The sequence below is a fragment of the Rana temporaria genome, chromosome 3 (genome assembly GCF_905171775.1).
Source record: "Rana temporaria chromosome 3, aRanTem1.1, whole genome shotgun sequence".
Lineage (NCBI taxonomy): Eukaryota > Metazoa > Chordata > Amphibia > Anura > Ranidae > Rana > Rana temporaria.
The window spans coordinates 487405991-487478079 of NC_053491.1; the positions used below are offsets into that span (position 1 = coordinate 487405991).

The following is a 72089-nucleotide window of genomic DNA, read 5'->3' on the forward strand; positions in this document are numbered from 1 at the left end:
TTGGAACACCAGCCTCTCTTGGTACTCCTCAGGCAGACTCTCCACCGTACGGCCTCCTCCAACAGGACGGACAGCCCAGGACCTCCTTAAGTGGGACCCAGTCGATTACTGAGTCCCCAAGTGGCAGATCAATTGCTCTGGGCCAACGTGGTCCCGAAGCCAGGATCTCTGCGCTGCACGTGCACCCTGGCCCGCAAGGCCATTGCCGGGGCGGCGTGAAGTGGCTACCCTAAAGGTGGACACCACACGAGGAGAAGACCCAGGAAATCGGTGTCTGCCCCATACATACCCTCTCCCAGCATGCACAGCGAGGGAAACCCCTCCTGATAGGCTACTGGGGAAAAGTATCCAGACCTTGACTCCACTGCTGCCACCTGCAGACCTGGGGTGGAACTGCACCCTAGGAACAACAGCATGAGCCCACAGCACAGCCAAGTTGGGACAGAAGCTCCAAATTTGAACTAATTAACAATGGTCAGAGTTACTCAACTCTCTGACCCCCTCTAAATTTCAATAGCACCGGTTCTGAAATATAACCAGGCGCTACATTTATTATTCCTTTTGGGAGAGTTTGCATCAAGTCAAAGCAGATGAGATTGAATCTCCCACACATATAATAAATGGGTAATCACAATAGTAATGTACTATGAATCTAATATTATCAAACAGCCATTGATGACATCACATGGACACCCCCAGCCTATCCGGGGACATCTTTTAGTGCAAGCCACTTCTCTTCCTCTGGTCTGCGGTTAACCATCCTCGGTGGTTGTCCCAGAGTTCTGGCCATTTGCCATGATATTTCATCATCTGCAATTGTGGAAGTTCAGAGCTTACTAAGAAATAAAAGTGACACTGATATAGAATATGATCTGTGACCCCCGGGCATGTACAGACACTTTATGCTGCACCGCAGAGTGTTGGGCAATGTATTATTATCAGTACAGATAGTAGTAGTCGGTAACATTCAACTGGACTTCTTCTGTAATGTTGAAGATGTTTTGCTGCTGAGTGTCAGGAAGATCTCCCAACATTTCTATCCACACAGGGAACGCCAACACCTCCATCCAATCACCATGGAAAGTAGGGATGAGCTTGATGTAGGAGATGAACGTAAATTCGACTCCAACATTGGGTGTTTGCCGATCAGCGAACATTATTGTGCCTTTGCTGCAAATTTGAAAGTTGCAGAACCTACATAAAGCACTTGAGATGGCAGTGCATTAGCGTCTGATGATTGGCCAAAGCATGCACCTGGCCTGTATGCTTTGGCCAATCGTTGGACAGGGCGGTAAGCAGCAAGGTGTATATTACCGCTGACTCATGGTCCAGCAGGCATGGTGGGCAGGGACGTTACCTTTCCTTCACAACACACTGGGTAACTCTGTTGGCAGCTGGGAAGGATGCAGGACAGGGTTCAGTATTGTTGGACCTTGTTCCGCCACCATGCCTCCAAAAATATGGTGGTGATTTTGCCACAGTTCTCTCCTCCACCCCTCCTCTTCTTCCTCTATGGCCTTTCCTGCAGAATTGTCCCCTGAACCAGAAATGCTCCATAGGTGTTCCAGAGGCTACACAAGCAGACAGGCTAAAAGACACCATGCGGTGCTTCAGTTGGTCTGTTTAGGGGACAGAAGCCACACTGGGGCAGATATTCTGTCAGCCTGCAGGGGCAGACTCAGAGGTGGTTGCATCTTTTCTTGACCAGGTACCCAGGCTTACAAGATCTCCCGAGGCAGGCCAGAAAAGTCTGTGGTCATTTCCGCTGGTCATACAATGCCAGTGCTCAGCTGGCTGACATTCAATGCAACCTGCCCACCAACTGCCTCATTTGTGACATACTCCATCAGGTGGAACTCAACATTGGCATGCTGCAGCAGCTGCACACACAACAGAGGGCCATCAATGAGTACCTGTGTGAGTATGGCACCAGGACAGGGTCAGGGGAGCTGGGCTTCTTTTCACCAAGCCAGTGGCTATGGATAAAGATTGCATGCACTGTCCTGTCACCATTTGAGGAGACCACGAGGATGGTGAGCAGCAACAATGCATGCATCAGTGACACTGTCCCTTTAGTCTTCCTGTTGGAGCACACGCTTCATTGAATTATGGACAGGACACTTGAGGCAGAACAGCGGGAGGAAGAGGAGGACTTCCTTTCCTCTCATGGCCCCCTTTATGCAGATAGCATTTCTGCAGGGCCAGAAGGAGAAGGAGGGGAATTGTGTCGGCATGGATATAGAGGATAACACTCAGCAGCAGTCTTCAAGGGATGGTTTTCAGTCCCCAGAAACCCAAGGAGTTGTAAGTGGCTGGGAGGAAGTAGTTACGGATCACGTCATCCTCAGTGACCCAGAGGACTCAGAATCCAATGCCTCTGAATATGTACGCTGCATGGCCTCCCTGTTTTTGCAAAGCCTGTGAAAGGAACCTAGGATGTGTGGTATCAAGGAGAGGGATCATTACTGGCTGGCAACCCTTCTTTATCCATGTTAAAAGGGTAAAGTTGCAGAACTCAATTTGCCTTCACAGAGGGAGTAGAGGTTATAACATCTTCAGGAGGCCTTGAAGAAAAGTTTGACCCTTGCAAATTACCATTTAAAAAAAATTGCATTGATACATATCCCCCAGGGCAGTACACGGGGGGGGGGGGGGGGGCATATCCTTTTACGGTAAATAACTTGCATACAAGCCTTCAAAATGAGGACTATTGAATTCTCAAGTTCGGGTTCCATAGTCTATTATATGGGTTCGCCGTACCGGACAGAACTTTTCCTTTGTTCCGGAGTTCTGGTGTGAAAGGAACAGGGGGGTATTTGGCCCATAATCATGAGTAATGGTGAATGTACATCCTGGGACTTTTTTGGGTCTTTTTTTCTTTAACTACTTTCCATCCGGCCTACAGTAAAATGACAATAAAATAAAGCAGAGGTAGGGTGCTACTACCCAATGAGATAAGGGGCCAGATTCACGTAGATCAGCGGATCTATAGATCCGCTCGATCTACGTGATTTAAGATCCGCTCCCGCAAGTTTGAGAGGCAAGTGGCTAATTCACAAACCACTTACCTCCAAACTTGCGGCGGCGGATCCTAAACCCCCCGGCGGAATTCAAATTCCGTGGCTAGGGGGAGTGTACTATTTAAATCAGGCGCGTTCCCGCGCCGATTTAAATGCGCATGCGCCGTCCAGGGAATTTCCCGGCGTGCATTGCTCCCACTGATGTCACTAGGACGTCAGTGGTTTTGACGTGAGCGTGACTTGCGACGCGCGTGTTTGTGAATCGGCGTACGCAAACGACGTTAGAAAATTCAAATTCGACGCGGGAACGCCGGCTATACTTAACATTGGCTGCGCCTGATAAAAGCAGGGGTAAGTATACGACGGGAAAGCCGCTACGGAAACGTCGTAAGAAGACTGCGTCGGGTCCGCGTACGTTCGTGAATTTGCGTATCTCGCTGATTTACATATTATTCAAGGTAAATCAGCGGGAATGCCCCCGGCGCCATTTTTAAATTGAAAAAAAGATCCGACAGTGTAACACAGTTACACCTGTCAGATCTTAGCCCTATCTATGCGTATCTAATTCTATGAATCAGGCGCATAGATAGGACCAGTGTAAGTCAGAGATACGATGGTGTGTCTGTAGATACACCGTCGTAACTCTGTGTGAATCTGGCCCAAGATTTTTTTTTCAGAGCTACCTGGGTGCGGAAAGGTAGTCGCACAGCTGCAATGGCAATCGTGAGAAAAGATGGTCCGCAACTCTTTGCTTGCTGTTTAAAATCTTCAAAATGTATTGACTCTCTATAAAAGACGCAGTAACAGACAGCAGATGTAAATGCATTTCAGCCTTCTGGGCCTTGTTCACTATACAAGTGAGAAAAAAAATCTGATCACCTCCCCAGAGTAGTACAGTGTTACTATGACCCATAATTAATGCTTAAGGGTCCCCGTACAGACTGTCAGGATCTGATGAGTTTGATGCCGCTGGCTAGTGAGGGTGCAGGCTGAGGAAAGGTCTGTCCAAACCCACCGCATACTGCAAAATTTGGAAGAGATAACCCGGCCACCACACACCTCAACCAGCCCGAGTTAGCAGGTAAAAACAGACTACAACTCCAACATGTTTCGCCCAACCCTTGAGGCTTAATCATGAATACCTATTATATAACGCTCTGTTGCTCTGGTCACAGTATGTAAATAATAATTGGTAAAAACAGAAGAAGAAAAAATAACAAAAAAGAAAAAAAAATCTATTCATTTTTAGATATGGTATACTGTATATCCCATAGTTTTGTGGTCTCTATAACTTTCCTACAGACTAAATAATATACACTGATTTGTGTTATTTTCGCCAAAGAAATGTAGCAAAATACAGTTTTGCCTAAATGTATAAATGAGGATTATTTATTTGCAAAACTTTATACCAGAAACAAAGTAAAACAGGCTTTTTTTTTCATAATTTATTGGTCTTTTCTCATTTATTTAGCAACAAATAAAAAAATCCAGAAGTGATTAAATACCACCAAAAAGAAAGCTCTATGTGCGTGAAAAAAAGTATACAAATTTAATTTGGGTACAGTGTTGCATGACCGCGCAATTGTCATGCAAAGTGTGACAGCGCTAAAAGCTGAAAATCGTCCTGGGCAGGAAGGGGATGAAACTGCCCTCTGGAAGGTAACCCACCCCCTCATGTTGATATTACGTGGAATGGTACGTCTCAAGAAGGAGGGAGACATACTTGTTTGCATGCAGATCACCCTAGATAACACCCACATGTGTTTCTAAGCCTCCATGGTTGAGAGAACCGAAATCCAATGAATGAATTGTGGTGGGTCAGGGACAGTCAGGCTGGGGAAGAAAGGTCTAGATGACACCCGACCTTTGACTTACTGTAGCTTCTAAAGCCCTGTACACACGATCAGTCCATCCGATGAGAACGGACTGAAGGACCGTTTCATCGGTTAACCGATTAAGCTGACTGATGGTCTGATGTGCCTACACACCATCAGTTAAAAAAACGATCGAGTCCAACGCGGTGACGTAAAACACAATGACGTGCTGAGAAAAATGAAGTTCAATGCTTCCAAGCATGTGTCGACTTGATTCTGAGCATGTGCGGGCTTTTAACCGATGCTTTTGCATACTAACCGTCGGTTTTGATCGTCCATCGGTTGAATTTTAAAGCAAGTTCTAAATTTTTCGACCGAAGGATAACGGACCGATGGGGCCCACATGACACACCATCGGTTTGGACCGATGAAACGGACCTTCAGTCCGTTTCCATCGGTTTTAACTGACCGTGTGTACAAGGCCTAATACACATTGTGAGCTTCTAATGCACATTGCGAGCTTCTAATGCACATTGCGAGCTTCTAATGCACATTGTGAGCTTCTAATGCACATTGTGAGCTTCTAATACACATTGTGAGCTCCATTTGCACATTGTGAGCTTCTAATGCACATTGTGGTGAAATACAGGAGCCTATACAACTGTGCAAGACTAAAGACAGGACTGGAGTTCAACGTGAAAACTGCAGATTGGACGTTCTAAAGGTCCTCCCATTCTAGAAGAGAAACAAGTCCCAGCATATCCTGAAGCATTATTTAATACAGTAGTAGATTCTATATGGCCGTAGTATGATATAGAAGGAGAAAAGGCAGACAGAGATATCAGGTGTCCTCTGATGTTCACCCGTCCATATCATAAGACCATCTTCTTCTCACAGACGTATTTCATTATTTCATTACAGTGACCATCATTCCAGTAATTACTTGGGATTAACGCAGCACAGTCTTCCGTTCCTCCTAAATGAGGATTCATCCAATTATCGGGCTGATTCTTCCCCCAGAACCTGAAGGACAGAAGAGACAACCGTGATATTAGACCAAGACCGGAACTGAGCAGAACTGGAACCTCCGAAATGCTATAAAATTTGATCTTCAAGGTGTGAGCCTGACAGCTGTGATGGGCTGCAAGAGGGCTAATCACACGCTACAATGTGATTGTACAATCTACTGAGGTTAAATCAGTGGTGACCAACTTCATAGACATGTAGCACTCTCTATTGTGCTACTAGTGTGAGTCTGTAATGGGGGTCAGGGATATTAGAGTTCAAGAGCAACATGACTCATACCCTTAGCTCTCTAGTGCTCCCCCCGGCTCTAAAAGTTTTAAGAACATTCTGGAAGCTAGAGGGCAGTGGCTAGGAGGGTTGTTCTGCATATTTAGGGGTGCTTAGCCAATCTCCAGGAGATGGGACTGGCAGGGGACCAAGGGAGACCTTAAATGGGAATGAATCACGCTGGGAGGGGAGTTGGGTGTAAGATGGATATGCATTGCTGAGGAGGCTGTTAGTGGCCCTTGAGGCTAAGTCTGAGGAGGGGGGGGGGGTGCTGTAACAAAGCTCAAGGACTGTTTATTGTATTTGGATGAAAGCTGAAGCTCTTGGGTGCCTGGCTGTGCAGCAGTGTGGGAACCTGTCATTTGCAACCCCTACGGGGGTAGTGCTACACATACATAGCACTATTGGTGAGTTCTTCCTCTTACGTCTTTCCTGTTGTCCTTTGGCGAGCACTACCGTCGGGAATGGCCATGTGCACCGGGTCAACCAAGCTTTTAATTCCGACAAGCCGGCAGGCATTGGGCACCATGATTGATGATGGATTTACAATGAGGGACTCTTTGGGGGATACACAGTTACTATGTACCTCTTACTTATTCACATGCAGGGAGGGCGGTATGTGTAAGCCAACATTTTTTAAACTGGAGATTCCAGAGGTGGGGGATGTACTCCCATTTTGGAGTCTAGTCACCCCATGTCACATTACATTGGGGTTTTATGGGTGAAAAACGCTGGGTGGAGTGAATAATGTGCCAAATCCTCAGCCAGGCGGCGTAACTTAACTTTTACCATTTAAGTTACACTGGCGGAAAATTTCTACCTAAGTGCCCGATCCACAAAGCACTTACCTAGAAATTTTCGGCCGTGTAACTTAAATGTCTCCGGCGCAAGGCGGTCCTCTTCTGCAGGGGGCGATAACAATTTAAATGAGGCGCGCTCCCGCGCCGGCCGTACTGCGCATGCTCGTGACGTCATTTTCCCGACGGGCAGCGCGCAAAATTACGTTACGCCGGCCTTTGTGGATTGCGAAGGGACAATAAAGTTGCGTCGGGTAAAAAAAAAGTTACGCGCCGAAAAAAAAAATTAAAAATTTTAAAAAAATCGCAGCGATCGAAAAAAAGGTCTGTTTTTTTGTTTTTTTTTTCACAAAAGGTCTGTTTTTACAAGGTGTTACTAGTTTACACTTTGTAAAAGCAGCCCTAATTTTACGTATGCAAACGTAAACTTACGCAGAAAAAACAAAGCTGAAAAGCTTTGTGGATCTCCGTAAGTCCTCATTTGCATACGCAAAGCGGCATTTCAATGCGAAATGCCCCCAGCGGCGGATGCGGTACTGCATCCTAAGATCTGACAGTTTAAGTGTCTTAGGCCCCATACACACGGGAGGATTTATCCGCAGATACGGTCCAGCGGACCGTTTCCACGGATAAATCCTCTCGAGGATTTCCGCGGATTTCTATGCGATGGAGTGTACACACCATCGCATTGAAATCCGCGCCGAAATCCTCTGGCGATGACGTGTCGCGCCGTCGCCGCGATTATGACGCGGCGACGTGCGCAACGCTGTCATAGAAGGAATTCCGCGCATGCGTCGAATCATTACGACGCATGCAGGGGATCCCTTCGGACGGATGGATCCGGTGAGTCTGTACAGACCAGCGGATCCATCCGTTGGGATGGATTCCAGCAGATAGATTTGTTGTGCATGTCAGCAAATATTCGATCTGCTGGAATCCATCCCAGGGGAGAAATATCCGCGGAAACAGATCCGCTGGAGTGTACACACCATAGGATCTATCCGCTGAAACCCATTTGCTGGGATTTATCTGCGGATAGATTCTATGGTGTGTACGGGGCCTTAGTGTTGGAGATATGTGAGAAGGGTTTTGATATTTGAGGTTTTGGTGTCTTACTTTGGAGTGATGTCATAAGGCGTTCCATCCACCCATCTCCAGGTTCCATCCGCATCTGTTAGACCGATCCACAAGTATTGTTTGTTTGCAATCCTACGCAGAAAATCCTTAAGAAAGACAAAAGATAGAAATTGTTAGAAGATCAATTTTTGTACACGTTTGTCTCATTAGGTTACAGGGCTACCAGTATATTTTTGGGTTGGATAGGAAACTCATCTCCCGGATCACGACACCCTTGAGGTCAGCCTCAGAAAATGAACAATAAGGTCAAGGTTGAAAAAAGGAGGAGAAGGGAAATGTATCTAGAAAAACAATCTTTTGACAGTGTGTGGCGATCCAACATACAATGCCTTGAAAAAATATTCATACCCTTTGAAATTTTCCACATTTTGTCCTTTTAACCACTTCCTTACTGGGCACTTAAACCCCTTCCTGACCAGAGGACTTTTTGCGATTCGGCACTGCGTCGCTTTAACTGATAATTGCGCGGTCGCGCGACGTGGCTCCCAAACAAAATTAACGTCCTTTTTTCCCACAAATAGAGCTTTCTTTTGGTGGTATTTGATCACCTCTGCGGTTTTTATTTTTTGCGCTATAAACAAAAATAGAGCGACAATTTTGAAAAAAAAATATATATTTTTACTTGTTGCTATAATAAATAGCTCAATTTTTTTTTTTAAGTTTTTTTTTTATCCTCAGTCTAGGCCGATACGTATTCTACATATTTTTTGTAAAAAAAAAAAAATCGCAATAAGCGACTGGTTTGCGCAAAAGTTATAGCGCCTACAAAATAAGGGACAGAATTATTATTTTTTTTAATTTTTTTTTTACTAGAAATGGCGGCGATCTGCGATTTTTATTGGGACTGCGACGTTATGGCGGACACATCGGACACTTTTGACACATTTTTGGCGCCATTCACATTTATACTGCAATCAGTGCTATAAATATGCACTAATTACTGTATAAATGTGACTGGCAGGGAAGGGGTTAACACTAGGGGGTGAGGAAGGGGTTAAATGTGTACCCTAATTAGTGTTCTAACTGTGGGGGAAGGGGGGTGACTGGGGGGGGGGGTGACCGATCTGTGTCTCTATGTACAAGAGACACAGATCGGTCTCCTCTCTCCCCTGACAGCACCGCTGTCTGCGAGAGCCGGGAATGAGAGATGTATGTGTTGACGTTTTGGGGTAGGTGGCGCTGCTGATCTGATGAAGGGCTATCTATCTTTGAATGATATGCAAGTATATAGGCAAATACTGAATGTTGGGTTCCTTCCTTTGGTTTAGCTTAAATATATAGCCACCATTAGGATGTGAGGTCCCCCTTTTTATTGATTGGCAGTGTGTTTCCACTCTCAATTGATGAATGGTTCCTGTGTATCCGCCAAGGACATTTAAAAATGTTTGAGAAAGAGGCTCAAATTAAATATAAAGAAACGATACGTTAGAGAAAGGGATATTAGTTGATGTCCCCTGGACCCAGTGTGATATTGGTAGGTAATATCAATTGTATTTGGACTGGGAAATTTTCAATAATCCAATGTGCAAGCTTCTGTTGGTAATTAGTTCAATAAAAAACATATATAATGAATTATGTAAGTTGGCAGAAAAAATCTATATATATAAAGATGCCCCTAAGTGAAAAACTCTTATTCCGTGATAAACGCTAGTTATCTGTATCATATATGAAGTGTGTATCCAATATCAATGTTCAATCCAACAGGAAAAACAGAAAAAAAGGGGGAAAAAAGAAAAAATTGCAAAAAATGTAAAAAATCCTTTGCAATGCAAGCTATTATAGCTTCAAACTGTGCCCACTTAAAGTGCTATGTGCTGCTCAAAATTGAGTAATAGTAAATGTGTCCTCAAATAAAAATAATACAAGTTGAAAAAGGCAAAAAATGATATGAAGAAAAAATATATATATATAGTTCGCTAGATTTCACAGGAACAGAAGCAAAAAATATAAAAAAATAAAAAAATATAAAAAATCCTTTGCAATGCAGGCTATTATAGCTTCAAACTGTGCCCATTTAAAGTGCTATGTGCTACTCAAAATTGAGTAATAGTAAATGTGTCCTCAAATAAAAATAATGCAAGTTGAAAAAAGCAAAAAATGATGTGAAGAAAAAATATATATATATCATTCGCTAGATTTCACATTGGGCTTTAAGTCCCGCAATTTATGATTAGTTGCACTTTGGATTATTAATATGTTAGTATCCAAAAGTTTCTACTGCGATAAGTTGTATAGATGTTTAGAAAGTATTATTCGCAATTTCATTCAAAAGATTCCAATGCCAAAGTAAGGAAAATAAAAACCAAAAACATCAGGTGTTCCTTAATGGGGTTAATTAAGCAATATGATCCCCAACATGATTAAACAGATAATTCTTATTCCGCTCTCATCAATTTTCCTCTATTCACACTTTGATTTGACTGGCGATCCCCCCTGTTGTCTCCCCACTCACCGGACAGATGTCCCCTCAAGGGGGTGTAGGGCTTGCCTGAAATAAGCTTCAGGGAGCTATCAGATGATTACCTCTCCTCCTTATTTCAGTCTGGTGAGGGGCAGCTTTCTCCCAGGGTGCCGTGTCTTTTCTCATAAGTTTTCAATAGTATGAAAGATAAAGGAAATCCACATAGAGTAGTAGATTCTAGACTTGATGGTCAGTTTTACTAAAAAGTGATCACATCAAGTACATAAATGGTTTTAAAATTGCTACAACCCAGGCAAGAAAACGAGTAACATAAATAAAATATAAAATAAAATAAAATAAACCCGTTCTTGTGCTGGCTGCAGCTGTAAGACTAGGTCCCAGTCCTCCAACTAATTTGTACACTCGCCCGGTGCGTTTAGTTTGGCCCAGCGGTATCTCTCAGCTTGTGTCGCAGCTGATGCTCCACGGCTCTGAAGTCCGTACCCGGAAATAACTAGTAGCGGTGCGTGCGTGTGAGATAACAGACGCTGTAGGTCACCTGACTAGTTTCGTCTATGGACGTTTTCAAAGGTGATGGACGTCTGTCATTACACACTCATTTTTGTATGATATTCGGCAGCCAATTCCCTCCTATCAGGGAGGGGCCAAACCCCTTTGATCAAATCGAGGGTTTCAGATGCAATAGGGGAGGCGTGTTCGCCAAATACATGCAAAGGACATGATCTTCTCAATCACCCAAGGGAATTAGATAATTTAACCCTTATGGGGATAAACCAAAAAAATGGGAGTATATGGAATTGAGGATATTAAATATTTATACATATAAGCCTAAACTTAGGTTGTAGCAGACATGCTTTTTATAGAGCAGGAAATTGGATACCGTTTTTCATACCAATTAATTGATCAACTTTAACTTCAAAATATATGTTACATCATATTAGTCCCTCTATAAATCTGATAGTGGATGTTTAGTAGATTTCACCGTTATATTATAACTTAGTGTGGTGCCTATAATGTATCGGGGGCTATATTTTATTAATGAAACCAATAGAGGGTTGATATTAATAGTCTTTGTGTGTGAGAACATATCACTTAGATGGAAATAAATTTAGTTTTTATGTAAGTCCCTTAACCATTTGTGCCCTGGATGTAAATTGACCTAAATTGGGTATTGTATCAATTACCATTGTATAAAATATTCCTACATAAGTTCAAGAATTTGGGGGAACCATGGTCTCTAAAGGGAACAGTGGACGGGTTGTGTACCATGCTTTCAGGATTGTCCCAGGTAGTGTGGAAAAATAAAAAATTGCTATGGCTGGGCTATTCGGTTATATAATATTTCTTTGTTTTCCCTTATTCTCTGTTATATTTTATATATTTGTATATATTACTTCCCTTCACTACGGGAATGAGTTTAAGAGGGTTGGTGTGGTAATTCCAGATGGAAATAGTTGCAACTGGTAAGGGCTGCATCCAAAGACTTATTTCACCTTATTGTATCCCAAAAGTTGTATGTTGTACAACTTATGTTATATCTTCCAGTGATACCATCAAATTAGCTGTTATAGGATCATTTTCTGGGTTTAGGAGTTAGTAGTTGGATATGTAACAGTTAAGATCAATGTCTATGTTCATTCCTTTTGGTGCCAAAGTCCCCATCCTATAAATCCACTCAGTTTCGTTTTGTGAAATTTGTATTTTTCTGTTTCCTCCTCTCCAGTGATCTTGTACTGTGTCTATACCATAGAATATCATTTGGGAAGGGTCATTGTTATGTACTTCACTAAAATGTTTCGACAAACTGTGGTATGGGAACCCTTTGCGGATGTTTTTTATATGTTCCCTTATTCTGACTTTTAGAGGCCTTGTGGTTCTGCCTATGTATTGTAATTTACAGGGACATTCAACCACATATGTCACATGCGTGGTATTACAGGTTATGAGTTTTCTAATACGGTATTCTTTATGGTAAGTATTCGATGAGAAGGTGAGGCGTCTTCGCGTTTGTTTTTTGCTTTTTTTACATGGGAGGCATCTCTGACACCTGTAGAACCCTTTTAAATCCGGGCACAATTCAACTGGTTTTGGTGGATTCACCACATTGTGTACTAGTTGTTTCCTCAAGGTCGGTGCCTTCCGGTAAATGAAGTGTGGTTTGTTAGGTAGAATTTTTGCTAATGAAATATCCTCTTTGAGAATAGGCCAATATTTTTTCATAATTTTCTCTAATTGCCGATATTGATTGCTATATTCTGTTATGAAGGCTGTGTCATATGTATTTCCCTTTGGTCTTGGATTTGTATTTAGTAACAGTGCTCTATCCATATTTCGTATGTTTTCTTTTAATTTTAGTAATGGTAGATGTTGGTAGCCTTTCTCTTCAAATCTATTAAGTAACAGATCCGCTTGTGTGTCAAAGTCCTCAATTCTGTGGCAATTCCTCCTTATTCTAAGGAGTTGGCCTTTTGGGATATTTGATATCCATTTACTGTGATGGCAACTAATTGTGGGTATATACCCATTTCTGTCTGTTTGCTTGAAGTATGTCTTAGTACACAATGATCCTTCATGCTTGAAGATCTCCAGATCTAGGTATTCAATAATTTCTTTATGCCATTTACCCGTAAATCTGATGTTAAAACGGTTCTGATTAAGTTTTTGCATAAAGAGTTCAAGTGTATCAGATGATCCTTCCCATAAGATGATAATATCATCTATATATCGCCTGTATAGTTTCATTTGTGGTATGTGTTGATTATAGATGTACTGTTGTTCCCACATATCCATGAATAGATTTGCGACGCTTGGGGCGTAGCGAGCCCCCATCGCTACTCCCCTTGTTTGCACGTAATATTCTTTATTGTACCAGAAATGGTTGTGTTGCATTGCTAGTTGGAGTCCCTCTAAAATGTAATGGATTTGTTCCTGTCTCATATCCGATTTTTCATGTAGCGCTTCTTCTACTCCTTTAAGGCCATCAGTTTGATTTATGCTGGTGTACAATGATTCTACATCTATGGTGGCAAGCAAAAGATTTTCTGTGTTGTCAAAGTTTTGAAGCTCTTTAATCAATTGTGTGCCATCTTTCAGATGTGATCTCCCCTGGGATACTATTGGCTTCAAGTACTGGTCAAGGTATTCACCTAGTCTGGAAAAGACTGAATTTATACCGCTAATGATGGGTCTACCAGGCGGATTGACTTGTCGTTTATGAATTTTTGGTACTTGGTATATTACAGGAGTCTTACTTGCTTCAGTTACCAAATAGTCCGATTCCTTTTTGGTCAGGATCTGCATATCTCGGCCTTTCTTAACATACGTTCTGAGTAATTTTTCATACTGGAATTTAGGGTTTCCTTTTAATTTCTTATATGTTCCTTCCACCTTCAGTAAATTTTCCATTTCTTGTTCATAGTCTTTAATATTTAAAATCACGAGACCCCCCCCTTTGTCTGCTGGTCTAAAGACCACTCCCTTCTTCTTAGAGATTTCTTTAATGGTTTTCCAGATATTTCTTGTATGTTTCTTTCCTTTATTTTCAATCTGTTTTATTTCTTGTTCCACCATTTTCTTGAAGGCCGAAATACATTGGTTGCCTTTTGTTTGTGGATTGTAAACAGAGCGGTTTTTGAGTTTAGTTTGTTTGTAAATAGATTGTTGTTGTGTTGTTTCATTAGGGTTCAGGGAAAAATGTTTCTTCAAATTAAGTTTCCTTATAAATTTTTGAAGATCAATGTACGTATTAAAGTGATCCAAATTTTTTTCTGGGGCGTATTTGAGTCCCAAATCAAGTACTTTCAGTTCATCTTCGGAAAAAATGGCTTCACTCAAATTATAAATTCCTTGGCCTAATGTTCTCGCTGTCTTTTTCTTCTTGCCCCCTCTCTTCCCTCTTGGTCGTCGGTTCTTTCTGAGGACCAATCTTCCGTTGTGATGTTCCTGTCCCATTGTTGTATTCTTCCTTGTCTCCCATGAGGGTCCTGAGTATGTTGATATGTCTGATATCCTACTCCTTCCTGTCCTCTCTGTATGTCTCGTGGGGTCCCTTGTTCGCCAATTTGTCCTCGTTGTCTCCACGTATGTCCTCTCCAATTTGGGTTTTTGTAAGAGGGTCTTGTTTGCCATCTTCCTGGAGGTCTGTTTTGAGGGTTGGCCCTTTGAAAACCCCTCTGGTCCCTTTGCAAAGGATTTTTTATATTTTTTTATTTTTTTATATTTTTTGCTTCTGTTCCTGTGAAATCTAGCGAACTATATATATATTTTTTTTCTTCATATCATTTTTTGCCTTTTTCAACTTGTATTATTTTTATTTGAGGACACATTTACTATTACTCAATTTTGAGCAGCACATAGCACTTTAAGTGGGCACAGTTTGAAGCTATAATAGCTTGCATTGCAAAGGATTTTTTACATTTTTTGCAATTTTTTCTTTTTTCCCCCTTTTTTTCTGTTTTTCCTGTTGGATTGAACATTGATATTGGATACACACTTCATATATGATACAGATAACTAGCGTTTATCACGGAATAAGAGTTTTTCACTTAGGGGCATCTTTATATATATAGATTTTTTCTGCCAACTTACATAATTCATTATATATGTTTTTTATTGAACTAATTACCAACAGAAGCTTGCACATTGGATTATTGAAAATTTCCCAGTCCAAATACAATTGATATTACCTACCAATATCACACTGGGTCCAGGGGACATCAACTAATATCCCTTTCTCTAACGTATCGTTTCTTTATATTTAATTTGAGCCTCTTTCTCAAACATTTTTAAATGTCCTTGGCGGATACACAGGAACCATTCATCAATTGAGAGTGGAAACACACTGCCAATCAATAAAAAGGGGGACCTCACATCCTAATGGTGGCTATATATTTAAGCTAAACCAAAGGAAGGAACCCAACATTCAGTATTTGCCTATATACTTGCATATCATTCAAAGATAGATAGCCCTTCATCAGATCAGCAGCGCCACCTACCCCAAAACGTCAACACATATATTTATTAACTCTCTTTTGAGAGTACTTAAGGGGAGGCAGCAGCATTCATAACCTAGTCCTAGCGCGGAAAAACCAAACTACTGACTTTTATAAATACACCTTAGGGTGTAACTATTCTGCAGACATGGACATTTTTGGATATATGGGCAATAGGAATATAGACGTAGGAGGTATCTTTAACCAAGAACAAGCAACCACTAGGCAAGATATGGATGGATTACTAAGGCAACTCAAACACTCACTAGAGAAACAATTACGTGTATGGTGGGATATAGCCACCCTGGAAACCTATGTCCGAGAAAAAATCACCCCAAGGAGACTAAGATGGGATGTTCATCCCAATGACCACTTGATAGAACCGGCTCTAACTGAGAAGTGGTACCAGTTTTTTAATAAAGCCGAAGGAGATCTTTTACAAGTTATCACAAAAAGAAGGCAGTTCAAGCTGAAGGGGGTAGAAGCTCATATCTTAGAATTAAAAAACTTATTATTACCTTTTGCGGAGAAACCAGACTATAAAGAGAAAGAACTACAACTACAGGAATCAATTAAAAAATATGATTTGGAAATTCAAGCAAAAAAACAGAAAAAATTCAAAAGGGACATTACTGATTACAAAACAAATAAGGTATATAAATGGCAAATAGAAGAAGAACAACTCCTAGATATAGATGAATTACACACGGAAGAAAGCTCTGAGGCTGACACTGAGGAATTTGACAGTGAGGAAGAATTCAGCCGACCGACATTAAGATTCCAAACACCCCCACCAAGGAGGCATCGCTCTCCAAACCCTTCTTACACTACGAGATATAGGGAACAGAGAAGCCCACATAGAGGAATAGGAAATAACACACCAAGACACTCCAGGAACCCTAACTATCAAAGAATTAATACCCCAAGAAGAAATAGAAGCCCCTATGAAAGAGAACTAGATGCTGGAACCAATACAGGAATGCGTGAAAGAACTAACCAAAGGGACCAGAGGGGTTTTCAAAGGGCCAACCCTCAAAACAGACCTCCAGGAAGATGGCAAACAAGACCCTCTTACAAAAACCCAAATTGGAGAGGACATACGTGGAGACAACGAGGACAAATTGGCGAACAAGGGACCCCACGAGACATACAGAGAGGACAGGAAGGAGTAGGATATCAGACATATCAACATACTCAGGACCCTCATGGGAGACAAGGAAGAATACAACAATGGGACAGGAACATCACAACGGAAGATTGGTCCTCAGAAAGAACCGACGACCAAGAGGGAAGAGAGGGGGCAAGAAGAAAAAGACAGCGAGAACATTAGGCCAAGGAATTTATAATTTGAGTGAAGCCATTTTTTCCGAAGATGAACTGAAAGTACTTGATTTGGGACTCAAATACGCCCCAGAAAAAAATTTGGATCACTTTAATACGTACATTGATCTTCAAAAATTTATAAGGAAACTTAATTTGAAGAAACATTTTTCCCTGAACCCTAATGAAACAACACAACAACAATCTATTTACAAACAAACTAAACTCAAAAACCGCTCTGTTTACAATCCACAAACAAAAGGCAACCAATGTATTTCGGCCTTCAAGAAAATGGTGGAACAAGAAATAAAACAGATTGAAAATAAAGGAAAGAAACATACAAGAAATATCTGGAAAACCATTAAAGAAATCTCTAAGAAGAAGGGAGTGGTCTTTAGACCAGCAGACAAAGGGGGGGGTCTCGTGATTTTAAATATTAAAGACTATGAACAAGAAATGGAAAATTTACTGAAGGTGGAAGGAACATATAAGAAATTAAAAGGAAACCCTAAATTCCAGTATGAAAAATTACTCAGAACGTATGTTAAGAAAGGCCGAGATATGCAGATCCTGACCAAAAAGGAATCGGACTATTTGGTAACTGAAGCAAGTAAGACTCCTGTAATATACCAAGTACCAAAAATTCATAAACGACAAGTCAATCCGCCTGGTAGACCCATCATTAGCGGTATAAATTCAGTCTTTTCCAGACTAGGTGAATACCTTGACCAGTACTTGAAACCAATAGTATCCCAGGGGAGATCACATCTGAAAGATGGCACACAATTGATTAAAGAGCTTCAAAACTTTGACAACACAGAAAATCTTTTGCTTGCCACCATAGATGTAGAATCATTGTACACCAGCATAAATCAAACTGATGGCCTTAAAGGAGTAGAAGAAGCGCTACATGAAAAATCGGATATGAGACAGGAACAAATCCATTACATTTTAGAGGGACTCCAACTAGCAATGCAACACAACCATTTCTGGTACAATAAAGAATATTACGTGCAAACAAGGGGAGTAGCGATGGGGGCTCGCTACGCCCCAAGCGTCGCAAATCTATTCATGGATATGTGGGAACAACAGTACATCTATAATCAACACATACCACAAATGAAACTATACAGGCGATATATAGATGATATTATCATCTTATGGGAAGGATCATCTGATACACTTGAACTCTTTATGCAAAAACTTAATCAGAACCGTTTTAACATCAGATTTACGGGTAAATGGCATAAAGAAATTATTGAATACCTAGATCTGGAGATCTTCAAGCATGAAGGATCATTGTGTACTAAGACATACTTCAAGCAAACAGACAGAAATGGGTATATACCCACAATTAGTTGCCATCACAGTAAATGGATATCAAATATCCCAAAAGGCCAACTCCTTAGAATAAGGAGGAATTGCCACAGAATTGAGGACTTTGACACACAAGCGGATCTGTTACTTAATAGATTTGAAGAGAAAGGCTACCAACATCTACCATTACTAAAATTAAAAGAAAACATACGAAATATGGATAGAGCACTGTTACTAAATACAAATCCAAGACCAAAGGGAAATACATATGACACAGCCTTCATAACAGAATATAGCAATCAATATCGGCAATTAGAGAAAATTATGAAAAAATATTGGCCTATTCTCAAAGAGGATATTTCATTAGCAAAAATTCTACCTAACAAACCACACTTCATTTACCGGAAGGCACCGACCTTGAGGAAACAACTAGTACACAATGTGGTGAATCCACCAAAACCAGTTGAATTGTGCCCGGATTTAAAAGGGTTCTACAGGTGTCAGAGATGCCTCCCATGTAAAAAAAGCAAAAAACAAACGCGAAGACGCCTCACCTTCTCATCGAATACTTACCATAAAGAATACCGTATTAGAAAACTCATAACCTGTAATACCACGCATGTGACATATGTGGTTGAATGTCCCTGTAAATTACAATACATAGGCAGAACCACAAGGCCTCTAAAAGTCAGAATAAGGGAACATATAAAAAACATCCGCAAAGGGTTCCCATACCACAGTTTGTCGAAACATTTTAGTGAAGTACATAACAATGACCCTTCCCAAATGATATTCTATGGTATAGACACAGTACAAGATCACTGGAGAGGAGGAAACAGAAAAATACAAATTTCACAAAACGAAACTGAGTGGATTTATAGGATGGGGACTTTGGCACCAAAAGGAATGAACATAGACATTGATCTTAACTGTTACATATCCAACTACTAACTCCTAAACCCAGAAAATGATCCTATAACAGCTAATTTGATGGTATCACTGGAAGATATAACATAAGTTGTACAACATACAACTTTTGGGATACAATAAGGTGAAATAAGTCTTTGGATGCAGCCCTTACCAGTTGCAACTATTTCCATCTGGAATTACCACACCAACCCTCTTAAACTCATTCCCGTAGTGAAGGGAAGTAATATATACAAATATATAAAATATAACAGAGAATAAGGGAAAACAAAGAAATATTATATAACCGAATAGCCCAGCCATAGCAATTTTTTATTTTTCCACACTACCTGGGACAATCCTGAAAGCATGGTACACAACCCGTCCACTGTTCCCTTTAGAGACCATGGTTCCCCCAAATTCTTGAACTTATGTAGGAATATTTTATACAATGGTAATTGATACAATACCCAATTTAGGTCAATTTACATCCAGGGCACAAATGGTTAAGGGACTTACATAAAAACTAAATTTATTTCCATCTAAGTGATATGTTCTCACACACAAAGACTATTAATATCAACCCTCTATTGGTTTCATTAATAAAATATAGCCCCCGATACATTATAGGCACCACACTAAGTTATAATATAACGGTGAAATCTACTAAACATCCACTATCAGATTTATAGAGGGACTAATATGATGTAACATATATTTTGAAGTTAAAGTTGATCAATTAATTGGTATGAAAAACGGTATCCAATTTCCTGCTCTATAAAAAGCATGTCTGCTACAACCTAAGTTTAGGCTTATATGTATAAATATTTAATATCCTCAATTCCATATACTCCCATTTTTTTGGTTTATCCCCATAAGGGTTAAATTATCTAATTCCCTTGGGTGATTGAGAAGATCATGTCCTTTGCATGTATTTGGCGAACACGCCTCCCCTATTGCATCTGAAACCCTCGATTTGATCAAAGGGGTTTGGCCCCTCCCTGATAGGAGGGAATTGGCTGCCGAATATCATACAAAAATGAGTGTGTAATGACAGACGTCCATCACCTTTGAAAACGTCCATAGACGAAACTAGTCAGGTGACCTACAGCGTCTGTTATCTCACACGCACGCACCGCTACTAGTTATTTCCGGGTACGGACTTCAGAGCCGTGGAGCATCAGCTGCGACACAAGCTGAGAGATACCGCTGGGCCAAACTAAACGCACCGGGCGAGTGTACAAATTAGTTGGAGGACTGGGACCTAGTCTTACAGCTGCAGCCAGCACAAGAACGGGTTTATTTTATTTTATTTTATATTTTATTTATGTTACTCGTTTTCTTGCCTGGGTTGTAGCAATTTTAAAACCATTTATGTACTTGATGTGATCACTTTTTAGTAAAACTGACCATCAAGTCTAGAATCTACTACTCTATGTGGATTTCCTTTATCTTTCATACTATTGAAAACTTATGAGAAAAGACACGGCACCCTGGGAGAAAGCTGCCCCTCACCAGACTGAAATAAGGAGGAGAGGTAATCATCTGATAGCTCCCTGAAGCTTATTTCAGGCAAGCCCTACACCCCCTTGAGGGGACATCTGTCCGGTGAGTGGGGAGACAACAGGGGGGATCGCCAGTCAAATCAAAGTGTGAATAGAGGAAAATTGATGAGAGCGGAATAAGAATTATCTGTTTAATCATGTTGGGGATCATATTGCTTAATTAACCCCATTAAGGAACACCTGATGTTTTTGGTTTTTATTTTCCTTACTTTGGCATTGGAATCTTTTGAATGAAATTGCGAATAATACTTTCTAAACATCTATACAACTTATCGCAGTAGAAACTTTTGGATACTAACATATTAATAATCCAAAGTGCAACTAATCATAAATTGCGGGACTTAAAGCCCAATGTGAAATCTAGCGAATGATATATATATATTTTTTCTTCACATCATTTTTTGCTTTTTTCAACTTGCATTATTTTTATTTGAGGACACATTTACTATTACTCAATTTTGAGTAGCACATAGCACTTTAAATGGGCACAGTTTGAAGCTATAATAGCCTGCATTGCAAAGGATTTTTTATATTTTTTTATTTTTTTATATTTTTTGCTTCTGTTCCTGTGAAATCTAGCGAACTATATATATATATTTTTTCTTCATATCATTTTTTGCCTTTTTCAACTTGTATTATTTTTATTTGAGGACACATTTACTATTACTCAATTTTGAGCAGCACATAGCACTTTAAGTGGGCACAGTTTGAAGCTATAATAGCTTGCATTGCAAAGGATTTTTTACATTTTTTGCAATTTTTTCTTTTTTCCCCCTTTTTTTCTGTTTTTCCTGTTGGATTGAACATTGATATTGGATACACACTTCATATATGATACAGATAACTAGCGTTTATCACGGAATAAGAGTTTTTCACTTAGGGGCATCTTTATATATATAGATTTTTTCTGCCAACTTACATAATTCATTATATATGTTTTTTATTGAACTAATTACCAACAGAAGCTTGCACATTGGATTATTGAAAATTTCCCAGTCCAAATACAATTGATATTACCTACCAATATCACACTGGGTCCAGGGGACATCAACTAATATCCCTTTCTCTAACGTATCGTTTCTTTATATTTAATTTGAGCCTCTTTCTCAAACATTTTTAAATGTCCTTGGCGGATACACAGGAACCATTCATCAATTGAGAGTGGAAACACACTGCCAATCAATAAAAAGGGGGACCTCACATCCTAATGGTGGCTATATATTTAAGCTAAACCAAAGGAAGGAACCCAACATTCAGTATTTGCCTATATACTTGCATATCATTCAAAGATAGATAGCCCTTCATCAGATCAGCAGCGCCACCTACCCCAAAACGTCAACACATATATTTATTAACTCTCTTTTGAGAGTACTTAAGGGGAGGCAGCAGCATTCATAACCTAGTCCTAGCGCGGAAAAACCAAACTACTGACGGGAATGAGAGATGATCTCATATGTAAACATATGAGATCATCTCTCATTGGCCGCACAGATCGCCTAGGAAACGGCCGCTCCGATTGGCCGTTCACGGCGATCTGTGATTGGCTGTGTCCAAGGGAACGTGCAAAGGGGCGGCCGTAAAAAGACGACCTGTTAGAGATTGGGAGCCGCGCTGAGGCCGTACAAAGTCGTACGGCCGTCAGCAAGTGGTTAATAACAAAAAAACTTAAATGTATTTCATGGAATTTTATGTGATAGACCAACACAGGGGGGCACATAATTGTGAAGTGGAAGGAAAATTATAAATGTTTTTCTTTTTTTTTTTTACAAATAAATATGTGAAACGTGTGGGGGAAGGGGGCATTTGTATGGCGCCCCCCTGAGTCCATACTTTGTAGAACCCCCTTTTCTCTGCAATTACAGCTGCAAGTCTTTTTGGGGGTGTCTCTACCAGCTTTCGAACTTAAAAGAACTTTAGTTGTGGGGGGTTTTCTCAGTGGGCTTCTGTTGACATAGGCAATCACCCTCTCTTGGCCATTCTGAACTTGGGCCAGGACAGCCCCAAGACCCTGGAGGCTCCCATCTGTGTATAACCCAAAAATGGCAGGGTGTATTTAGCATAGGCCAGCAATGTTTCAAAAGCTTGCTGCTGTGGTTCATGCCATTGAGCTTGAATAAATTGCAAGGACCTGCCCTTCTGTTGTGTGCTGTGCCTACACTACAAGTGGGTAAGCGGGGGGCTATCTTCACAGATTTCGGGATGAACCACTGTTAATATCCCACCAGACCCAAGAAGGAGCGTAGTTCTGTGATGGTTTTGGGAGTGGTTGATGCCAATCCTAGATGGCCTGTATTTTGCCCAGTTCTGGGACACACCTCCATCTTCTACCACATTACCCAAGTATTTGATTTTTTGCCTCACCAGGCAGCACTTGCTGGGCTTAGGTTTTAGGCCATATTGCAACAAACAGGAGAACACCCAGTCCAGAAATTTAACAGGGTCCTCGAAAGTCTTGGAAAATATAATAATATCATCAAGGCAGGGCCGATCCTAGGCAGGGTGCACAGGGTGCTTTGCACCCAGGCGCCTGCAGAGGTGGGGGTGCCAAAGTGGCAGAGATTTCCCCTCCCTCCTTCTCTCCTTGTTTGTGTCCATCCAGAACTAGTGTACTGAGCATAGGTGTGTGTCTGTCCAGAAATGATGTGTCTCTGACCATCTCCTGTGCTATGTCTGTAGTCTCTGACCATCTCCTTTACTATGTCTGCAGTCTCTGACCATCTCCTGTACTATGTCTGCAGTCTCTGATCATCTCCTGTACTATGTCTGCAGTCTCTGATCGTCTCCTGTACTATGTCTGCGGTCTCTGATCATCTCCTGTACTATGTCTGCAGTCTCTGATCATCTCCTGTACTGTGACTGCAGTCTCTGATCATCTCCTGTACTGTGTCTGCAGTCTTTGGCCATCTCCTGTATTATGTCTGTAGTCTCTGACCATCTCCTGTACTATGTCTGCAGTCTCTGACTGCCTCCTGTACTATGTATGTGTTCTCTGACCATCTCCTGTATCATGTCTGCAGTCTCTGACCATCTCCTGTATTATGTCTGCAGTCTCTGACCATCTCATGTACTATGTCTGCAGTCTCTGACTGCCTCCTGTACTATGTCTGCAGTCACTGACTGCCTCCTGTACTATGTCTGCAGTCTCTGACTGCCTCCTGTACTATGTCTGTGGTCTCTGACCATCTCCTGTATCATGTCTGCAGTCTCTGACCATCTCCTGTATCATGTCTGTAGTATGTCTGGGGCTCTTTCTAACAGATTCTCTAACAGAAGCCCTCTCTGTGTCCATAGCAGAGGCCCCCCTCCAGGTCCCAATAAAGTTCTCTGCTTCTCTTCCTGTATTTTGTTTATTGTTAAGAGATCATGTAAGGATCCCAGGGTAATGAAGACTTTGTGGGGGAGCATCTCTGTGGTTGATTCATTGCCATAGAAACATTTGTAAAGGGGAGGAGTTAATAAAAAGACCACGCCCATGTGGGGGGGTACCAGAAATATTTCTGCACCCAGGCGCCTGTGACTCTAGGATCGGCCCTGCATCAAGGTAAAACGAAGGTAAAATTTAAATCCCCAAGTCATCTCTCCATTAGGTGCTTGAAAGTGCTGGGGGCATTACTGAAGCTGAAGGGCACATTGAACTCAAACAGGCCCAAGGGTATAATAAAGGCGGTCCTCTCCTGATCTTGGTCCTGTACTGGGACTTACCAGTAGGCACTGGCAAGGTCCAGGGTGAACAAGAACTTGGCTTGTCCAAGGGCCATTAGGGATTCCTCCACCCGAGGAAGGGGGTAAGCACCCTGTGGGGGCAGGCAAGTTTACCATAGTTCAAACCAGTACAAAAAGAGCGGCCCATGGGCTGCGACTTTCCTGAATCACCCCACCTTATAGTATATTGTAAAGTAACTGCTAAACCTCTTGGCACAACACTGGCGGAATGTGGCCCCTGTACTGTATGGGTGGTGTGTCCCCCCTTTGAATAAAATGGTCAATGTCTTCAGTGAGTCCATAGTCTTGAGGGCTGTTGGTAAACACCAATAAGTGCTTTTCCAATATCTGATGAAGCAGTCTCTGTTGCGGTAAGGATAAGTCTTTGCTTATATTGGTCCAGCAGTGCACCAACACCTTTGCAGCCATTGTGCTATATGCTGGGTGTTTGGTGTGCTCCTGTACCTTTAAGGAGGGGTGGCTCCCCTTCAGTCCACCTGCCCCTATCTATCCATTAGAATGCACGTGCCTCCACTGTGGGGATGCTCATTGTTTAGTGTTAGGACCACAGATTACAGGGTGCCTTGGCGCGGCTCTGTGGCTTACGCATGCGTTTGCAAATGCGTGTGGACAAAACCCCTGTTTTTAACGCAATACTGTTAGACAGGTTAATTGGTTGTTCTGCAGGCTGGTCGGTAAGGAGGCTTGGTTTTTCCCTGGGCATTCCCCAGGTTTTGTTGTTATAAGTCCTTAAAGGTAACATCCAGCTGTTCTCAAGAGGACTTAGATCGGGGCTTGTCCCAAGAAGCCATGGCTGCCTGCAAGGGGGCACATACCGCTTCAGTTTCGTGTTGGGCTTCAGAGATGCAGTGGGAGGCACGGCATATATGTTGGCCAACACAACATGCCTGGGCAGGGAGATTGGTGGTGTTCCCAGGTTGATAGGCTGTACCAACATGCTTCCCCAGTGAATCTTAGGTAATGCCCACCAGCCATTCTCTTGGCATTACAGGATCATTGTGGGGTTCTACTATCACTGTAGCTCCTTGTAGTTTCCTGTGGGTCCCCACTGTCAGGGACCAGACCACCCTTGCAGTGGTGCCAAAATTAAGTTTTACTTTGGGGGGTGCAGACCACACCCACTTATTCGGATTGCTTCTCATTAGCTCTGTGTTGTGCCTCGAAAGCCAGAAGTACTCTGAGCCACACCGCCTGCAGGCTGCAGCCACTGGCCCACCGGCCCGAATGCTCAAATTTGTCTAACAGGCAGGGTAGATTCAAATCCTCCATGACATTCATGCGCAGCACCACAGGCACTACGGAATTAACTAGACCGTGGATATTCCGACCCGCCCCACCTCCAGGTCCTCTATTTGAGTCTTCACCCAAGAGATGCCTTCGACTAGGAAAGAAAGATTATTGGCCGATTATTGGCCGCTCAGAGGGACAGCCAACAGGGGTCCAGCTATTCCCTGGATTCAACTCTCTGCACATAGAAATGACATTCCATGACTGTGACTTCGGACCCAGCGCTGCAGGTGAGCAGTACCTGTAGTGTAGACAGCAGACTGCACCTGTGTACATGCATGTCCTGCCCTGGCTTTTGGTGCTCAAAGTAAAGAGTACAGCAAGTGATGAAAATTGCTGAGTGGTCTTCAGTGACTTATGACAAGACCTGAATCTTGATTATCTTATATTTTGACCTAACTTGCCTCCTGACTCTGTTTAATCCTGATATCCTGTTGCTGACCTTGACTTACATTCTGACCTTTGTCCTCTTCCTGCTATTTTTATAATTCTATCAACAGTCTGACATCAGTTGGGTCTCTACCAGGTACATGACACCAGTTGTTTCATACAATCTCCATAATTCTTACTGTAATAAACTTATCTTTTTAAAAAATGATTACAGTAATATGAACATTAAGAACATACCAATCACTTAGACACCATACACACATTACTAGGTCCAGAAGGGGAATAAGACAAATCTAACTTGGAAAATAGATATATCCATACAATCTATATCACATTTGGTGTCTAACAAATTGTAATATCATGTTGCTAAATTATATGTTGGTTGTTGGATCGTGAAACCTTGTAAGATGGTAATATAGGTGTATTTTTGATAGTTGGCAATTAGGGACCTTTTAAGTGAAGCCTTTCCGCAACACCCGGATTGGTGAATAGGGGCGAATAGAAAACACGACTGTCCCCACAGCTCTGGGTTCCCATCTTACCATAGAAACTTAGGAGTGTGAAGAGTCATTTATGATGGTCAGTGACTCTGATATATTGGGTTGGACTTACGCAAGATTCTACACACAACCAAAGACTAGGTGGACTTTACGTAATATTTTTTTACTAGTTATTATTGTTATTTTCACACGTTATTGTTGCTTATGTCAGTTTTTGTAATCTATGTTCTATAAATAATTTCTGCACTTTTTTTTCTTTTCATTAAAATAATTCTTAAAAATCATGAAGCTGAACCACTGAATGTTCTAATTAGAAATGAAAGCACTTTGACTCTGCGAAGAAGCTACAATAGTGTAAATTCTGTTACATTCCTGTGTAGATGATGCAGCAAGTAATACACACATTTGTTTTTGTTAAAACACACAGTGTTGGCTACCATGTGTGTGCAAAAGAGTTATCTTTTCAGTTAACCTGCTCAGTCATAATCACTCTCAGGCCAGGTTTACACAAATGTGGCCTGTTTCGTGCCTAGGGTCCGGTGTTCCCCTGTTCACCAGTTCAGGTGTGATTCCAGGCTGAATTTTGGCCTGAATTCGCACCTGAACCTGACCCAAAGACGCACTGAACCCCTTTTTAATCCAGACTCCGCCCCCCCCCCAACTGACATGTGTGAACCGGCTCCCTTGAGATCCGGTCGCACTTCCATGTAATGCGAATTGGATACGGAGAAATCTGCATCCAATTTTGTATATGTGTGAACCCAGCCTAAATTGGAAAGGTTTAGCACTGTGAAAAACGTTTTGAAAGATAAAACGTGCATTTTATATACAACTATATAGCTCAGACCAAAATGAGGGACACATGGGGAGGAAAGAGGGACTGAGGGACTGTATTCCAAATCAGGGACAGTCCATCGAAATCAGGGACAGTTGGGAGCTATGGTCTATCTGTTCACAATACATACCATCTCTTCCTCACTATTAACAACCATCAGGTGGGCCTGCTTGTCCTCACAGTCTTTTTTGGAGGCGTTCCATGTTTTTACATTTGAAGGCACATAGTAACAGCTGAGTCCATAATGTATCCATCCCTCACTGCATAATGGATTAGAGGAGTCTGAGGGAGCAAGAAAGAGGGATATGAGGGTCATGCTGGATTGTCAAAAATACAGCTGTACAGTTCAGCCAAGTAAAACAGTAAAATTATAATAAAAGGAAATCACAGATGAAAGGCATTAGATCAATGAGTCAGACCCTGGCTTCATATATGTCTTGGAGACTCCATCAATGAGATCTCTCTGCCATAATTCCTGGCTCTGTTCCTGCATACTTGGGAGGTTTGTGTCTCCACCCAAGTTTATGTGTTACAGCTTTTTTTATATTCTCCATGATATACATCCAAAATCCAGAGAAATGCTAGGAGACCATCAAAATGGGCACAGCAGACAGACTTAGGAACTCGGAGCAGGAATGGCGGGGGCCCCACTATAACAGGCATTGTACGTCTACAGAAAGAGAAACTCAGCAAAGGGATAACAGGAACTTCCCATAATGGACATGGCAGGTGTACAGATCTGGCAATTAAATGCAGCAGTGGTGGGAACTCCTCATAATGGGCAAAGCGGTTGTGCAGACCCAGGAACTCAGAAAAAGGGATGGTGGAAACCCAATAATGGGCAGAACTGGCAGGGATGGTGGGAACTCCTCTTTTTGGCCACAACAGGTGTGCAGATCCAGGAACTCAGTACATTGATATGGGAACCCTCATAATAAGAAGAGCTGATGTGCCGACCTGGGAAATCATAAAGAGTATAGCTGGTGCGTGTTTAGCGCTGGGAACTCAGTGCAGGTTTGGTGAGAGCATCAAGTGTTCAGACCCAGGAACTTAGGCCCGGATTCAGAGACGAGTTACGCGGATATGCCGTCGTAACTCTGAGGCCTAGTACACACAAGAGGATTTATCCGCGGAAACGGTCCGGAGGTCCGTTTCCGCGGATAAATCCTCTGGCGGATTTTGATCTCATGGTTGTACTAACCATGAGATCAAAATCCCAGCGGAATTCTGTCCGCGGTGACGCGTCGCGCCGTCGCCGCGATGATGACGCGGTGACGTGCGCGACGCTGTGATATAAGGACTTCCACGCATGCGTCGAATCATTACGACGCATGAGAGGGATGCCTTCGGACGGATTGATCCGGTGAGTCTGTACAGACCAGCGGATCAATCCGTTGGACTGGATTCCAGCGGATAGATTTCTTAGCATGTTAAGAGATTTTGATCCGCTGGAAATCCATCCCCGGGGGAAAAAATCAGCGGAAAAATATCCGCTGGATTGTACACACGAGGGGATCTATCCGCTAGATCGATCCTCTCGTGTGTACGGGGCCTGAGTGAGTGCGGTCGTATCTATTTGCCTGATTCGTAGAATCAGTTACGCATAGATTTCCCTACGATCCGACCGGTGTAAGTCTCTTACGCCGTCGTATCTTAGTTGCATATTTAAGCTGGACGCTAGGTGGTGCTTCCGTAGATTTACGCGAGGAATATGCAAATTAGGTAGATACGCCGATTCAGAAACGTCCGTCCGCTGGGCGCATTTTTTTTACGTTGTTTACACAAGGCTTTTTCCGGCGTAACGTTACCCCTCATAAAGCAGGGGTAAGTATAGACGTCGGAAACGAACGAACAGCGTCGTATTTTACGTCGTTTGCGTAAGTCGTTAGGGAATAGGGCTGTACGTAAGTTACGTTCACGTCGAAAGCATTGACAGTTTGCGGCGTAATTTGGAGCATGCGCACTTGGAAACGTCCACGGACGGCGCATGCGCCGTTCGTAAAAAACGTCAAATACGTGGGGTCACAAGTAATTTAAATAAAACACGCCCACATCATCCACATTTGAATTAGGCGGGCTTACACCGACACATTTACACTACGCCGCCGTAACTTAGGGCACAAGTTCTTTCTGAATATGGAACTTGCGCCCTAAGTTACGGCGGCGTAATGTATCTGAGATACGTTACGCCCGCCCATAGATACGAAAATGTATCTGAATCCGGGCCTTAGTGCGGTGATGGTGTGAGCCCCTCATAATGGGCACAGCAGGTATTGCAATTGGAGATCTCAGTGAAGGGATCTTAACCACTTAAGACACGGACCTTTAGATAGCTAAAGGACCCGTACAGTTTTTGCGATTCGGCACTGCGTTGCTTTAATTGCGCGGTCGTGCGACGTGGCTCCCAAACAAAATTGGCGTCCTTTTTTTCCTAAAAATAGAGCTTTCTTTTGGTGGTATTTGATCACCTCTGCGGTTTTAATTTTTTGTGCTATAAACAAAAATAGAGCGTGAATTTTGAAAAAAATGCAATATTTTTTACTTTTTGCTATAATAAATATCCCTCAAAAAATATATATATTAAAAATTTCCTCAGTTTAGGCCGATACGTATTCTTCTACCTATTTTTGGTTAAAAAAAGAAAACGCAATAAGCGTTTATCAGTTGGTTTGCGCAAAATTTATAGCGTTTACAAAACAGGGAATAGTTTTATTGTATTTTTATTATTATTTTTTTTTCTTTTACTACTAATGGCGGCGATCAGCGATTTTTTTCGTGACTGCGACATTATGGCGGACACATCGGACAATTTTGACACATTTTTGGGACCATTGTCATTTTCACAGCAAAAAATGCATTTAAAATGCATTGTTTACTGTGAAAATGATAATTGCAGTTTGGGAGTTAACCACTAGGGGGCGCTGAAGGGGTTATGTGTGACCTCATATGTGTTTCTAACTATAGGGGGGTGTGGATGTAGGTCTGACATCATCGATTGTGATTCCCTAAATAAGGGAACACACGATCGATCACGGCGCCACAGTGAAGAACGGGGAAGCTGTGTTTACACACAGCTCTCACCATTCTTCAGCTCAGGGGACCGATCGCGGGCTCCAGCGGCGATCGGGTCCGCGAGTCCCACGGCCGTGATCACGGAGCTTCGGCTCGGGTCATGTGCACGTGCCCCCACGGCTGGGCTTAAAGGGCAACGTACATATACGTTGATGTGCCATTCTGCCGACGTAAATCGTCGTGAAGGGGTCCTTAAGTGGTTAATAAGCGATTATAGAAATGTCAGGGGGTTTGATTTTCAAGCTTGTGTTTCTGAGCGGCCAGTTTGTGGTAGACATGTGCAGACTGGAATATTTTGTTTCGTTTTTTCGTTTTCGTTTGGAAAATAAATGTATTTAGTTACTCCCGAAAATCGTTTTGATTTATTTCGTTTTTCGTTGGGGAATAGCTTTCGTCCGAAAATCCAATAATACTTGGTTTCTGTCGAATGGTCAAAAGAATATTCGCCGGAACGTCGAATCTTTGTTTCTGTCTAATGGTCAAACGTAGAATCTTTACGCCGAATCGTACATTTCCGTTCGAATATTCTGCCTACAAGAATTCTAATGTTGTATGACTAGTAATAATGTCGAATCTATTCTCTATAATGTCAAATCTATTTTCTCATAAATCGAAATCTATTCTCTATAATGTCAAATCTATTTTCTCATAAATCGAAATCTATTCTCTGTAATGTCAAATCTATTATTTCTATAGTGTTGAATCTTTTCTCTATAATGTTGAATCTTTTCTCTATAATGTTGAATCTTTTCTCTATGATGTCGAATCTTTTCCCTATAATGTCGAATCTCTCTACATCGAATTTTTACCGCAACGAAAACGAAAATAAAGCATTTTTTATGTCGGGTCTTTCCGTTTTCGTTTCTTGCACTTTCGTTATCGTTTGTTAAAACGATAACGAAAAAATCAGATTTTCGGACGAAAATGCATTCTAACGAAAACGAATGCACATGTCTAGAAGATTCAATATGACGGTGACAATAGCGATCTGTGTCTATCTAATATGCGGTTTGAATGTGTCCAACCTCATTCTATTAGTCCGAGATTATTCGACAGAGAGAGAAAAGATTCGACAAGAAAACTGCTTAAAATCTCGACGAGAAAAATAGAGAACCTACTCTCTGTTTTCCTGCCGAGAAACCAGAGAGTGTGTATACTTACCTGTCACCGTGGAAACCCACGCATGCTCGAAATGACTTTCCCTCATGCGCGGTAGCTTCCTAGGCATAGGTAGGGTGAAGCAAGATGGCGGCGACGGCATCGAATGTGACGAGAGCTTGCCTTTTAAAAGAACCGCGGTTCTTTTTAATGGAGTGTCTGTACACTCGGGCGGCAAGAGATTCTTGCCAAGAATCTCGTCAGTAAAAACAAAGTTTTTTTCCTGACGAGATTCTGGCCCGTGTGTAAAAAAAACGTACTTGGGCCATATTCTTAAACAAGTTACGCCGGTGTATCTACTGATACACCGGCGTAATTCGAAATTCCCACCGGCGTATCATTGTTTTGTATTCACAAAACAAGATACGCCGGATTTAGGCTAGGATCCGACTGGTGTAAGACACTTACACTGTCGGATCCTAAATGTAATTACTCCGCCGGCCGCTAGGTGGCGTTTACGTTCAGGTCTCATTTGTTTATGCAAATGAGCCTGATACGCCGATTCACGTACGAAATCGCGTCGCGTAACCGTCGCTAACGTCGTTTGCGTAGGCGTAAGGTTACCCCTGCTATATGAGGGGTCACCTTACGCCAGTCCCACGTAGGCCATGTTAAGTATGGCGTCGGGTCCGCGTCGTGTTTTCCCGTCGGGTACGTCGTTTTACTAAGTCGTCCGCGAATACGACTTTACGTCAATGACGCACACGTCGGCGTCATTGACGTTTTACACCGAGAACTGGAGCATGCGCACTGGGCTATTTTAAGCCCGGCGCGTGCGCAGTTCGTTAGAATCGGGGGCACGCTTAATTTAAATACAAACCGCCCCCTTGGATTTACGCGGGGTTACGCCGGGCCATTTACACCACGCCGCCCCAAACTACGGAGCAAGTGTTTGGGGAATACAGCACTTGCTCCTGTAGGTTGGGGCGGCGGAGTGTAAATGGCTTACGCGACGCCCGCCCAAAAACTACTGGAATATGGCCCTTGTAATTAAAAAAAAAACCAGCATGAAAATACATGAATGTGAAGTGTAATTAAAGTCTTTTTAAACAAAAAGAAAAGTTGTGATGTGTATTCTTAACCACTTAAGGACCGCCTCCTGCACATTTACGTCGGCAGAATGGCATGGCTGGGCACATCCACAAACAGGTACGTGCTGTTCTATTGTCCAGCCGTGGGTTGCGGGCTCCGTGACTGGGACCCGATCGCCGCTGGAGTCCCGCGATAGGTCCCCGGAGCTGAAGAACGGGGACAGCTGTGTGTAAACACAGCTTCCCCGTTCTTCACTGTGGCTCCGTCATCAATCGTGTGATCCCTTTTATAGGGATACACAATCGATGATGTCACACCTACAGCCACACCCCCCTACAGTTAGAAACACATATTAGGTCATACATAACCACTTCAGCGCCCCCTTGTGGTTAACTCCCAAACTGCAATTTTCATTTTCACAGTAAACAATGCATTTTAAATGAAAATGTGAAAATGACAATGGTCCCAAAAATGTGTCAAAATTGTCCGAAGTGTCCGCCATAATGTCGCAGTCACGAAAAAAAACGCTGATCGCCGCCATTAGTAGTAAAAAAAAAAAAATGCAATACAACTATCCCCTATTTTGTAAACGCTATGGCCCAGATTCTCATACATTAGCGTTGCTCCTGGGCAGCGTAATGTATGAGCTCTACGTTTCACCGCCGCAGGTCTACAGGTTTAAATCCTGATTCTCAGAACACTTACCTGTAAACTTGCGGCGGTGTAGCGTTAAATTGCTCGGCGCAAGCCCGCCCAATTCAAATGGGGCGGGCACCATTTAAATTAGGCGCGCTCCCGCGCCGAGCGTACTGCGCATGCTCCGTCGGGTAAATTACCCGACGTGCATTGCGCTAAATGAAGTCGCCCCGACGTCATTTGCCTAGATGTATACGTAAATGGCGTCCAGCGCCATTCACGGACGTCTTACGCAAACGACGTAATTTTTATTCAATTCGACGCGGGAACGACGGCCATAGTTAACATTGGTTGCGCCTGCTAATTAGCAGGGGCAACCTTACGCGTCGGGTTCGCTACGCAAACGACGTTAATTCGCTGCGTCGACCTCGCGTATGTTCGGGAATCGCCGTACTTACCTCATTTGCATAGACGACGGGGAAAAGCGACGATGCGACACCTAGCGGCGGGAAAAAAAATTACTTTTAAGATCTGACAGCGTAACAGCCTTACGCTTGTCAGATCTAATGGGTACCTATGCGCAACTGATTCTGAGAATCAGTCGCATAGATACCCGGGGCCAGATGAGGCTAATGGTGTTGCGCCGTCGTAACGCCTTTGAGAATCTGGCCCTATAAATTTTGCGCAAACCAACCGATAAACGTTTATTGTGAGTTTTCATCAGTGGATTGGACCTAGCTTTGACCAGTTAATTGGGCCTAGCTTGGACCAAACACAGAGTAAATGCCTGGAAAGTCCCTCAACCAGCCTTCCCAGGTAAGCTTTCATCAGTGGATTGGACCTAGCTTTGACAAAACATGGAGGCAATGTTCTCGAAAGGCATTCAATTAGGCCAACCGCAAGCGAGCCTTCATCAGTGGATTGAACTTTACTTTGACCAAACATGGAGGCAATCTTTTAGAAGGTCCTTTAGCCAGCCAGCACCAGGTGAGCTTTCATCAGTGGATTGAATGTAGCTTTGACCAAACATGGACAATGTTCTGGAAGGCCCTTCAACCAGCCTACCCCAGGCAAGCTTTCATCCTTGGATTGGGTTTAGCTTTGACTAAACATGGAGGCAATGTTCTGGAAGGTCCTTCAACCAGTCAACCCCAGATGAGCTTTCATCAGTGGATTGGAACTAGCTTTGACCAAACCAGTGATGTCACTAGGGTTGGTGTCACCCGGTGCGTTAAAACATGGTGTCACCCCCCCCTCGCCAGGACAGGCAGTAGGGCACTGAGCAGGCTGGCGCATCACGCACTTCTCACGCATAGAGACAGCCACAGTGATAAATGATAGCGTCACCCAGGACATTCTTCTCAGAGAAAAGGTGCATGAGCTCAACCACACTCCACACCTTTCCCCAAGTAGGGGGGGCGGGGGGTTGAGTGTGCTACAGCAACTGGGTGTGGAGGGTGTCATTAAACACCATAAGGGTGCTACATACAGAGTGCAGAGTTGAAGTGGGTGCAGGGTGCAGAGTGCAGACTTCAGGTGGGTGCAGCCTTCAGGTGGGTGCAGAGTGCAGGTGGGTGCAGAGTGCAGGTGGGTGCAGGTAGGTAACAACAAAACCTGGGTAATGCCCAGGGAAAAACCAAGCCTACTTACCGACCAGCTCGCAGAACAGCCAATTAACCTGTCTAACAGTATGCGTTAAAAACAGGGGTTTTGTCCGCACACATTTGCAAACGCATGCGTGAGCCACAGAGCCGCGCCAAGGCACCCTGTAATCTGCGGTCCTAACACTAAACAATGAGTGTCCCCACAATGGAGGCACATGCATTCTAATGGATAGATGAGGGCAGGTGGACTGAAGGGCAGCCACCCCTCCTAAAAGGTGCACCAAACACCCAGCATGTAGCACAATGGCTGCAAAGGTGTTGGTGTGTTGCTGGACCAATACAAGCACCACAGGTGAAACATAAATATGTCCACCGCCCCACCTATAGCTGGCCATAGCAGTAAGTAGCATTGGAAGGCTAAAGCAGATAACAACATAACCTGGGGAAAGCCCAGGGAAAAACCAAGCCTACTTACTGTAGAATGAGTAGGTAGGTACAGGGTGCAGGAGGGTGCAGGTAGGTACAGGGTGCAGTTAGGTGCAGATAGGTACATGGTGCAGGTAGGTACAGGGTGCAGGAGGGCGCAGGTAGGTACATGGTGCAGGTAGGTACATGGTGCAGGTAGGTACAGGGTGCATGAGGGTGCAGGAAGGTACAGAGCGCAGGTAGGTATAGGATGCAGGAGGGTGCAAGTAGGTATAGGGTGCAGGTATGTACATGGTGCAGGTAGGTACCCCCTCGCAAGCTTAATGTCACCATTCCCTTCCGCCTGTACTGTATTCACACCTGTTCCGAATCTGGTGGCAGCTGGGGTCTGGAGAGGAGGGCAGCATCACAGCATGCAGCCGCGCCGCCTGAGCGGAGATAGTAGTGTGTAGCGTAGGCACATCATCGCGTCTGTAGTGTGAGATGTGACAGGCTGAGGCGCAAAGGCTGGCTCAGTAGGGAGGAGTAAGAAGAAGGAGGACACACCAGGCGTGGCCGCGGCGCTGGAGGTGTTGTTCCAGCGGGGTGACCGGGGTCAGCTGTAAAAAAAAAATACCAGGACTTTCCTCACCCTCGGGAGGGTGTCACCCGGGTGCATACCGCAACCCCCCGCACTCCCCTAGCAACGCCATTGGACCAAACATAGAATACATGATGTAACGGAATGGCCGTGACACCCAGAGACTTTTGAAGGATGGGGGGTACTCCTGTGCCAGCTTCACTAAAGACTCTTGGGTCTAGGGTCATCCTATGTCCCTTTTGGGCATAGGATGACTGGGAACTGATATCTCAGATTACATGAGATGAGACATTAATGATAATTCATGTTTTGCAGGATATCTTGAAATATTACAAGTTGTTCTTTATGAACAGGTCAATTGACTGTTGAGGTGTTAATTGAGTTGGGCTCCTAAGATATTCCATTGTCCATTGTGTGATGCTAATACTGTTTTGTTACTATTGTACTAATTAAGTCTGTAAAGGTCAGATGTCTAACTTTGAGGTGTTAATTGAGTTTGGCTTCTGAAAGACCTTTCATTGTGGATGCTAATGACATTGTTTTGTGTGAAAAGTCTATTGATGATAATATGTGATGTGAATAGCAGGTGAGAGTCATAACGTCTGACTTCTCAGGTGTAGTAATTAGGTCATGTTAATTATGTCAGACCGGTGCCGAAAAGTCTGTGGGATGTGTATTGGAGACTCGTTAGCCCCCCATTGTGTGATGTGTGGGTGGAGTGTGTCTTTGTCCCTGTGCTTACTGAAGCATGCGTGTAACTGTATAAAAACCTGAGAGCTAACCATTAAAGTAGTCATTCATTTTGGAACCAGTAACAGAGCTGTGTGTTGTCTCGTTATTCTGGGAAATGAAATGAGTCCTGTCGGCTGGATTGTCGGAAAAGGTGTCGTGGGGCGATGGAATGGGATATCGTAAACGGTGGTGACCGTTACACATGTTCTGGAAGGGCCCTCATCCAGCCGACCCAAGTAGGCTTTTATTAGTAGAATGAACCTAGTTTTGACCAAACAAGGAAGCGATGTTCTGGAAGGTCCTTTTTTTCTCCATTCTCCCCTTGAGGGTGAGAGATTTGGAGCCCAGACCTTGAGAATTATTTTCCCCTGTATGCAGACTGTGCGATACTCCTTTATGTAGACATCCGAAGCCATGAGACTGCTGCTGGGTCCTGTAGGCATCTTGCCCAGCAGACTCAGAGCTGTCACTCAAGTAGTACTTTTAGGAAATGTTTTCTGGTCCCTTTCTGTGATGTAACATGTACATTTATAACTCTAATATAACTATAAATATATAATATTAATTATGTGTTTTTATCCTTCTCTGGTAGTACATAGGTGCGGCCCTCAGTAGATGTACTTTGGACCCTTGAAGAATTTTTGAACGATAAGACAAACTTACCTTTAATTTTCTGGCGCTCTTCTGCCACTTTCCCCAAAAATCCCAAAATCCGCTGAATGTCGCTGTAAATATAAGCTGAAATACAAAGAATGTCAGGTGAGTGCTGGCCTCCTTTATACCAGAGGTCTCCAAACTACAGCCCACTGCAATATTTTATCTGGCCTACAGCTAGGGTTAGTGGTCCCTTCCATGTATACAGTCTTAATTTCTCTCCTGGCTGGGCTCTGAGGAAGAAGGTAATCAATCGAAACGTGTCAGGGGGCAGTGGTCCTTGTTATTTCCTTTGTGTCCACCTGGAGTCGATCTGTTTTAGACTCATTGCTGCTAATTTGGAGACTATTTACATTGTGAGCCTTTAACCGATGTTTCTAAGTAGCTTTCTTTTTATCTATTTTTAATAAAACATATCCAAAGGATAATGCACTAGGCTGGTGCGCCCTTTTCTTTTTTTTCTCGTTTTTTCTCCTACACAGACCCTTCCTGGTCTCCAGCGCAGGTTCCCTCAACTGTGCTGTCTGTGTACCATTGTTGGTTGCTAGGGCTAATGGTGTCTTAACAACCAATGAAATGGTTGCCACAGAGGTTACAGGAGGATCATAGTCCAGACCTGCTACAGTCACACTCCCAGGCTCTCCATTCTCCAAGGTACGCTGTAAGTGTGTGAGGTAAAGGTGAACTCTGTTGGAAACCCTGATGTAAATGGGGACTTTAATATAGGCAAGACTCTGATGGGACTCTTATGTAAAAAGGACTATAAAGGGGACCTGAAAGGGATCTTGATGTAAGGGAGGACTCTTCTTTAAGAAAGACTCTGATGGGGACCCTGATGTAAGGGGGTACACTGATGAAGACTCTGGTGTAACGTAAGACTCTGACTGGGACTCAGATGTAAGGGGTGACTACTTATGAGTAGAGTTGAGCGGACACCTGGATGTTCGTGTTCGGACCCGAACCCGGACTTTGAAAAAAAAGTTCGGGTTCGGGACCGAACCCGACCCAAACTTTGACCCGAACCCCATTGAAGTCAATAGGGACCCGGACTTTTGACTACAAAAATGTCTCTAAAAAACGAAGGGAAAGGGCTGGAGGGCTGCAAATGGCAGCAAAATGTTGGGAAGAGCATGGCAATAAATGTGGAAATAACTTAAAATAACATAAAAAAATTTAAATAAAAAATAAAATCATTTTGACCTAGGAGGACGAGGTCCATACAGTTTTGTTCAAAATGATCCAACCCCCCAATGCTGTAAAGGGTTTTAGGGTATTTAGGGCCAAATTCACGTAGAGCGGCGCAAATTTAGTTTGTCCTAACGTATGTCAGTTAAGTTAAGGCGGCTGAATTTTGTGACGTAAGTGCCGTATCCACAGAGCATTTGCGCCCAAATGTGCGCCAGCGTGACGTAAAAACCGAGGCGTAAAGCGGGGTTATTGCAAGTGGGAAGGAAGTGGGCGTGCTCCATTGAAATGAGCCGTACTGCGCATGCGCACACAAATCTGCACCTCACTGGGTATGCTCAGAACTCGGGCCGGCGCAATCAGTGAGATAGGAAAAAGGCCAAGCAGACTTAGTGAGTTACGCCCTGTGTATAAATAGCCCCACACAAACGCACTTCCATTGCAAAAGTACATCCCTGTGTTCCCCTTGCTAAAGTAAGGTGCTTTTGTTCTGTTGTCTGTGGCTGTTTGTTGGTTAGTGTAGTATTGTTAGAATAAAGATTTATTGTAGTAGGAGGTTGTAGTAGTTGTGTGTATTTTCTGAGTGTAATCCCAGGTCCATGTGAAAGGTGTATGAATGCACAGTGACATAATTGGAGCCGTGGCGTGGCGTTGCTGCTCCCTAATACCATTTGGTTTACTTGGGTCTAATCCAATTCGATGTACATGTGGGGTGTGTGTGCTAGGGACCACAGTGGGTGTGCATGCATGCATTCTCATTGTGCCATGTTTGATGTGTGTGTTTACTGTGCAAAGATGCCTTCTGCGAGGCGTCTCCTGGCTGCTGTTCCCTCAGCAGACCGGGTAGAGTTGGTTGGGGGGGGAATGTCTGGTTGGGGGGTCAGGTAATCACGTATGTCAATCTCCAGGCCCTTTCTCACTGCGAAGTTGTGCAGCATGCAACATGCACCGATGATCTGGCACACAAAGTCTGGGGAATACAACAGGGTACCCCCAGACTTATCCAGGCATCGGAAACGGGACTTCAGGAGGCCAAATGTGCGTTCCACCACTGCACGGGTACGTATGTGTGCAGCATTGTAGTTTTCCTCTCCTGGGGTTTGGGGGTTTCCGTAATGGAGTCATGAGATGGGGTCCCAGTGCATATGCAGAGTCACCTGGAAGGGAAAAGACAGGAGGATATTAGTCATGCATGTGCCCTTCGTGATGTCTGCATCATGGGGGGGGACAGTCATACCTGACACCCATGTCACTCACCAACCAGCCAGCTGTCCCCATACACGTTCTGTTCAAATTCTCTTGAGGATCAGGAGCAAAAATACGCGTGGCGCATTTTTCAATTACGCCGCGCATCTCTAGATACGTTGGCGTAAGTGCTTTGTGAATCTGGCCCTTAGTGTACATTTGTAATTGTATTCAGAATGAAATCCTACAAGGACTTCTTAACCACTTCCAGACTGCTGTACGTCTTTATACGGCCTAACTTTAAAGATAGATATCTCGGTAACGGCAGCAGCTGCTGCCACAACCGAGGTATCTATCTTTAGTGTCAGTGGTCCGGTACATGATAACAGCGGTCTCCGCGGCGGATTCGCCGCGAGATCGCCGTTATCGGCGGCGGGAGAGGGCCCCCCCTCCCGCGCCCTCCGCCGCTTACCGGAGCCGTCGGTAGCGGCGGAGGAGATCGCGACCGTTCGCCAGCTGTGCGGGGTTGCGAGTGAAGGAAAAATCTCCTTCGCCCGTCCCCATAGCTCTGCTGGGCGGAAGTGACGTCAAAACGTCAGTCCCGCCCAGCCTCTTAAAGAAACATTTTTTTTTTGGTCATTTGAAAAAATGACATTTTCAATTTTTTTTTTTTTGCATTTAAGCCTAAATATGAGATCTGAGGTCTTTTTGACCCCAGATCTCATATTTAAGAGGACCAGTCATGCTTTTTTCTATTACAAGGGATGTTTACATTCCTTGTAATAGGAATAAAAGTGATAATTTTATTTTTTATTTTTTTTCCAGTGTAAAAAATAATAAAATAAATAAAAATAAATAAGAATTTTTTTTTTTTTAAAGCGCCCCGTCCCGACGAGCTCGTGTGCGCAGAAGCGAACGCGAGTAGCGCCCGCATATGAAAATGGTGTTCAAACGACACAAGTGAGGTATCGCCGCGATCGTTAGAGCGAGAGCAATAATTATAGCCCTAGACCTACTCTGTAACTCAAAAAATGCAACCTATAGAATTTTTTAAACATCGCCTAGCGAGATTTTTAAGGGTAAAAGTTTGACGCCATGCCACGAGCGGGCGCAATTTGTAAGCGTGACATGTTGGGTACCATTTTACTCGGCGTAACATTATCTTTCACAATATATAAAAAAATTGGGCCAAATTTATTGTTGTCTTATTTTTTAATTCAAAAAAGTGTTGGCCAATTTTACTCCAATTACTGTGTCGGTCTCGTTACTGGGTTAAGGTGGTAATGGGGGTGTAAAATGGGGGGTGGTATAAGGGGATGATGTAATGGGAAGGTCATAAAGGAATGTTGCACATTGAAACTACACTAGTCAAGAAAAGCCCGGAGTGACAAGACAGAAGAAAAATAACGGAGGGCTGGCATGACTGGGGTGGAATCTGGGCAGCAGAGGGTTAAGGAAACAGGAGAGCTCTCAGGTGAGTGGCTGCAAGTTCATTTCAGTGGAGGGGGTGGAGTGCAATATATATAGGGGGCGGGGTGGGCGCCAAATCACACAGGCAGAGTGGAGAGAACTGGGAGGCAGGATTTTTCTTCTGCTCCCAGCAAGGTAGGCCTTAAGGATGGACATAGATTTGCTGCTAGCGAGGCTGAGAGCCGCAGCGTCTAGCCGAGAGCCAGGATGGCTCGAGGCTCAGGTGGGGGGCCTATTAGTGGACGAGGCGGGGGGGTCACAGTCCGGATCGCGGGTGTCCCCATGCGCTCGGCGGTCGCCGGAGCGGTATTCCCCTTCCCCCACCTCTCGGGCCCAGCGGCCTAGTCGGAGCCCCCAGGAGGACCCCTCGCCCCCTCCGGCCAAGCGAGCACATGCTCCGGCCGGGGGTGATGGCGGACAGAATCCGCTGCTCAGTTTGGGCCTGGTGGGCGGGGCTTCGGGTCGAAATGGCGCCTGATCCTCGCCCACACGTCGGAGCAGCATGGATGGAGCCATTCCCCCCCATGCCACTGGGACTGAAGGGAGGGGAGTGCAACGTTCCAAACGCGGGGCAACAGCCGGGGGGTCGTCCAGGATCGCGATCCCCGGTTCCCGGGCGGTGGGGAGGTCGGAGTCCCCGGATCGGAGGAGGGATGTCGAGCAGAGGTCCGTTGGGGGGTGCAGCATAGCCGAGACATCCACGGCCGGGTCGAGGGTGAGAGGACGATCCGTCGGGAGGCTGGGATCCACGGCCTCCAGGCCTTCTGCGCCTGGGAGGCAGACGTCGCCAAGGACGCTGGCCTCGGAAGATCGTTCGGAGGGAGAGGCTTCAGGATCGGAGGACGAGGTTCAGGAGGACGAATCGCATGCGGTGGAGTTGCCGGTGTCGGCTGTGAGGGACGAGCCCGGCCAGCCTGGTAAGTCCACTAACAATAATCCTGATTTTGTTACTGCATTGTGTACAATGTTAGGGGTGGGGGGCGTGGGTCCTCCTGTGTTAGCAGGGAATGTGGGGGGTATTGTGTTGCCGCAAGCTGGGGCCCCCGGGGTGGCGGGAGTGTCGCCTGCTGCCCAGGGTTCCCCTGGGGGCTTGCAGGATCTACTGGGTGGTTTGAGGGACCTGGTACAGCGTTTTGCCGGTGGGGGGGCCGCATCATCCCTATGGGGAGGGTGTTCTGCCGACGGCTGTCTGCAGCAACGGCGGGTGTGAAGGCTCCAACGCATTATATCCGCCTAACAGGGGAGCTCAAGGCGGATTTGCAGGTCTGGCACACGTTTCTAGAAAGGTACAACGGTAGGGCGATTTGGATGTCCGGGCCCGTCAGCAACTTTGACCTGGACTTGGTCACGGATGCTGCCGGGTCCACGGGCTATGGGGCCTTTTTTAAGGGACGATGGAGCGCGGAGGTGTGGCCTGAGTCCTGGGTGGCGGCGGGTTTTGTAAGGAACTTGGTGCTGCTGGAACTATTCCCGGTGGTAGTGGCGATCGAGCTATGGGGTGAGGAATGCAGAAATTTGAAGATCAGGTTAAATTGCGACAACATGGGTGTGGTGCAGGTCATTAATCGGATTTCCGGTTCTTCGTTACCGGTGGTTCGGTTACTGCGCCACCTGGTGTTGCGCTGTTTGCAGTGGAACATATTTCTGTATGCGGTACACATACCAGGGGTGGACAACAGACTCGCTGACGCATTGTCTCGGTTTCAGTGGGACAAGTTCAGGGAGCTGGCCCCAGGGGCAGATGCGGAAGGGGTCCCTTGCCCAGGGTGGATGTGGGGGCTTGCATTGGAGCCGCGGCAAACTGGATCATGAGGTCGGTGAGTGGGCAGACTTGGGCAGCATACTCGAAGGTATGGGAGGAATGGGCTGGTTTTAGATGGCTGGCGGATGCTGAGCTGGGGGAGGGTGAAATGGGCTGGTTGGTGGTCTATTTTGTAGTGAGACACATGGAAATGGGAGGGTCCGTGTCATCCTTGGAGAAAAAAATGGCGGCCTTGGCATTCTGGTTTAAGTTGGAAGGTCGGGAGGATCTCACTAAAATATTTTGGGTAAAGCAGGTCGGTTAAGGGTTACAAGAAGGGGCATCAGAGCAGGCACCGGAGGAGGCCGGTGTCATTTTCAATTTTGAGCAGGATTTTTGGGGTATTGGGTGACGTCTGTGCCGCGGCCTACGAAGTACGGTTGTTTCGGCCGTCTTTTTCGGTGGCGTTTTTTGGGGTGTTTCGGGTGGGGGAGCTAGTTAGTCCATCTAAGCGGGCGGCCGGGGGCCTTTTAGCAGAAGATGTACGGGTGTCGGAGGACAGGGTGGTTTTTCGGCTCAGGCTATCAAAGACAGATCAGAGGGGAAAAGGGGTGGATGTGTTTTTGTACTCTTTGCCGGGTTCGGAGGTGTGTCCGGTAAGGGTGGTAGGGGAATATTTGAAGGGACGCCCTAGCTTTTTTTTAAAAATGTTTGAAGACAGTGGGGCTGGACGAGCGATTGTTTGCCTCGCACTCCTTCCGCATCGGGGCGGCGACCGAGGCGGCCCGGTGTGGGTTGGATGAGGCGGCAGTGAAACGAATTGGGAGGTGGGAATCTAGGAGATTCTGTTCCTATGTACGCCCACATTTGGTGATGGATCTGTAAACAGTATGGGGGTTGCTTGCCTAAAATTGCTGGGGTGTACTGTGTGGGGTGTGTTGTGATAGTCATTGTTGCTGTTTTGTTTTTCAGGTGGAAGGCAGGCGCGCCTCGTATGGATAATGGGGCATTCGTATGTTTGTAGGGGGGCCAGGAGAGCGGACGCTAGGCCAGAGGGAAGGCAGTTGGGGATTCCCAGGCAGGAGGCTACGATTAGGTGGTTGGGTATCCCTGGGATGGGTTGGGGCAGGGTGCTGACTGAAGTACAGCGCTATGCTCGGCTCGACAGACCCCCGGACGTGTTGCTGTTACACGTTGGGGGGAACGACCTGGGGATTCGGCCTATAGGGGATCTGATGACAGCGGTCAAGGCGGATGTCTTGACGTTAAGGGCGTCTTTTCCTAAGATGTTGATCGTCTGGTCTGACATTGTTGCGCAAACTACGTGGCGCATGGCACGGTCAGTGGATAGGGTCAACAAGGGCAGGGTAAAGGTAAATAAGGTTCTGGGGAGGTTTGTGGCTAAACACAGGGGGTTAGTGGTGCGACACAGGGAATTGGAGTTGAACGTGGGGTTGTACCTGCTCAGGGATGGTGTTCACCTAACTGATGTGGGTAGTGCAGGAGGGTATCCAGAGGGCCCTGCGGGTGTGGAGGGGCACGTAAGGAAAAGGTTTTTTTTCCCTTCCGGGCTGTGGCGGTGTCCTTGGTCTTTGATGGAGACAGTTAACTGATGGAATGGAAATGGTTGGGGGGCTCATAGGTGGGATGGGCCCCTTATGGGGTTATTGCAGTGGAACGGTGTCTGCTGTAATACAGTTACGGTGCACTGCGGGTTAAAAATGGGTGTCTCTGAGCTGGGTCGGCTGGAGGCCTGGTATGGTAATGGTACCGCAGTGTGGTGGTGAAAAGGTTAATGGGGGTTACTGTCAGAGACCAATTGGGACCGGTGTTAAAATATTAATAAAAGTGTTTGGTAAAAAGTGTTAATAGTTAAAGTTGGAATTGTTGGAAATTCCTATTATTAAATTTGGTTTAATATTTATTTTGGTTATAAAATAAAATGGCTGTTGTGGCCAATTTTACTCCAATTACTGTGTCGGTCTCGTTACTGGGTTAAGATGGTAATGGGGGTGTAAAATGGGGGGTGGTATAAGGGGATGATGTAATGGGAAGGTCATAAAGGAATGTTGCACATTGAAACTACACTAGTCAAGAAAAGCCCGGAGTGACAAGACAGAAGAAAAATAACGGAGGGCTGGCATGACTGGGGTGGAATCTGGGCAGCAGAGGGTTAGGGAAACAGGAGAGCTCTCAGGGGAGTGGCTGCAAGTTCATTTCAGTGGAGGGGGTGGAGTGTCATATATATAGGGGGCGGGGTCGGCGCCAAATCACAGAGGCAGAGTGGAGAGCACTGGGAGGCAGGATTTTCCCACCCACCCTCCTTTGTTTTGTTGTTTGTTGTGCGTCTGTTTTCTTTTCTTTCAGGTCAAAGAGGATGAGTTGTCACGACAGCGGAGGCGGTGTCCTTGGTCTTTGATGGTGACAGTTAACTGATGGAATGGAAATGGTTGGGGGGCTCATCGATGGAATGGGCCCCTTATGGGGTTATTGCAGTGGAACGGTGTCTGCTGTAATACGGTTACGGTGCACTGCGGGTTTAAAATGGGTGTCTCTGAGCTGGGTCAGCTGGAGGCCTGGTATGGTAATGGTATACCGCAGTGTGGTGGTGAAAAGGTTAATGGGGGTTACTGTCAGAGACCAATTGGGACCGGTGTTAAAATATTAATAAAAGTGTTTGGTAAAAAGTGTTAATAGTTAAAGTTGTAATTGTTGGAAATTTCTGGCATGGAGGCCTTCATTACGCAGTGTGCGCCGTATTGTCTGAGCAGAAACTTCAGTACCCACATTTGTCGGCTACTCGCACCTGAGAAAGGGGTTTCACTTGTGCGTGTAGCTGGCACAGATCGACCATGTCCTCTCTCTGTAACAGGAGCTCCACCAGCAGCACCACGACCGCGGCCAAGTCCCTTATTTGACGTTTTCCTCATATTTCTCAAATGTAGGATCTTGCCCTAAATGGGTGTTTTTTAAATACAACTATAGTGTAATATGGTGAAATAGGCAGAGATTCACCTATATATTTCTCTACCTATAGCAAGAAGCAGGAACCTAGCCTAAAACAATGTACTGCACAGACAGTATATCACAGGGGACAGGTAGAGTGCTGGTGAAATAGGCAGAGATTCACCTATATATTTCTCTACCTATAGCAAGAAGCAGGAACCTAGCCCTAAACAATGTACTGCACAGACAGTATATCACAGGGGACAGGTAGAGTGCTGGTGAAATAGGCAGAGATTCACCTATATATTTCTCTACCTATAGCAAGAAGCAGGAACCTAGCCCTAAACAATGTACTGCACAGACAGTATATCACATGGAACAGGTAGAGTGCTGGTGAAATAGGCAGAGATTCACCTATATATTTCTCTACCTATAGCAAGAAGCAGGAACCTAGCCTTAAACAATGTACTGCACAGACAGTATATCACAGGGGACAGGTAGAGTGCTGGTGAAATAGGCAGAGATTCACCTATATATTTCTCTACCTATAGCAAGAAGCAGGAACCTAGCCCTAAACAATGTACTGGACACACACAGTATATCACAGGTGGTGGCAGGTGCAGTGCTGGTGAAATATACAGAGAGTCACCTATAGATTGCTGTCCCTATAGGAAATAGCTGGAACCTCTCCCTAAACTATGTACTGGACACACACGGTATACCACAGGTGGTGGCAGGTGCAGTGCTGGTGAAATATGCAGAGAGTCACCTATAGATTGCTGCCCCTATAGGAAATAGCTGGAACCTCTCCCTAAACTATGTACTGGACACACACAGTATATCACAGGGGACAGGTGCAGTGCTGGTGAAATATGCAGAGAGTCACCTATAGACTGCTGTCCCTATAGGAAATAGCTGGAACCTCTCCCTAAACTATGTACTGGACACACACAGTATATCACAGGGGACAGGTGCAGTGCTGGTGAAATATGCAGAGAGTCACCTATAGATAGCTGTCCCTATAGGAAATAGCTGGAACCTCTCCCTAAACTATGTACTGGACACACACAGTATATCACAGGTGGTGGCATGTGCAGTGCTGGTGAAATATACAGAGAGTCACCTATAGATTGCTGTTCCTATAGGAAATAGCTGGAACCTCTCCCTAAACTATGTACTGGACACACACAGTATATCACAGGTGGTGGCAGGTGCAGTGCTGGTGAAATATACAGAGAGTCACCTATAGTCACCAAAATAAAGAGTGCTTGTGTCGATTTCTGAAGCAGGATACACCTCTCTGACACTGTCCCTCAATAAACAGCAGCCTGTCCCTATAGCAAATAGCTGAAAAAAAATTCCTAAACTATAAGATGCAGATCTCACAGAAATAAAGAGTGCTTGTGTAGATTTCTGAAGCAGGATACACCTCTCTGACACGGTCCCTCAATAAACAGCAGCCTGTCCCTATAGCAAATAGCTGAAAAATCTGAGAAAAAAAGGAAAACCAATATCAATTAGTATCATCGGGTTTATCATTATACGCCCCTCTGTACTCTACATACATTCATTCAAGACACACCCACTACCCTTACCATCTATTTTGGGTTCACATGGGTTCTGCTAAAGCCCCGTACACATGGTCTGGATTTCCAATGGGAAAAGACAGTCGGAAATTCTGACGGAAAATTGAGAACCGGCTCTCAATCTATTTCTGTTGGAATTTCCGACAGAAAAAGTGCAATGGAGCATACACACGGTCGGAATTCCCGACCAAAGGCTCACATCTGACTTTTTCTGTCAGGAATTCCGATCGTGTGTACGGGGCATAAAGAGAAATATTGACCAGTCTAAACTTTGATCCTAGGCATTTAGTCATGTGACCATACAGGGATTCCGGAGAAGAGATTTCTACATGTAATACAATGTTTCAGGACTGCTAACATTTATGATCACCATGGAACATGGTGGACCGGGCAAATCTTATTTGATAAAAGGTCTGCTTTCAATCCCAACTCTAGTTTAATACCAAAAAAACAATTACCCACTTCCTGTAAACTTATGGTATCAAAGACCTGCACCGTGGATACGTCATTCATGGGTTCACAGGAACATGCTGCTTAGAGCATTATGAGGTCTGCTCTCTGCAGCATTTAAGATCCACCCACTGCTGAGGACAGAGGAAGGTCCATCATGTCATGAACCTGTGATGTCAGAACCTACCCTCTGCTGAGGACAGAAGAGGACCCATAAGGTCAGAACCCACCCACTGCTGAGGACAGACGATAATCCTTGAGATCAGGACCCACCTACTCCTGAGAACAGAAGAGGGCCCATCATGTCATGAACCTGTGATGTCAGGTTCAACCCACTGCTGAGGACAGAAGAGGAACCATGACTTCAGGACCCGCCCACTGCTGAGAACAGAAGAGGAACCATGATGTCAAGACCCACCCACATCATGTCATGAACCTGTGATGTCAGAACCTACCCTCTGCTGAGGACAGGAGAGGACCCTTAAGGTCAGAACCCATCCTCTGCTGAGGACAGAAGAGAATCCATGAAATCAGGACCCACCTACTCCTGAGAACAGAAGAGGGCCCATCATGTCATAAACCTGTGATGTCAGGTTCAACCCACTGCATGGGAAAAGAGGAACCATGACTTCAGGACCCACCCACTGTTGAGGACAGAAGAGGATCCATCAGGTCATGGACCTACCAACTGCTGAGGACAGAAGAGGACCCATAAGGGCAGGACCCACCCACTGCTAAAGCCTGAAGAGGACTCTTGATGGAGAGAGGCTTTGTAATATCTACATCCTATTTGCACACTGTGGTGAAGGTGGTTTGATGGGTAAGTGTTCCAGAGTGTAATAAGATAATCTTACTGCTTGCTGTCTGGACTTGTTCCAGGTTCCTCACAGCTCCCCGAATGCTCTGAACTTCACTGGAAAGAGAATCTGTAATGATAACAATGGTGGCTCATCTCAGATTACTGTGGATCTACACTCCAATACACACACAGAACATTAAACACAAGAATACACTAGAAATGGGACTTCGTAGGTGTCTGACAGAAGAGAATCGATTAGGTCATGGACCTGTGACATCAGGACCCACCCGCTGCTGAAGACAGAAGAGAACCCATGAGGTCAGGACCAACCCACTGCTGAGGACAGAAGAGGACCCATAAGGGCAGGACCCACCCACTGCTAAGGCCTGAAGAGGACTCTTGATGGAGAGAGGCTTTGTGATATCTACATCCTATTTGCACACTGTGGTGAAGGTGGTTTGATGGGTAAGTGTTCCAGTGAGTGTAATAAGATAATCTTACTGCTTGCTGTCTGGACTTGTTCCAGGTTCCTCACAGCTCCCCGAATGCTCTGAACTTCACTGGAAAGAGAATCTGTAATGATAACAATGGTGGCTCATCTCAGATTACTGTGGATCTACACTCCAATACACCCACAGAACATTAAACACAAGAATACACTAGAAATGGGACTTCGTAGGTGTCTGACAATATACAGATATCAATATACACCACTAATAAAATGATACAAATGTATTCACAAAATATTAAAAGTACAACCCATTTGTGCAACACAGGGCCATGGATAAGGGGGTACCATCAGCCCTCCCGTACAGGGCACAGGCCAGCAGGGGGCCCATGCAGCTGGGAAATTTGGATGTGGGCAGGGAGGTTGATCGGCACGGCGGGAGGGGGTCAATTCCTCTCCCCTGTATGACTCTCTCTGCAGCAGCTGAAGGCTGGATTCTTCCCCTCTCCCTCCCACCAGTTTGCAGCTGCTGCAGAGAGACCCATACAGATGATCAGTTCCAGTAATTCCTCACCATCACACAAATCCCCATTCCCTGTGTACCATATGTGCCCCCCTGCTGCCCAAGCCCCCCTGTGTGCCCCTTCTACCCCCAGCAGTGCTGCTGGCTTTCCTCCTCTTGATTACAACACTTCTCACCGGCAACTACAAGCACATAATAGGACCGTTCAGGATGGAGAGTGGGGGAAGGGTCTGGTAAATTTGTCACATTAACCAGCCCTTTCCTTTCCTGAATGAACACAATGAGTGATCGGTACCGGTTACTCACTGTGTACAATCATAATTGAAGCGTAGAAAACTGTTTTTATTTGGGGGGGCTATCAGATTGTTTGTATGGGGGGGGGGGCTGTCAGGTTGTTTGGTTGGGGCATATGGTTTCTAACAGTAGCCCTGGTGCCACGCATGGCCTATTTACAGATCCACATTGTATTGAAATAAAAAATCACTTGTATCACAGTATTATGTTGGCTTTCCCACCCTACTCTGAGAATATATACCTCCTTTTCTGTAGGCACATCAGATGACTTCAAGATCCTAGATGACAGTAGAGGGGGATCTCATCCCTTATGCTATGCCCTTGTCCTTGAGTTACCCGGGTAATACATATACTACAAGACAGTTTACTCTAGAGTGAAAGGTTGTGATATACAGCTACATAGCCCCTATGACAGACTCAACTGGGACAGAGGCTTTTGGAGGGGACTGCAGGCTAGCCTCTTGCCTACTGACTATGGGCCCTGGCTTTTTAAGGGAGCACTACTCTTTGGGAGGTGTGTGTGCAGAGGGTCTTAAAGTAATGTTACTTTGGATTCAAGTCCATGTCTCCCCAATAAGACAGACTCTGGGAGCTGGAGGACCCATATAGATGACTATGGGCCCTGGCATTCGAGGGAGCTACAAGTATTTAGGAAGATGTCCTGTTATAAAATGCAAAAGGACATTACTACATTTAACAGTCAAGGAAGCCATGATGGTCTCTGCCAACTTGAAACTCATTAAAGCTGAGGTCCATAAAAAAAGTGGACCTCTGATTCTCGGAACCCTCCCCCCTCCGGTGTTCCATATGGCACCTTTCAGTGGGGAGGGGTGTGCAGATACCTGTATAATACAGGTATTTGCACCCACTTCCGGGCATAGATAGCCACAGAATCTGTGGGTATCTATGCTAATTCCCCCCCCCCCCCCCGCTGTGTTCTTAGAAACACACAGTTCCCAGAACACAGCGGGGACCAGTGAAAGACGTGCAGCGCGACTCGAGCATGCGCAGTAGGGAACCGGGCAGTGAAGCCGCAACTCTTCACTTCCTGATTCCCTCACCGAGGATGGCGGCGGGGGGCAGCCGAGAGACGAGTGATTGCTCGGCCTCGTCTGCCGACATTGCGGGTGTGCTGGACAGGTAAGTGTCCATTTATTAAAAGTCAGCAGCTGAGGGGTGTGCCCGGACGTGAGCCAAGGAAGACGTGTTTGGATGGAGCTCTGCAGACCCTTTCACAATCCATTGCCATCCTCTGTCTAATTTACCCCGGTGAGCCTCCAAACTTGCTCTGATAGTCCCGGGGCATCCTCTGTCTCGGCTCTGACCTGTACTGAGGAAGCTGTCCGGCTGTGTCCTTGCCCAATCCGAGGCCGTCTCCACACATCCGCCACCATCTTAAGGCCTGTGGAGCCTCTAGCAACCTCCATTCTCGGGTGCCGTAATCCACAGGACGAGCGGCCACCTCATCCACCTGTGCCTACATCTCCGGAGGGAGCAGACCAAGTCAGCGCCATTAGGGGGCCACCAGAAGATCCCTGACGATCACCCGCCACCACCACCATCTTGGGGCCTACGGAGTCAGCCGCATCCTACTCTGTCAGGTTCAGTGCTCCACAGGAAATGTAGCCCTCCCCACGCTCCTTCCCCTGTGTCAACACCCCCTGATAGAGGCAGAATACCTCTGCAGCAGCTGTAGGCTGTTATCACCTAGAGAGAGAGCTGTGGCTCAGACGGAACGCGCCCCCCCTGTATTTTCATATACCGATCTCTGGTCAGCTCTTGGTCCCAGCCTGTGTGTTTCATCCACAGCCCCCACATCTCCCCCAGGCCTGATCTACGCCTGCCCGGACTTCCAGAGTTCCTTAAATTACCTATTTATTAATCGGCCCCCTCTTGCTGGACTGCCTGGGTCTCCATATATCATAGGCCTCTTTTTGCTGGACTACTTGGGCCTCCACTTCACACAAACTTCCGCATATAAAGTATGTGTCTGAGTTTCAATAAACAGTAATTCCTTTCGCAGAAGTCATATTTTGGCAGAAGGAAGCTCCTAATCGGAGTGCCAAGCAGTTCCGTCACAGCCTCTATCCTCCATAAAACCCCATACACATGGGCCGAATGCCGGGCAACATTGGGCAGTTCTATAAAAACCGCCTGACATTCGGCCTGTGTGTATGGCAGTCGGTCCAACAGAGGCCGGCCGTTTGGCTGGCTTCTGTTGGACGAGCATGCTAGAAAATTAGCAGCTGACCAGCTCCCAATCAGTGATCCCCTTTGCCGCTCAGCCTGGCCGCTGATTGGCTAGAGCGGATGGATTGAGAGCAGCGCAGCCATTGGCTGGCGCTGCTGTCAATCACATCCAGTGATGCGGCCTGCCGAGGGGCGGGGCCGAGTGATACAGTGAGCGGCTATGGCCGCTCGCTGTATCACGGGAGCGCGCCCGCAATTAGTGACCACCATGCGAGCTCTCGCGTGACTGTGGTTACTAATTGCGGGAAGGACCAGAGACAGCCGCCAAGGGACCCCAGAAGACGTGGATCGGGGCCACTCTGTGCAAAACGAACTGCAAAGTGGAGGTAAGTATAACATGTTTGTTATTTAAAAAAAATATATATTCCTTTAGTGACCCTTTAAGGATCACACACTATCTTATGTGGGACAATAGAAGAGGGATAATGGAGTGATATCATTTTTTATGAGATGCCGCCAAGTGTTTCACAGATCCAAGTGGAATTGACCATTGAGATCATTATACACTCACCATTCCGCATCTGTGACATTTCCTCACCAACACTTTTATCTGAGGAGGAAATAGAAATACAATGTCAGATAAGGTTCTTTGATGTTGGAGAACTCACATCACCAAATAAAGTTTAAAAACATAAACATATGGTCCCTTGATTGCACAGAAGTGGTCTGGCTGTTGTCGGTCTTCACTATGCTCATTATAAGGCCCCATTGGGCAAACCTTTGACGAATCAGGGCGTAGAATGCCCTGTGCAGCACTCAGTGCATTGCATGGTGTTCGTCAGGATGAACACCCTGCGAATTCCGGTGTTCGGCGAACGGCCGAACAGGCAAATGTTTGGCCCGGACTGATGCTTGGGCCGAACCGTTCGCCCATCCCTACTCAACACCGCCTAGTCCCTATCTAAAGTCAGAAATGGTTCTTTCCAAAATAAGAACACAGGGCCATATTCTCATAGAAGTTACGATGGAGTATCTCAGGATACTCCATCGTAACTCCCTTTTTTGGCCAGTGTATCTATGCGACTGATTCTTAGAATCATTTTCGCATAGATACACTTAAGATCCGCCATCTGTAAGGCACTTACACTGTCGGATCCTAAATGTAATGACGCTGGCCGCCGCTAGATGGCATTTACGTGAAGGACTCATTTGCGTATGCAAATGATCCTTCTACGCCGATTCCCGAACGAGTTTGCGTCGCATAACCGTCGCTAACGTCGTTTGCGTAAGCGGAAATTTAGTCCTGCTATTATGAGGAGTAAATTTCCGCAAGTCCCACGTAGGCCATGTTACGGATGGCGTCGGGTCCGCGTCGTGTTTTTTCGTCGGGTACGTCGTTTCCGTAAGTCGTTCTTGAATACGACTTTACGTCAATGACACACACGTCGGCGTCATTGACGTTTTCCGCCGAGAACTGGAGCATGCGCACTGGGCTTTTTGAAGCCCGGCGCATGCGCAGTTCATTAGAATCGGGGGCGCGCTAAATTTGAATACAAGCCGCCCCCTTGGAGATCCGCCAGGCTACGCCAGGGCATTTACACTCCGCCGTCCCAACTTATGGAGCAAGTGTTTGGGGAATACAACACTTGCTCCTGTAAGTTGGGACAGCGGAGTGTAAGTGCCTTAAGCGCAGCCCGCGGTTTTTTAGAGAGAATATGGGCCACAGTTCAGACGCTCAACTTCCAGACATGAGGGCTGCAAGGATTCTCATCTTGTAGGTGAAATAGACATACAGGCCTAGATTCTCAAAGGACTTACGATGGCGCAGCACCATGTACGCCGTCGTAAGTCCTAATCTGAGCCGTCGTATCTATGCGACTGATTCTTAGAATCAGTTACGCATAGATATCCATTAGATCTGACAGGCGTAAGTCTCTTACGCCGTCGGATCTTAACTGCAATTTTTTTTTACCGCTAGGTGGCGCTTCCGTCGGATTCCCCGTCGAGTATGCAAATTAGCTAGATACGCGAATTCCCGAACGTACGCGTGGCCGACGCAGTAAAGTTACGACGTTTACGTTAGGCTTATTCCGGTGTAAAGTTGCCCCTGCTATATGAGGCGCAGCCAATGTTAGGTATGGCCGTCGTTCCCGCGTCAAAATTTTAAAAAGTTACGTCGTTTGCGTAAGTCGTCCGTGAATGGGGCTGGACGTTATTTACGTTCACGTCGAAACCAATGACGTCCTTGCGACATCATTTGGAGAAATGCACACTGGGATATTTTACGGACGGCGCATGCGCTGTTCGTTTGGCGCGGGGAAGCGCTTCATTTAAATGATACACGCCCCCTACCCGCCGAATTTGAATTACGCTGCGTGATTTACGCTACGCCGCCGCAACTTTACAGGCAAGTGTGAATAAAGCACTTGCCTGAAAAACTTGCGGCGGCGTCACGTAAATCGGATACGTTACGCCGCCGCATAGATACGCCATTCTACGAGAATAGTTCCTAAACCAGGATTGAGAGGCCAATGGTCTCTTGAAGTTAAAAAGGGTAAAAACCAGCCAATTTCTCACTCAACATTTTATTAACACTATTTAAAGGTTTAGATTTTTTTGTATTTGCCTTTTTTATATAAAAAATATGTTTTTTTCCCTAATAGTTAGTGTTGAGCTGAACACCTCAGGTTCTGATGAAGGGGTAAGTTCATGAACTTAATACAAATTCAAATGCCGAATCCAAACCACAATATTCCAACATAATAGAGATACTCACAGGAAACGAACAGGAAACTTGTGAGGATGACCAAAGTTATGAAGACCAATATGAGGAGGACCCCCAGGATCAGTTTTACCCGGTGCTGTGTATTCTTGGCAGCCGGAATCTCTACAGACAGAGAGGATAGTGAGTAATCCTGAGTGTATCAGACGGTATAATAATCCTCCAGATTTCTTATCTCACATAAAGACATTTTATATTCCCCCCGGATCATCTGTGTGCTCCACCTCACCATACAAAATCCATATAGGTAGATTCACAAAGAGTTAGGCTGGCTTATCAGTAGATAAGCCGACCTAACTCAGAATCTACGCCGACTTATGTTTAAGTGTTTTCTCAAACAGAGATACGCTTAAACATATCTAAGATACGACGGCTTGCGCCGTCCTATCTTAGGTTGCAATATTGAGGCTGGCCGCTAGGTGGCGCTTCCAATGCGGTCGGCGTAGAATATGTAAATGAGTAGATACGCCGATTCACAAACGTACGCCCGGCCGCCGCAGTACATTTACGCCGTTTGCGTAACGCATTACAGGCCTAAAGTTATTCCATCAAATAGATGGAATAGTAATTTTAAGTATGGCCGCCGTTCCCGCGTCGAAATTCGAAATTTTTACGTCGTTTGCGTAAGTCGTCCGTGAATAGGGATTTACGTCGTTTACGTCCACGTCAAAATCAATAGGCCCGCGCGGCGTACTTAGCCGCAATGCACGCTGGGAGATGTAGGCGCCCGGCGCATGCGCAGTCTACATAAAAAGTAAAAAACTTAAGGTCAAGCCCCATTTACATAAAACACGCCCCCTCAGACACATTTGAATTAGGCGCCCTTACGCCCGCCCGCTGTAGGCTACGCCGTAACTTAGCAGGCAAGTACTTTGAGAATTATGGGCCAGATTCAGGTACAATTGCGCCCGTGTAACGTAAGCCGTTTACGTTACACCGCCGCAAGTTTTCAGTTTTAGTGCCCGATCCACAAAGCACTTACCTGGAAACTTGCGGCGGTGTATCGTAAACACGTCCGGCACAAGGCGGCCCAATTCAAATGGGGCGGGTACCATTTAAATTAGGCGCGCTCCCGCGCCGGACGTACTGCGCATGCTCCGTTTGCGTATTTCCCGACCTGCTTTGCGCGCAATTACGACGCGCCGACGTGTTGAGAATCGCGACGTGCGTAACGTACTTACGCCGGGAAAACAAAAAAATTCAAAAGCGACGCGGGAAAGACGGGCATACTTTAACATGGTGGAGTAATTTTACACCGTGTTAATAGCAGCCCTATCTTTGCAACGGGAATCTAACACTTGCACCGGCGTAACGACGGGAAAAACCTTCATGGATCGCCGTAACTGCTAATTTGCATACCCGACGCTGGTTTACGACGCAAACTCCCCCCAGCGGCGGCCGCTGTACTGCATCCTAAGATCCGACAGTGTAAAACAATTACACCTGTCGGATCTTAGGGCTATCTATGCGTAACTGGTTCTATGAATCAGTCGCATAGATACTCTGAGAGATACGACGGTGTATCTGAGATACTCCGTTGTATCTCCTTTGTGAATCTGGCCCCAAGTACTTGCCTCGATAACTTACGGCGGCGTAGCCTAAACACGCTAAGCTACGCCGCCGCAAAGTTGCGGCCATCTTGCTGAATCTACCTAATAATCTTCTACTATAACTGTATATATCTATATCATATAATAATCTTCCACTATAACTATATATGTACATGTCACATCTAATAATTCATTGTCATGATATAGGCAAACTAAAGCATAGGTTCTGGTTAATAGTGTTGAGCGGAATACGCCATATTCGATTTCGCGATATATCACGAATATATAGCCGAATATTCGTGAAATATTCGCTAAAATCGAATATTCGTGATATTTAAAAAAAAAAAAAAATTGCGAAATTTCGCTAATGCGAATTTATTGTGAACATTTTGCGAATTTTTTTTTTTTCTGATTGGCTCTGATGCAAAAGAAGGGCGGAGAAAGTATTCTCGAATATTCGGAATATTTTATCAAAAAAAAAAATGTTGTGAAATATTTTGACAACTGTGGTTGGAGAACTCTGATTGGCTCTGATGCAAAAGAAGGGTGGAGAAAGTATTTGCGAATATTCGGAAATCGAATATTCGCGAATACTTTCTCCACCCTTTTTTTGCATCAGAGCCAATCAGAGTTGTCAAAATCTCGCAATCAATTTCGCATTCGCATTAGCGAAATTTCGATAAAATATCACCAATATTCGATTTCCGAATATTCGCGAATACTTTCTCCGCCCTTCTTTTGCATCAGAGCCAATCAGAGTTCTCCTACCACAGTTGTCAAAATATTTCACAACATTTTTTTTTTTGATAAAATATTCCGAATATTCGATTTCCGAATATTCGAGAATACTTTCTCCGCCCTTCTTTTGCATCAGAGCCAATCAGAAAAAATAAATAAAAAAATGCGCACAATGTTCGCAATAAATTCGCATTAGCGAAATTTCGCAATTTTTTTTTATATTCGGAATAGCGAATATTGGCTGCGAATTTCGAGATATTCGCGAATACTCGAATATGCCATATTCGAGCCGAATAATCGCAATACGAATATTCGTGAGCAACACTACTGGTTAATAATGTTCCACGATGTCCAAAAAATAATGTCCTACTATGTCCAAAAATTATTGTCTTACAATGTCTAAAAAAATATTGAAAAATAATATTTTGCAGTGTCCAAAAATAATGTCTAAAAGATAATTTCCCATAATGTCCAAAAGTAATGTACGACAATGTCCAAAAAGTAATGTCCCACCAAGTTCTAAAACAATCTCTTGGTGTACAAAAAAATAATGTCCCTTGGCATCCAAAAAAATGATGTCCCATGATGTCCAAAAAAGTAATATCCTATGATGTCCAAAGAATAATATCTCCAATGATGTCCAAAAAAGTAATATCCTATGATGTCCAAAGAATAATATCCCACAATGCACAAAAAAAAATATGCACCAAGATGTCTAAAAAATATATGTCCAAAAGAAAGTCCCACAAACTAAATGTCCCACAATGTTGCTTTTCCACTTTTCCTCTTTCCTGGAATGACAGCATAGTGGTTCTTGGATGCTGGGGACCCCGTGTCCGGTGTAGCAACCAATGATGCGTCCCTATTCAGCTGAATGCAAACAGTGACGCCGAGGCTGCTGCGTGACATCACTGAACAAATATGGTCACCAGGCCCGGATTTACTCCCTTTGCCGCCCCAAGGCCGGGTCCTTCAATGCCGCCCCCCACCATCACATGGGGGGGCGGGGGTAAGCGATTTTTCGCAGACAATGACTGGTGTTAGTGCTTCAATCATTCCGGCACCATGGTTGTTATGGTGTCAGCATGATTGAAATGCATTATTTCTATCATTACATTGTAATATAAAATGAAATAGTTCAACTCACCATAAAGCAGAATGAGTGTGAGACCTGAGCGTGTTACTTGCCACCGTCGCTTGTCACCAGATGGGAATATCACTTGCCACACTGCCTGCCACCAGATTGGAATGTCACTTGCCACGCTGCCTGCCACCAGATGGGGATGTCACTTGCCACGCTGCCTGCCACCAGATGGGGATGTCACTTGCCATGCTGTCTGCTACCAGATGGGGATGACACTTGCCACGCTGCCTGCCACCAGACGGGGATGCCTCTTGCCACGCTGCCTGCCACCAGATGGGAATGTCACTTGCCACGCTGCCTGCCACCAGATGGGGATGTCACTTGCCACGCTGCCTGCCACCAGATGGGGATGTCACTTGCCATGCTGTCTGCTACCAGATGGGGATGACACTTGCCACGCTGCCTGCCACCAGACGGGGATGCCTCTTGCCATGCTGCCTGCCACCAGATGGGAATGTCACTTGCCACGCTGCCTGCCACCAGATGGGGATGTCACTTGCCACGCTGCCTGCCACCAGATGGGGATGTCACTTGCCATGCTGTCTGCTACCAGATGGGGATGACACTTGCCACGCTGCCTGCCACCAGACGGGGATGCCTCTTGCCACGCTGCCTGCCACCAGATGGGAATGTCACTTGCCACACTGCCTGCCACCAGATGGGAATGTCACTTGCCACACTGCCTGCTAGCAGAATGGGGATTGCCACAGTTACCTGGCTGCCACCCAAAAAGTACCAGTTTGTCACTAATTGTATGTAAAATCAAGCCCCCCCCTCCAGCATTGCAGAGAACTTGCAGCCAGGTACACCGCTGTCAGCCTCTCCTCTCCCACGCAGGGAAATTATCTGCAGGTTAACCGTGAAACAGAGGCACATGAGACTCGAGTGAGAGATGAGAGTGAGGGCGGGCAGTGAGAGATGACGTAATTCTCCCTCTTCTGTGTCACGCAGCCTGTAAATAAGGGCGGAAGTTGGAACAGCAGTGCGGACAATGAGAAAAGATGTAATCTCTCTCTGCCGCCGCACGGCCCGCACCGCTGAAAAATGACTTGTCTCGTCTGCCGCGCGGTGCCGCCCCGAGGCCTGGCCTTGTTGGCCTTGTGGGAAATCCGGCCCTGATGGTCACGTGGGGTTGTTTGGTCAATGACATCAGCTAGCATCCCCAGTCCAACTATTTACAGTCAGCTAACTAGGAGCAAGGATGTGGAATTGATTGCTCGACCCCTGATGGCCATAGCATCCTGGCAACCACAGACCTGAAAGGGAAGCTGTCTTTCATTAGTGGCAGTTGTAATAATGGGTGGGTGAATGAGTCATTTAGTTGACCTGTTGACTGAAATGCAAGAGTTTGCTACAAACTTGAACCTCATTGAACCTCATTGAACCTCATTTGCTCCAAGCTTGAGCCTCCTATCGGGCTGGTCAATTGCCAACGATGAGCAATGGACAGTGATGCTGCATGCATCGTATTGCCCTGCCTCATGTGAGTAGCCCTCAGGATCCAGGTTCTGTATATATACTGTAAATACAGTGACAGTATAACACCCTATCACAGTGTGAGATTTTGAGTCACCCAGGGTTCTCAAACAAGCAGGTTGAGGGTCTCCAGGGTGCTTATGTCATGTGGAGGAAACTGGATCTCAGGTTTCCTTTAGAGACTGGTAAAACCCACAGTGGGTTCTGGAGCCCAGAGACTTTGTAGAGACTTATGAGGGGTGAACTCTTCGAACCTGGGTCCATGTTTTAGAGCAACCAGCTTGTGCGATCTCTTTTTGTTTTGAGAGGGACTATGGCTCAGAGCTCCTCCTCCTCCAAGGAATCCATATAGCTGCAAGGGAGCAGCCAGAAATACATGTGCACAGTTTTAGAGGGTACTGTCTGGAGGGACAGATAAGAGTCTATGTTTGAACCCAGAGCAACAGATCTGCAAAAACAAACCAGGAAGCAGCTAATAAGTGTTCTTAGCTTCCACGGCCACCACTATTCATGCGTATGGCCCCTCTCAGGGCACCAGGCACATGAATTACAGCAACCAGGTTGCCGGAGGCTTCAAAATAGGATGGGCTCAGGGCGCAGAGAGTGCGTCCGGAGCCCACCCAGGTGTGTTGTAACAGCGAATGAGTGTTCGCTGGTTCAACACTGATCCTCCTCCCAGCCAATCTGGAAGTGGGTCTGATACCATCATCTGAATGGCTAAAAGGACAGGTGATCCTATTGGACACCTAGGAGGAGAGGAGGAGATGCATGACGGAAGCAAGCATAAGAAGAGCCGCTGGCCGTTGCCTGGATGCCTGGTCCACACCACCGCTCTTTGGATGCCCGACCCTGCCAATGCCCGACCCCCACAGCCTAGATGGGGTAAGTGCCGTGAACCGACCGGCAGACTGCGCGGGGGGGTTTGAGTTGCCTCGGGGGAGTTTGTTGTTTGCTACCCCCCAACCAAAAAAACACCAGCCACTACTGATGTAGATACAGTATATATCACTATATATACGGTATATATATATATATATATATATATATATATATATATATATATATATCGGGCCAGATTCAGATAGGAGATACGATGGCGTATCTCCTGATACGCCGTCGTATCTCTAAGGCCGGCCGGTCGTATCTATGCGACTGATTCATAGAATCAGTTACGCATAGATATGCCTAAGATCCGACAGGTGTAAGTGACTTACACCGTCAAATCTTAGGCTGCAATTCCAGGCTGGCCGCTGGGTGGTGCTTCCATGTCTTTTACGCTTCGAATATGCTAATGAGCATTTACGCCGATTCAGAAACGAACGACCGCCCAACGCTTTTTTTTTACGTCATTTGCATTCGGCTTTTTCCGGTGGAAAGTTACCCCTGCTATAGCAGGGGTAAGTGCGGCGTATCCTATGTTAAGTATGGCCGTCGTTCCCGCACCGAGTTTTGAATTTTTTACGTCGTTTGCGTAAGTCGTTCGCGAATACAGCCGGACGTAATTTACGTTAACGTCGAAACCAATGACGTCCTTGCGATGTCATTTGGAGCAATGCATGCTGGGAAAATTTGCAGATGGCGCATGCCCTGTTGGATCGGCGTGGGGATGCGCCTGATTTAAATAGTACACTCCCCCTAGCCGCGGAATTTGAATTCCGCCGGGGGATTTACGATACTCCGCCGCAAGTTTTGAGGTAAGTGCTTTCTGAATTAAGCACTCGCCTCAAAAACTTGCGGCGGCGGATCGTAAATCAGATAGGTTACGCGGATCTAAAGATCCGCTAACCTATCTGAATCCGGCCCATCATATTTAGGTGTAAAATGTATACTTAATCAATAAGATTCTGGCTTTTATTACCTCAGTACAGATATAGTAAAAGGTGATTTCTGATTGGTTAAATGAAGACTCGGATCCTCAGCTGTATATAATGGATAAAGAAGATACCCGTCATTATATTAACTTACCATTGTCGGTTGATGCATTGCTTGTGCTTCGTACATCAAGACCATTCATATTGGTATACGTATTTTCCTCATCCGATGTCCCTGAAGAGGAAAACAGACCTTATTATAGTAATAGCCAGATTGAGGTAGATGGGCGCATCTTTGTGCAGGCGTAACGATAAGTCAGAAAGGTAACTACACGATTCACAAAGCACTTGCTCTCCACGTTGCGCCGGCGTAACGTAAATTTGAAGGCGTAAGCCGGCGTAAGTGTAAGTGGGTGTGACTTTATGCAAATGATGGCCTGAGCATGGAGCAGTGGCTTATGCCCGGCGTATCATCAACGGAGCATGCGCAGTGATGTCGACGTATGATCGCTTCCTTGTGCGCATGCTCACAACTACGCCAGCCCAACTTCCTGTTATACGCCGGCCTACCGGCTTACGATGAACGCATAAATACGCCCAGACATGCGTCCGTCCGACGCAAAATTACATCCTGCTTTTTCCCCCCCTGAGCAAGGTAATTTTGCTGTGCTAGTTTGCTGTGCTATGGCTGCTACAGTGAACAAGAGGAAGAGGAATTTTTCTCCCCACAAGAGGGCAGTCGTCATCGCTGCTATGGAGAAATATGATACCTTCCTCCATGGTGCCCAGAGTCAGGATACTAGTCGCACCATGAAGCAGGTCATCCTGGAGACCATCGCGACTGAAGTTGGTGCCCTTGGCAATGCCACCCGCAGCGCCAAGGACATCAATAAGAAGATTAATGTCCTGAAGCTCCGTGTGCGGGAGAAGCTGGCCGCCATTCGGAAGCACCAGAGGGGCACGGGGGGCGGACCACCCTGCAATATCAGTTTGACCCCGGAGGAGGAGGAGGTGGTCGCCCGGTGTCTGCAGAGGGAGCAGTTGGAGGGCGTTGAGGGCTTTGATTCCCGTTATGATGCCTCGAGGACAGGTAAGTGTTTTATATCCCCTCTCCGGTGTGTAGCATGTGAGGGGGTGGAAGGGAACATGTGACAAGTGTGTGGGTCCCCCAACATGTGACTGCTTTATGTCATCCACAGATGTGCAGGAGGGAGCGGGCCCATCTGCTGCCGGTGGCCGTCCCACGACATCGTCCCCGGATCAGCCTTCAGCCAGACCCCGTAGATCCAGCGGTGGAGGGGAGTGGCCACACCTCTCCTCTCGAGGAGGTGGTGGAGGAATCGGTGGACCTTGGGCAGATAGACCTCATTATAGAGGAGTCCAGTGTTCTGCCTGGGCCCTCTCACAACTCCCCCCCATCAGGGGAAGCCACTCTGTGTCAGGCACCAGCAGGGGAACCCCCTCAAGGGGCTCACCCTACACACGCTCGCAAGCGTCTTCTGTCCCAAGGAAGGCGACAAGGAAGACTAGGGGTGTACCTCTAAGTGTCCAGGACCAACTAGCCCTGGACCAGGGCCAGCAGACCCGGCATATGGGGGAGATAGCCGGGCACCTGCAGCGGGTGGCAGAAAACACTGCCCAGATTTATGACGCAGTGCAGCAGTGGTCACCTGCGTTGGGGAGCTGCAGGCCACCACTGTGAACCTAGTGGCAGAGGTTCAAACCCTTACTGCGGCCGTCCATGCCAACACGGCTGCCATCCAGGAGGAGGGGAGGCAGAGGTAGCGCAACCAGCGGCATAACCTCACCCGCCAGCTGAGGATGCAGGCCCAGACTAACCACTTCCTGAGCCGAATTGCCGTGGCCTTGGAGGGCAGGCAGCCATCACCTGCCAGGAGTGGCACACTCGGGGATGAGCCACCTCCAGATGTCCCACCCCCCACCCCAGGCTCCCCCCAGGCAGCTGAGGAGCCAGAGAGCTGCCACCAGGTGCAGCCCCCATCAGCCCAAATGAGTGGCTTTATTTTTTTTGGACTCAGGAGTTTAGTTTTTTTTAATGCTCAGGTCATGAGCCTTTTTTTTTTCTTTTTTTAAGCACACTGTGAGGAGTGCTGGCTACAGTGTGACTGGTGTGTGAATGTGGGGGTGACACTCCTGCCAGTAAGGGGTGTCACCCTCGGTCGTCGGGGAGAAATTATCCCCACGACCGTGTGAATGTGGTATGAATGGACAGCGACATAATTGGGGCCTTGGCGTGGCGTTGCTGCTCCAAAGTCCTGCATGGTGGGCTTGGGCTAATCCAATGTGATGTGGATGTGGTATGTGTGAGCTAGGGACCACAGTGGTGTGCATGCGTGTATTCTCCTTGTGCCATGATGAATGTGTGTGTTTAACGTGCAAAGATGTCTTCTGTGAGGTGTCTCTTGACTGCTGCTCCCTCAGCAGACGGGGTACCCTAATTTAGGGGGGGAATGTGTGGTTCGGGGGTCAGGTCATCACGTAGGTCAATTTCCAGGCCCTTTCTCATGGCGTAGTTGTGCAGCACGCAACATGCACCGATGATCTGGCACACAAAGTTTGGGGAATACAACAGGGTCCCCCCGGACTTATCCAGGCATCGGAAACGGGACTTCAGGAGGCCAAAGGTGCGTTCCACCACTGCACGGGTACGTATGTGTGCAGCATTGTAGTTTTTCTCTCCTCTGGTTTGGGGATTCCGGTATGGAGTCAGGAGATGGGATCCAAGTGCATATGCGGTGTCACCTGGAAGGGAAAAGACAGGAGGATTTTAGTCGTGCATGTGCCCCTCGTGATATCCGCATCATGGGGTCGGACAGTCATGCCTGACACCCATGTCACTCACCAACCAGCCAGCTGTCCCCATACACTAGGGATGAGCTTCGAGTTCGAGTCGAACTCATGTTCGACTCGAACATTGCCTGTTCGCCTGTTCGGCGAACAACGAACAATTAGGGGTGTTCGTGGCAAATTTCGAAAAGCCGCGGAACACCCTGTTAAAGTCTATGGGAGAAATCTAAAGTGTTAATTTTAAAGGCTAATATGCAAGTTATTGTCCTAAAAAGTGTTTGGGGACCTGGGTCCTGTCCCAGGAAACATGTATCAATGCAAAAAAAAGTTTTAAAAACGGCCGTTTTTTCAGGAGCAGTGAATTTAATAATGCTAAAAGTGAAACAATAAAAGTGTAATATTACTTTAAATTTCGTACCTAGGGGGGGGTGTAAAGTCAGCATGTGAAAAAGCGCATGTTTCCCGTACATAGAACTGTCCCTGCACAAAGTGTCATTTCTGAAAGAAAAAAAAGCCATTTAAAACCGGCTTTGCGGCTCTAATGAATTGTCGGCTCTTTCAATTACAGAGATGATTCATTCATAAAGAAAAAAAAATGTGTGGGGGTTCCCCCAAATTAAATTACCAGGCCCTTCAGGTCTGGAATGGATATTAAGGGGAACCCCGCTGTAAAAAAAAAAAAAAAATGACGTAGGGTTCCCCGCAAATATCCATACCAGGCCCTTCAGGTCTGGTGTGGATTTTAAGGCGAACTCCACCCCAAATAAAAAAAAATGGCGTGGAGTCCCCCTAAAAATCCACACCAGACCCTTATCCGAGCACGTTAACCTGGCCGGCCACAGAAAAGAGGGGGAGACAGAGTGCGCCCCCCCTCTCCTGAACCGCACCAGGCCACATGCCCTCAACATGGGGACGCACCCTCGTACGTCACTGGGAAAGACCCTGAAAGACCGGGCTTTCCCAGTGACGTACGAGGGTGCGTCAGAGGGGGCGGGGTCACGTGACGGGTGGCCGCTTCCCCTATATAAGAAATGTCACAGCTCCAGCGTGTCATTCCACTGGGCTGTGTCCAGCGGAGAGTGGAGCTCCCCTGCTGCGCTCTGGACGGATGGATCTTCTGCATCGCTGGACCAGACCGCTGATCATCCGTCGCTGGAGAGATCATCCATCGCTGGATAGGAGACAGTGGATTCACATCGCTGGATTTTTATTTATTTTTTATTAATAAAGGATTTTTTCTACGGTGTCTGTGTGTGTTTTTTTTTAACTATTTACACTTCCTTCATGAAATGGTAGAGGTACAGTGTACCCCATTACCAATTCACATAGGGGGGGGCAGGATCTGGGGGTCCCCTTTGTTAAAGGGGTCTTCCAGATTCTGATAAGCCCCCCGCCCGCAGACCCCCACAACCACCGGGCAAGGGTTGTGGGGATGAGGCCCTTGTCCCCATCAACATGGGGACATCCTCCCCATGTTGAGGGCATGTGGCCTGGTGCGGTTCAGGAGAGGGGGGGCCGCACTCTGTCCCCCCTCTTTTCTGCGGCCGGCCAGGTTAATGTGCTCGGATAAGGGTCTGGTGTGGATTTTGGGGTGGAGTTCCCCTTAAAATCCACACCAGACCTGAAGGGCCTGTTATGGATATTTGCGGGGAACCCTACGTAATTTTTTTTTTTTTACGGCTGGGTTCCCCTTAATATCCATTCCAGACCTGAAGGGCCTGGTAATTTAATTTGGGGGAACCCTCACACATTTTTTTTTTCTTTATGAATGAATCATCTCTGTAATTGAAAGAGCCGACAATTCATTAGAGCCGCAAAGCCGGTTTTAAATGGCTTTTTTTCTTTCAGAAATGACACTTTGTGCAGGGACAGTTCTATGTACGGGAAACATGCGCTTTTTCACATGCTGACTTTACACCCCCCCCCCCCTAGGTACGAAATTTAAAGTAATATTACACTTTTATTGTTTCACTTTTAGCATTATTAAATTCACTGCTCCTGAAAAAATGGCAGTTTTTAAAAAAAACATGTTTCCTGGGACAGGACCCAGGTCCCCAAACACTTTTTAGGACAATAACTTGCATATTAGCCTTTAAAATTAACACTTTAGATTTCAAATGTTCGAGTCCCATAGACTTTAACGGGGTTCTAAAGTTCACACGAACGTTTGGTGTGTTCGCAAGTTCTGATGCGAACCGAACAGGGGGGTGTTCGGCTCATCCTTACCATACACGTTCTGTTCAAAATCTATTGGGATGTTGCTTTGACGGTATATGTAGCTGTCGTGGCTGGACCCTGGGTGTTTGGCACGGACGTGCCATATGAGGCATTGGACATCGGCTATCACCTATACGTTGATGGAATGCCACTGCTTCCGATTGCGGTATATGTGATCTGTGTCACGGGGAGGCTGTATTGCCACATGTGTGCAATCAATGGCCCCCACGGTGCGTGGGAATCCTGTAATTTTGTATAAATCCAAATTCAGCCGCAGATGCTCATGGGTGGGTCTGATGAAGTGGTGGGACATGCGTCTGAGGATTGCGGGGACAACCTGGTGCACACATCTGCTCATGGTGGATTGTGACATCCCAGCCACCACTCCACTTGTACGCTGAAAAGATCCACTGGCGAGGAAATGCAGTGTTGCCAGTACCTTGACCAGTGGCTGCACTGCATGTGCACAATGTGTCTTGCTGGTGATGTCATCATGCAGGATTGTGGCTAATTCTAGGATGGCATCAGGGCTGAATCTGAAGATGCGATACACCTCGGAATCACCCATGCCAAAGACGTCCATGCGCGTGCGGTATATCCTCTCCCGTGCCCTCCTACGACTCGGTGGACCCATTAGTAGTACTAGGACCACGGCTGCCCCTGGCATGTTGGCAAACAGATGTGTTCTCCTGCAAGTGTGGTTGCTTAGCTCGACCATAACGGTGCTGCTGTAGCTGCTCTCCAGCTGACCTGTGCAAGTCTGGTGCAAAGATAATCCAGCTTTTTGATGGAATAACTTTAGGCCTGACGTACGACTTACGTGCACCGTGCGTAGCCTGCGTCAGGTGCTCTTAAATGCGTGAATCGGCGTATCTCCCTCATTTGCATATTTGAATAGGAAATCAATGTGAGCGCAAGATGCGTCAAGCGTAAATATGCGCCCACGATACGCCGGCGTAGGAAAGTGTAGTCGGTCGGAGAAAGCCTATTTTCAGGTGTATCTTGTTCTGTGGGTACGGAACATAAATACGCCGGCATAAGTCTTTCTGAATCTGGCTAATATTGTGGATTCTGGGGAGGATATTCAGGTAATGTAATTCAGATATAATGGCGCTCTGTGAGAACCATGGATACTCTCCACTCACCTCTACTCTCCACTGTATTTTACCGATAAAAGGTGGAGCTTTTCTGAAATATGATATTGCTGAATAGGGATGAGCTTCGTGTTAGAGTTGAACCCATGTTTGACTCGAACATCGTATGTTCGATAGTTCGTCAAATAACAAACGTTATGGGCCGTTCGCGCCAAATTCGAGCGGCGTGTCACGGCCCATAATTTACTGCGGCATCGCAGTGCATTGCTGGCTGATGATTGGCCAAGCATGCACTATGACACGCATGCTTGGCCAATCACAGCGCCTAAGTTACGGCGACGTAGCGTAAATGGGCTGGCGTAAGCGCGCCTAATTCAAATTAGGAACAGGGGGGCATGTTTTATGTAAATGACTAGTGACCCGACGTGATTGACGTTTTTTTACGAACGGCGCATGCGCCGTCCGTGTACATATCCCAGTGTGCATTGCTCCAAAGTACGCCGCAAGGACGTATTGGTTTCGACGTGAACGTAAATTACGTCCAGCCCCATTCACGGATGACTTACGCAAACGACGTAAAATTTTTAAATTTCGACCCGGGAACGACGACCATACTTAACATTGGCTAGGCCACCTAGGGGGCAGCTTTATCTTTACGCCGGCTGAGGGTCAATCCTGCTTTACATATCCCTATTTACTGGGTCTTATCTCCATACAGGGTAACAATTGCCTATTTTTTACCCCCAGCTACTACCTGGGTTGGGGGCTTTTACTATATAACCCAATTACCACTTACCCTTTTGGTTTTCATTAATGTTATCAATTATCTAATTTAGATGGGAGCCCCAGTCACCTGTCAGTTGAACACACATTCATCTGTGATACATGTTTATGCTCTTGGCTTTCCCACTGGCCCTACCTCAGTTCCCGGTTGCAGACAACCCTAGCGACTCGTGCGTTCCTGGTCGCACATCCTCACATGCTGGGAATGAGTAAGTTTTTTGTTGATGACCTTTTTTCCATCTCTTATTGCTTTCCATTATTTGGGCGTTATGCTAAAACGTATATATTATACTTGTGTCCTTCTGCAGATCTTACTCCACTACACATCCGCCCCTGAAGATTGGCTATAATGCCATGAAAGGCGTCTCGGGCTTACACAGATGCTACATGTTTCAGTTTTAGGGCCTACCTTGGGTTTAATGATTCCATATTTTAAAATAATGCAATGTACAAGTTGTTATACAATGTTTATGGTTTTTGCATCATGCCTTTTTTATATGCACTATCATGTATGTTTACTATTATGTATACATTCGAAATCGCATGCTCTGCTATGTGTTTTAGAAAAATAAACGCATCCATATTACACTGTCTTATCTTTGAGTTCTCTCATGCATACCTCATTTAAAGTCCCAAACCCCTCCTCTTCTTTATCTTTACGACGGCGTACCTCTTGCGGAAATGGCGTATCTTTTCAGCGACGGGCAAGCGTACGTTCGTGAATCGGCGTATCTAGTCATTTGCATATTCTACGCCAAACTCAACGGAAGCGCCACCTAGCGGCCAGCGGAAATATTGCACCCTAAGATACGACGGCGCAATATTTTATGGCTGAAGCTACACTTTAAAGAAGTACCAGTTAAAAATTACAAACAGATTCTACTTAACAGCAAACCTACAGTCCCTGTCTTGTTTGGACCGCCTGTATACTTCTGTTCAAAGTATATAGGGCCAAAGGAGCTTGTAATGACCTGCAATGTACAAGTGCAGCCAAAAGCTTCACACAGGGGGGGAAGGGGTGGTTTTCCTCTTACAACTGAGTTCATACAGAGCAAGGAACGAGAAGGGGGTTTTGGAATAAAAGCCATCTAGGAATGCAATAGGGGGATGGGCCGGAGCACACATTCGAAAGATGAGAAGCAGAAGGAGAAAATGGAAGATGAACTTTTCCTTTATCCCTTTTGTATATCCATCCAAGTTGAAATATACTTAAAAAACCATATCTGAAAAATATTATCAAGGAAAACAAGCAGTATTGATCATTCTCATACATACATATGCATAATGCGTATGAAAACAAACAGTATAAGGAATATAGGAAAGAGAAATATTTCAGTGATTCTAATCATAACATAAAATAAAATTTTCATTTTAGCACGTCCACCACAATATCATACCATTCAAGTAGCAGCTTTAGGCATATATATGCCTTGTGTATATATACTTGTATTTATTTTTCCTGTGGTGGTTTGAGAAGGAAAAGGGGCGCGTATACTTTCTTTAACCAGAGTTTCACGATCCTATTGGATGCCTAGGAAGAGGGGAGGAGACGCATGGTGGAAGCGAGGAGGAGAAGAGCCTAGATGCCCGCCGCCGCTCCTTGTATCCCCGATCCCCACCGCTGCTCCTCAGATGCCCATCGATGCCCGCCGCCTAGATGGGGTAAGTGCCATGGACCGACTGGCAGACAGTGCGGGGGGAGGGGAGTTGCCACGCAGGGGGGGTTCGTTGTTTGCCGCCCCCCCAAACAAAAAAACACCAGCCACCACTGATGTAGATATGTATCACCATATATATATATATATCATATTTAGGTGTACAATGTATACTCACAGTAATTAATGAGATTCTGGCTTTTATTACCTCAGTACAGAGATAGTAAAAGGTGATTTCTGATTGGTTGCCATGGTATATAGATCCAGTATAGCAGTATTAGTATTACCTGTGTCCTATAAATGAAGACTCGGATCCTCAGCTGTATATAATGGATAAAGAAGGAACCCGTCATTATAATTACTTACTGGTGTCTGTTGATGTATTCCTCGTCCTTCGTAAATCAAGATCCCTCATATTGGCGTACGTATTTTCCTCATCTGATCTCCCTGAAGAGGAACACCGACCTTATTATAGATATTGTGGATTCCGGGGAGAATATTCAGGTAATTCATGTAATTCAGATATAATGGAGCTCTGTGAGAACAATGTATACTTTCCGCTCACCTCCACTCTCCACTCACCTCCACTCTCCGCTCACCTCCACTATCCACTCACCTCCACTATCCGCTCACCTCCACTATCCGCTCACCTCCACTCTCCACTCTCCGCTCACCTCCACTCTCCGCTCACCTCCACTCTCCGCTCACCTCCACTCTCCACTCTCCGCTCGCCTCCACTCTCCGCTCACCTCCACTCTCCACTCACCTCCACTCTCCGCTCACCTCCACTCTCCTCCACTCTCCACTCTCCGCTCACCTCCACTCTCCGCTCACCTCCACTCTCCACTCACCTCCACTCTCCGCTCACCTCCACTCTCCCCTCACCTCCACTCTCCCCTCACCTCCACTCTCCGCTCACCTCCACTCTCTGCTCACCTCAACTCTCCGATCACCTCCACTCTCCGCTCACCTCCACTCTCCGCTCACCTCAACTCTCCGATCACCTCCACTCTCCGCTCACCTCCACTCTCCACTCACCTCCACTCTCCGCTCACCTCCACTCTCCGCTCGCCTCCACTCTCCGCTCACCTCCACTCTCCACTCACCTCCACTCTCCGCTCACCTCCACTCTCCGCTCACCTCCACTCTCCTCCACTCTCCGCTCTCCGCTTACCTCCACTCTCCGCTCACCTCCACTCTCCACTCACCTCCACTCTGCACTCTCCGCTCACCTCCACTCTCCGCCACTCTCCACTCACCTCCACTCTCCACTCACCTCCACTCTCCGTTCACCTCCACTCTCCACTCGCCTCCACTCTTCACTCACCTCCACTCTCCGCTCACCTTCACTCTCCGCTCACCTTCACTCTCCGCTCACCTCCACTCTCCACTCACCTCCACTCTCCACTCACCTCCACTCTCCACTCACCTCCACTCTCCACTCACCTCCACTCTCCACTCACCTCCACTCTCCGCTCATCTCCACTCTCCGCTCACCTCCACTCTCCACTCACCTCCGCTCACCTCCACTCACCTCCGCTCACCTCCACTCACCTCCACTCTCCGCTCACCTCCAATCTCCGCTCACCTCCACTCTCCGCTCACCTCCACTCTCCACTCACCTCCGCTCACCTCCACTCTCCACTCACCTCCACTCTCCTCTCACCTCCACTCTCCGCTCACCTCCAATCTCCGCTCACCTCCACTCTCCGCTCACCTCCACTCTCTGCTCACCTCCACTCTCCGCTCACCTCCACTCTCCGCTCACCTCCACTCTCCACTCTCCGCTCACCTCCACTCTCCGCTCACCTCCACTCTCCTCCACTCTCCGCTCACCTCCACTCTCCTCCACTCTCCACTCTCCGCTCACCTCCACTCTCCGCTCACCTCCACTCTCCTCCACTCTCCGCTCTCCGCTTACCTCCACTCTCCGCTCACCTCCACTCTCCGCTCACCTCCACTCTGCACTCTCCGCTCACCTCCACTCTCCGCCACTCTCCACT

The 72089-nt window shown here is 45.9% G+C and overlaps 1 protein-coding gene and 1 long non-coding RNA gene across 2 annotated transcripts; both read right to left on the bottom strand.

Moving 5' to 3' along the window:
* Window positions 1-5349: 5349 nt before the first annotated feature.
* On the bottom strand, window positions 5350-48888 carry LOC120930808 (asialoglycoprotein receptor 2-like). Its single transcript, XM_040341984.1, has 6 exons — window positions 48861-48888; window positions 48629-48700; window positions 37221-37295; window positions 27448-27599; window positions 8041-8147; window positions 5350-5857 (listed from the first exon to the last, which is right to left on the bottom strand). The coding sequence occupies exons 1-6, from the start codon at window positions 48886-48888 to the stop codon at window positions 5707-5709; spliced, it is 585 nt and encodes a 194-aa protein (XP_040197918.1). The 3' UTR covers window positions 5350-5706.
* Window positions 48889-49066: 178 nt separating this feature from the next.
* Window positions 49067-54909, bottom strand: LOC120931039. Its single transcript, XR_005747805.1, has 3 exons — window positions 54805-54909; window positions 52600-52638; window positions 49067-49146 (listed from the first exon to the last, which is right to left on the bottom strand). It is a non-coding gene; the product is annotated as an uncharacterized LOC120931039 (long non-coding RNA).
* Window positions 54910-72089: the final 17180 nt, after the last annotated feature.

What these genes read in the sequence shown, in the direction of transcription:
- LOC120930808 (XM_040341984.1), bottom strand. Translation starts at nt 48,888, where the DNA reads ATGGGTTCTCTTCTGTCTTCAGCAGCGG. An exon ending in TCTTCTGTCTTCAGCAGCGG is followed by an intron (nt 48,701 to 48,860) that starts GTGGGTCCTGAT and finishes TTATCATTACAG; the next exon opens with ATTCTCTTTCCAGTGAAGTT. An exon ending in AGAGCGCCAGAAAATTAAAG is followed by an intron (nt 27,600 to 37,220) that starts GTAAGTTTGTCT and finishes TTGCTCCCTCAG; the next exon opens with ACTCCTCTAATCCATTATGC.